At 41.8% G+C, this 72,089-nt stretch overlaps 2 protein-coding genes across 2 annotated transcripts; both read left to right on the top strand.

Annotated features, from left to right (window-relative positions):
- Positions 1–19,542: 19,542 nt before the first annotated feature.
- On the top strand, positions 19,543–30,277 carry LOC306709188 (uncharacterized protein; the record flags this gene model as incomplete). Its single annotated transcript, XM_079177251.1, has 3 exons — positions 19,543–19,926; positions 29,975–30,064; positions 30,189–30,277. Coding segments are annotated over exons 1-3 (336 nt in total), but the record flags the coding sequence as incomplete, so codon positions are not given.
- Positions 30,278–30,351: 74 nt separating this feature from the next.
- hdac5 (histone deacetylase 5) lies at positions 30,352–70,182 on the top strand. The gene is made up of 26 exons (XM_079177749.1): positions 30,352–30,496; positions 30,634–30,778; positions 30,889–30,994; positions 32,502–32,635; positions 34,376–34,507; positions 34,676–34,785; positions 36,937–37,053; positions 41,626–41,737; positions 41,942–42,055; positions 42,157–42,350; positions 42,443–42,561; positions 42,664–42,859; positions 46,296–46,407; positions 52,675–52,808; positions 53,395–53,515; positions 54,494–54,543; positions 54,645–54,752; positions 54,845–54,900; positions 55,104–55,191; positions 57,108–57,227; positions 59,425–59,522; positions 59,615–59,733; positions 59,892–60,025; positions 61,111–61,192; positions 61,277–61,457; positions 65,312–70,182. The coding sequence occupies exons 1-26, from the start codon at positions 30,353–30,355 to the stop codon at positions 65,349–65,351; spliced, it is 3,066 nt and encodes a 1,021-aa protein (XP_079033875.1). The 5' UTR covers position 30,352; the 3' UTR covers positions 65,352–70,182.
- The last annotated feature ends 1,907 nt before the right edge of the window (positions 70,183–72,089 follow it).

Below are 72,089 nucleotides of genomic sequence, written 5' to 3'. Positions count from 1 at the left end.
GCTATTACTGTTCATTCAAACATCTAACACCCTAGTAGTAGGTGCAACAACAGCAATCAAAGAAAATCAATAGCTGGATAAACCTGATAGGGGGCCATTGGGGCAAAAATGACCCACTGGGCCCCTTTTAACACCTCAGTTCCTACCCCCCTCTTTTCATAAAGGTTTTATTGGGATATAATGTGAGAAAACCAAAGGATTTGAGAATAAAACTAGAATAATGAAGCTCTTAAAATTTGATAGAGGGATCCTCTTCAGGACAAGGGCTTAGAGGAGTAATATACTGTATGTCGCCATGTTGAGAGCCGTTGAGAGGCAATCGAAGTGCTCCCAATCAAAGTGTCTTGCGCCTTAAAGATTGGGTAGTAAAACAGGCTCCTTCCCTTCATGTCAAATGATATCTTGTTTTAGTGGTACATATGCCCATATTTCCAAACAATGTATCAAATCACCAAAAAAAACCTATTTGCACACAGTAAAACTGTGGCTTTTGGAGGCCCCTGGGGGCCTGGAGCCCTGAGGCAGGTTGTGATCTAGCTCCCTTTTATGTCACTCAATATTGCCTTTACATTCTAGCATCCGAGGGAATATTTATTCATCCAGATGGTTTGAAGAGACTTCGAGGATTCTGAAAATACCCTCAGATTAGCATAGTGTTGTTAAATGACCATCTGGGTATTTGCAAAGATTGAGCGGGTATTTATATTTTTTCCGTAAAAATCTGATGCGTGGCTCTGTGACTCAAATGTAAATACATTAAAAGGAGCAAACATGTAAAACCAACCTAGAGAAAAGCAGAAGACTGTCACAACTGAGGGGCTGAAGTGTGATGTTGGCCATTTTGCATAATAAATTATTTAAAAAAATGATATATGAATTGTTTTGTTTTTAATAGTTTTACAATATTTTCATTTGACTGACCAGTTGGTTAATAAACGACTTGCTTCAACAATACTGCTCAACTCACATGAACACATTATTTAATGGTCTTTCAGTGTGCGGTTACCTTCAGGTCCCACTGAGGTCGTACTGAGGCATAATATGAGTAGGAAACAAGGGAAAGTAAGGTGAAGTAGGAGACAAACTAAACTGAGAGTCTGTCTGCCTGTCTGTCGTTGCCATGTCTGTCTGCCTCCGTATGTTTCTATTGGGTCTATTTTTAGCCCCAGCAGACTGGTCACGTGGCAGGAGGAAGACGTCAATAATATTGTTGTTGGTGGTGGGAGAGAGAGAGAGATAGAGAGAGAGAAAAAGAGAGAGAGGGATAGAGAGGCAGACTGTAAATATGGAGGAGGTTAAAACGATAGGAGGCGAAACACGTCCTGCTCGTTGAAGTACACGTTTTAATGTATAAATAAAAGCGCAGAGGAGCTCTACGGCGGGGGGCGAACACACACCGAGCCTCGGCGGAGAAACCAAAGCCGGGAAGAAGCGACCTCTGCGCCGATACGAGTTCCAGCAGGAGGATCCACCGACATCCACGGTACCGAGAGAGTGTGCGTCCGTGCGTGTGACCGTTCACGAAGGGATATACCGACAGGCAGTTTTTAAAGGTTTGTCTTCGAAGCAACGGTCGCAGAGTGAGAAAGGTGACATTTGCTGTGCTTTTTCTAAGCCATTGCCTGCACTACAGTTATAACACAGTAGCTAACTTAGAAACAGTTGTCACACGGCTAACTTACGGCTAGCTAAAGGACACACGCGGGGCACCTGACTGACACAACAGCTAACTAACTAGCTCAGTTACTGAACAGGTAACACTTTACGGAATGCCATTATTCGCTTTCACGCAACAGTTATCTGTGTTCTGGCAGTTATTGACCGGGGGAGTTCACGTCACAGCTAGCAGCTAACGTCACAACTAACAGCTAGAAATTAAAAGTTAAACAGCGGTTAGTAGTTACCCCTTACAAGATGGTTAGTGGACGGCTAGAAGCTAGCAGTGACCGGTGTAGTGCAACCAACCGAACAAGCTAACAACACAACAGCTACTACCAGTGGCGGTATCATAACTCAGTAATAAGCAAATATACGTGTTAGTATTATGTCACGCTCTTATCTTGTCCAATCTACAATAAGCAATTTGCTTATTCATGAATGAGGTCCCATTATTAGATAGAACCTGACATACGGGTACATTGCTCACTCATTGCTCTTCTTAAAACTGTGTGTGGCACTTTGCAGAGGCTGCTTGCAGTTGCATTGTCACAAAAGTGATCACCAAAAGTTTGCCATATTTCATGCTGAGCTGACTTTTGCTCGCTAACATAAGTTTAGAAATGTCTATCTTGCAAAGTGTTGTTCATGTTGCTGTCAAACTTCATTATTATCGGCTGCCACGCTGCCTGGCACACATGCCACCTACCTGGGTAAGCCAGAGGCCAGTTGTAGCCCTGGAGATCAGCCTACGCTTGTGCATAGTGAATTGGAGCGCAACAGGGCATAGCTGACTCTCAAGTATTTGTTTTTGATGTCTATAATTGTCAATAAAATCAGCCTGGTACAAATGGGCCCAAAAAGGTAGGTATAGTTGCAGCCACTGCTGCTGCTGTAGAAACATCTACAGTCACGACTCGGCTGTATTTGGCCAGTGCAAAGTACGGTTTGCCGCTTGGATTTAGAATATCATGCAAAATGCTCCCGCACAATCTTGTAGCCATAGAAATGGAACGAGGGGGCTTCCGCCGACAGACAATCGTTGTCTTGAATAGTGTTTGTTTATTTTCATTAACAGATACATGAAGTGTCACCGAGGATTTTGCCTCAAGGTGGTAGTTTTAGAAGGATGCAACTTCCTTCCAAAAGAGATGGACTGCCGGATAGCACCATAGCGTATGAGAACGAAACCTGTAACTTGACAACGTCTGTCATTTTTTTGGCTTTCGAAGCGAAGAAACCGTGATGAAATAGTCGCTGTTTACATTTCCTGGCGTGCCACTAAAGGGGAATTTGGGAAATGTCCCAGCAAATCCTGCAAGTTGCCAGCCTCAAGGGATTTTTGAACATTTCACTTCCTCCAGAAAATTGGATGTCCATAGTTGGTTAGGAAGCTTTCTCCGGGATGGTTGGCACTGTAAATACCATGTCAGCTCGCGACCCACCCGGAAACATTGTTTGTTCTTGGGTAATGATTACCCACGCTATCAAATTTATTCACAGTGATGGATTGTTTATTGAATATTGATGAAAGTCCCCAGTCTGGGTAACAGCTTGTGCCAGTCAGAGGCCACACCTTTTCAAGTTGATTGATGCAAATTTTAGCATGTACATATAAAACAAAACAAAAACTCTCGATCATAATTTCCTTTTCAACAGAATGAAAAGCACCACAGTGCTTTGGAACATGTACTTTTGTTTTAAAAGAGCATGTTGATTTGGTAAGTGACAGTTAATCACAGATTCCGCTGGCTTAAAATCACAACAAACCATTCTGTCGAGGTAGATAGAAGGATGAATATAATCTCTTGTTGTTCTGATAGCTGTTGTAGCAGGTTGTTTTCACAGCATCCTCCTCACATTATACTTCTCGACTTTACTTTTCTTCTTCCTTCTTTAAATTGCCTCTTGCTTCATTCTTTCCCTCCTTCACGTTACTAAACATAGCTGCATTGAGATATTATTTTCATTCTGGCTGTCGGTAGATTCAACCAGACAAGGGCGGCCCCAAAGATGCGGAAGCCCGAAGAGCTTTTCTTTACAGATGTGCTGGTTATCAACCGTCTTCAAATGTTGTATCCAGTCCTCTTAATACATCCATGGCCCCTCCTCACTCACGACAAAAAGCCAATGGGATTATGGATCATTGCAGAACTCTCTGTGGCAAACAAATGTTATGATAATTACACATTCTGTTCTCCAAGATTGCTTTAAAAAATGAACACCTCTTTAATGTGTTTTGCGCAAATACAATCGCCAGAAGTAAAAAGCTAATGGTATAAACAAAGAAAAGGATGTAAACAAACCACGCCATGGTCGCATGACTTCTCTTCACCACCGCTAAGCTAAAGGCGGACTAGTATCTTGCGAGGTGATGATGATTTGTAGTCTTGTTAGCGACCGCCTTTTTTAAGACATGACAAACTTCAAAAATTCATGAGTGGGATATCTACCGGCATATCTTATCTTGTAGAACGACACGTTATTATCCCTTAAGCTTGTGTTAACCACATACCATATTTCAGGCATGTAAATAAAACCCATTGACTTCGAGATGAGGGAACTCATTTCCGGGTTTTAGTACTCATTCCGGCAGAATTATCCGTTCTGGTTGGAAGGGGAGGTGGAAAGGGATTTGCAGCTCTGTCATGCACAGAGGTTTTTACTAAAGCCCAGAGGTCAAACCTCATGGGTCAAAGGTCACTCCATTAGTTGCATAAGAGCTTTAGGGCCATGCTGCCAACTTTCAACTCCAGTGTCTGGATTTTATATGACACCTATTATATTCTATTCTATTCTGGGTTATATGTCAAATTTCTTTTGCTTGTTAATAGTAGTTTTACAAAAAGTCTTGACATGCTACCCACTAGCTTTTCCTTCGGGTTATGGCTAGAAAGGATCCATCTTCTGTAAAACTCTCGCGAGAGTTTGTATATGTGCGCGAGAGTTCGCAGTGTGTCAGTGTGCTGGTCGCTGATTGAGGAACAGTCTTCATAAATATATATAATATAATATAAATCCAATGTATCCACTGCAATATAAATAATCTATGCAATCCACTGTGCAATATTTACAACCATTCAGTCTGACTATAGCATATATATATTTTTTGACTTGGTTATTATACCTTTACTGTGTGATTACGTATTTACTGTACTTGTTTTGATCTTGTGTCTCTTGTTTGTTCGTTTGCACCGTCCACTCTGCTGCTGTAATCCTGCAAATTTCCCTGCTGTGGGACTAATAAGGGATTATTTGATCTAATCTTAATTTACCTTAAATATTCCTCCCCAAAATCTTTTAACTTTTTGTTTGTGCTGCCCTCAAGTGACCACATTTTGTTTTTTATTATTATTCAAACAATAATGATCATCTAAATAATTCATAGAAGGATAGATAAGTAAAGAAAGTCCTGAGTAATGTGTCTGCTTTCCTCCACTGTTTTATCGTCTTACTACTCCTGTTGTGGATAAATTTTTCTGCTGAACGATCGACTGATCTTTGCAGCTCTGCATATAACGGTAATCGTTCACATGCAGTCCTGATGTCACGTCTGTGAGGACAGATACTGTGTGTGTGTGTGTGTGTGTGTGTGTGTGTTGGACAATGTGTATTTGTCTTCTTTCTCATTGAGCCTACAGAGAGAGTGAGAAAGAGAGAGATAGTGAGCTGCTGTCATATAGGCCTGGTTGAACAGATGTGTGTGTGTGTGTGTGTGTGTGTGTGTGTGTGTGTGTGTGTGTGTGTGTGTGCGTGCACACGTTTGTGTTCGACGGAAAAAGCGAGCAAGGAATACAGACTATAAACAAATACTGCTGAGGGGCCGACGACGGCTCCAGGTCCCGCTCGCTGTTTGTTTAGGGAAGAGGTGTTCAGGTGGAGCGTTGCCACGGCAGCCAGCTCCCCGGTTGCCAGGCAGCACTTCCTGCTCCTCTCCAGAATGGGAGGGGCCAGGTATTTTGGGACATTTCGGTGTGAGGAGGAGGAGGAGGAGGAGGAGGAGGAGGCAGCAGGGAGAGTGAGAGATTTATATTTCTTGATTTGTTTTATTTATTTTTGCAAAATGGACTCAAGTGTTCTATTTTAAAACAGGCTTTCTCTTTCTGTGTGTGTCTGTGTGTGTGTGTGTGTGTGTGTGTGTGTGTGTGTGTGTCATTAGGCTAATGGCTTGGCCGGCAGGTGTGTCTTGTCACCGTTAGTTAGCTCCACCACCTAAGCACAGACTCACCCGCAGCGTTCCATCCCATTATCTTTTGCCCCGACACCGTTGCCACGGCGCCCGGCCAAGTGTGTCTCTCGGGACATGGACTTCCTGTGACTTCTTTTTGTGGAGTCGGCTGAGTTGGGGGGGAGAGAGAGCCGCATGTAAAGGCGGCGTGAGCCCCAAAATAGACGGACCAGTTGGACCCGGGCTTATTATAGCTCAGAAGTGTTGCAATCGTTTATTGTTTTTGATTTAGTTTGGGATTTTAGATTTTAGATTTCAGTTTGGCTTCTGTTACTTTTTTTCGTTGTGCTTTAACTGTTTAAAATATTAGGTTTTAACCTTGAGAACTAACCAGACCAGGGCTGCATTAAATGTGTATTTGCATTAGTGAGGAATTGATTAATATTTTGGTTTATAAAATGTCATGAAATATAAAGTGTCTCGATTCCCTGGAGCCCAAGATAATGACTTCCAATTGTGTTGCCTGACAGAAATAACCCAGAAATTAATATTTGATATAATTTGTTATGGGATATTTCGTGTCGATCAACTTTAGAGCTGCAACGATTAGTTGTCACTTATTAAATTAATCACAAAAAAAGTCTGATGCCAGCTTCTTAAATGTGAATATTTTCTTGTTTTTGTACTCCTTTTTGACAATAAACTGAATATCTTTCAGCTGTGGACAAAAAAAAGACATTTGAGGAAACACTAATTGACTATTTGTTTTCCACCATTTTATGGCATTTTATAGAGCAAACAACTAATCAATTGATCAATAAAATAATCTCTTGGCCTTTAGGAAGTTGTGATCAGTATTGTTTCATTGTTTTCTTTGGAGAAAGACCAAAGACAATAACCGTCTGATTTAACCGTAACGAAAACTATACCACAGACTAGGCACCATCATTTCTGGTCAGTATTGAGATTACGATTATTCGTTTTGACTTTTGAAACCTCACGCATTTAGAAAGGAGTTCTGTTGCCTACATTTCATGAAGGTCAACGCTGCGTGCTGTAAAGCGCCACCTTCACCTCGGGCCTTTCCAAGTCGAACCCGAGAACCGCTATTGGAGGAAAATACAGCCAGCAAGGTCCAGGGGAGAGTTCCTACAGGGGAGGGGGGATCCTCCCACACCGCAAAAGCACACCTAAAAGAAAGGTTGGGCAGGATTTTTGTAACAGAAAGCAAGACGAGAGCGGTCGTTGCGAAACGGAATGCGGCATGATGATCGTTTAACGGCGAAAATTGGATTGATGGCACGGCACTAGTACGGTCTGCGTTGTTTCCTCTGGAGTTCTTCCTGTTCAGGCTACCTTACAGTGGCAGGAACTTGTACATCTTCTTAATGAGGTTCTTTGTCTTTTTTTGGTTGACTGCCAACTGTCATTTTAGAGATGCTGTGATTTCAATAATGGTATAATAAAAACCTGCTGAGGTAATACTCAGTGTTACCTTTGCATATTTTGACACTAGAAGGCTTCTTTCCCCCACATTTATCAGCAGAAGGGGGCAAATGTTTCTCTGTGCTCATATTAAATCTTAGTTCATAACGTGAGCTTGAGTTGTGACATTATATCTCGTTTGGCAAACCAATGTGTCGGATGGGTTCTGATAGCCGGTTCTATTTTTGGAAACGCTTCCTGGTCAGCAAAGTACCCAGAATTATGAAGCTCTGTCGTAACAAGTCTGCTTTAAAATTTTCTCTCTCATTTTTGACTTTTTTTCACTTTCCACATATTATGCTGCATATCTCAGTTTCAGTGAAGTAATAATGTGCAATGTAATCCTCCCCAGATGCACGTGTGGAATTAATTAAGTGGGATGTAATGGAAATTACTGGTGCCTTTGCGTTAATGTCGAATTTAGTTGTTTTTTTTGGAATATTTTCAGGAGTTGATTATGTCGCACTCAATTTGATTTATATGTTTTTTTTTTACTTTCACACCATCACATACACGATTGAGACATACCATTAGAAACACCGCCACAACTGCAGCTTCAAATGACACCATAGAATTGAATCACTTTGCTAAAAACACCTCATTTGAATAGTGATTGTGGGGCTGTTGTATTGAATCACATTAGATTGTAATGTGATGTGTCTACCTAGACCAGTTTACTGCACTGTACAAGTAGTTATTGTCACATACGGTCCTCTCTTTCTCTCTCTCATGCTTCCATACACATAGATTGCACCGCACATGACCAGTCGGTGGAGCCAGAGGACCAGGGGAGCCTCGGTGAGCAACAGGGTGCAGCTTGTTCTTTTTAATTCCGTGTAATTCCTGTTCAAACACAAGTGTTGCTTCAGGACACGACATACAGATGCAGGAACACTCTGATATGTAGAGCAGTGAGATGCAAGTTGAGCTAAGGTCAGAAGTTCTGAGTTACATGGAAATATATATATATATAACTAAAAACAAACAGACAAAACCCAAGATAGGATACAATTTTAAAAAGTAAATAGGGATGAAACACAGAAATTAGATAAGAAATGAAAGAAACGACATTTAAAACATACATTATTCACTCTATAACGAGTTATTCACCTTTTTGCCACTTAAGGACCACTACTGATTGTTAAAAAACTGTATTCAGGGTCGTATTTCCTCACCAAGTACTTAGGAGCTTTTTACTGACGCAGGGTCGTCTCCCACATCACTTTTTTTTGTTTCATAACCGATCCATTTTGTGTCACTGCATCCGAGGGAACGTTAGCTAGCTTACAGTAGAAGCAACACGTTTGTCTCTAGCTGACGATGTGTCGTGATTGGCGTTGTGATATTCAAATGTCACTGGTCATTAAGAACCAGCTATAAGCTTTGACTGAGTTACTTAGTTTTTTCTATTTCTATTTATAAAATTTTGATATATTAATTTAATCCAACCATTTGGTAATATCTCCGTGGCCCACTAGATAGCTCTACTGTAGCTCCTGTCGTCACTAGTTATGACATCACTGGTGTCACTAGAGTTCTACTGTAGCTCACAATTTAGCTCTCATGTGATATTACAATCAAAAGGCCTCTTATGTAGCTCTCAATGATAGTTCTGCTATAACCTTCCACATCAAAGGAGGTCTTGTGATGACACAATTGCGTCTTTTGGTTTTCACAAACCACTCAAGATAAGTCATGACCAGGAATAAAAAAATATGAAAGTTATGTCGAAAATAGGCTTTTTTTCATTAATGTCATTAGTTCTATCTGGGCTTTTCTCCCAGGACGTGTCAAAATCTCTTAATTCGGAGACAACAAAGAAACCAAAGTGAAGTGAAACTGAATGCCGTAGCAATGCAGGTACTCGTTGGACAGACTAAAAGATCTGAGCGTTTGGTAAACGACCGTATCATCTGAAACCAAAAGCCTTTACTGACTCCAGGAAGTTGTTGCACAGAATGCTGGTCATTTAGTGAGCACTTTTCTTCCTCCATCTTTTCCTCGTATGATGTTAAAACAAAAATAGACACAGAGGAGGAGAAGCCACCGGTAAACTAATTTGAGTGGAAACGCATTCTCGCTCAACGGCAGTCCAGTTTATGTTCATTAGTATTTGGCTGCTTAGCTTACATACTTGACAGTATGCAAGACAGAGGTTGGATTTATTCTCGTATTTCAACTTCACTTCACTTTTAACACAACAGGGGAAAAGGCTTCTAGGATGAGGACTAATTGACGTAATTGGTGAAACGGCTGCTTTGGTTGGAGCTGTTGGGAGTGTAAGCTAACCAAAATCCAAGAGACAGCAGGGCAGAGCTGCTAACGTCAGCCTCAACTCCGACATGGCAGCATCCCGGACGAGCTTCCACAAGTTGAACGATGAGACGAAAATACTACAAACTGGAATTTACTTCGACCTGTGTCCTTGGTCAGATGGGTTAGGTTAATACTGTAGTTAGTAAGCTAGCTAAGTACGTTAGCTCCTAACTTACAGTTAGTTAGCTGCTAACTTACAGCAGCTATAAATAGCGGCTAACGTTAGAAATGCATGTTCGAATACACTAATCCATTCCTTACACTTTTGCTCTTGTGTTTTTCGTTTTAGGAAGGTCAAATAAAATTATACCACATTCAAAACTCTTGATATATCACCTATCACCGCTTCAACATAGACAGACAAAAAAATAGCTGAAAACAAATTACAACCAATTAATAGAAAGTGCTGAAAAACTTAACTTTCTCTTTTGCAGAAAAGCCGACATTGAGAGGAAAGCCTGATTCGTCTGTCTGCCCGTCCGTCGTCTGTCCCCCAACACATGGCCGACTTAGAGGACCCACTTTAACACACGTGTGCACACAGTGGAGGGATTGGGGAGGGCGGTCCAGCTTCGACCTTCATGAATTCCTCACACGCCTCAGGTAAGTCTTGTATCAGTCCGTCTTCCTATCTCAAAGAGCTGCCGTGGTTAATGCCGGTGTAACTGGAGAGAGACCGGTGCCGTATGCTGGTTGGACAAATGAAACGGTGTCCGACTGGTTGTGCTGGTGTTGAGTTTAATGGTGGCGGTAGCTAAGACATCGGGGACTTCCTTTGCGACTGGAGAGCATCACTAGTTTTTCTGCTTCGTCTCTGTTTTAATCAAGAGTTACTGTTATTCACATTCTTTCACATTGCCTCTGTATTTACTGTTTTGTTAAAGTTTTGATATCTCAATTTAATCCATATGAGCAATGCAAGCTTTGAGCCTCTCTCGGGGTTGGATTTCTCAGTTGTGTTATTTGTTGTTGCACTTGTCATCTTAGTACATTTTTATAAAGGGAAACTTTTTAAGCCAACAGCTCAGTATACTAACTCTTAATGTAATAAGATACTTTGGTCCAGTTTAAAATATCTATGACTTTTGCCTTCATTGCCAATAGATTTGGCAACAGGTTGAATTTCAATAACTTTGGTGACCTTCTTCCTGACCAAATTCCTGCAAAACTAATGGCATTGCTATCAGCTTCACCTGCACTTTCTATTTAGTGCTAAATAGCCAATATTAGCATGCTAACACGCAAAAATAAGGTGTCAAACGTGGTAAACCTTTCTGTCTGGTAAACATCAGCATTATAGCATCAGCCGTGTCCAAAACCAACCCCTTGTTCATTCATTCACTAAATCCTATATCATATAACATTTAAAAAATATATATTTTATTGCAAAAATGAATATAGTCGCAGTACAGTCAGAAGAAGAAAAAGGACTAGAGTGTACAGTCATGCTAGCAGCTCTGTGAGGCTGCACATAGGCACAAAGGTGTTTTAAGCTAAATTCTAACATGAGCATGCTAACAATGAGGATGGTAACATGCTGCGGATACACTGTTTACCATGGTCACCATTTTAGTTTTGCATTTTGGTATGCACTTAACACAAAGTACAGCCGAGCCTCATGGGAATGTCAGTAGCTTTGCAGGTACAGTATTTCGTCATGTTTATATTTGACGACATTTTGACCCAATATTGCTGCTGGATGAAAATGTATTACCATTTATGCTGAGAAGGAAATTAATGTAAGAAAAAACGTTCATGGCAATCCATCCACTAAATACTGTATAAAGACAGTCCAAATGGTTCATCCACTGGGGACCAGAGTACAAAGTTTTGGCACATATCAAAAATGTTATACATACAATTAGGGCTGGGCGATAGGGCCAAAATGTTCTATCCCGATAAAGGTAATTTCATATATTGATAGCAATATACCACAATATAGTCCAAGTGAAATAACCAAATGGTAAAGCCTATAAAGCAGAACTGTAGCGCAAAATGAACATAACAGTTTCAAACAAATACAAAATACAACAAATACAGGCCTGGCCTAGGGGACAGAAAATGTAATATGGATTAAAAAACAGCTGATAATGCATTTCACAGGACAGTTGGCACACATTAAGACCCATAATAATTAGACAAAATTTTCATCAAAATTCTTATATTGTTTTGAATGTATATTAGTGCTGGGCAACGATTACAATTTTTAATCCCGATTAATCACATGATTTTTTTTTGCGATGAATTCCAAAGTAGTGTATTGCGCACTTTTATTTTAAAAGTACTGCTATATGAACAAAAGTGCAATAATATTTGGTTTGCAAACACTTTAAACAAATAAGGTTATTTTTAACAGCAGTATTCTCTTTACACAGTTATAATGATTCCGATAATAGATATTCAGCCGGTGTTCACAACTTTATCTTCATGTGTGTAATAGATGCAATTTGAAATATACACCTTGAAAATGGCAAACCTATCTACGTCATGTTTTTATCTTTTTTTTATGTTTGTTAAATTCTCAGTAGCAATAACTAAATGATATGCTTATTATACATATTCCAAACAAAAACACTTTAAAAACTGAAAAAAAATAATTTAAATGAATAATTTCTTTTCTGCTTTTTGGGTATTTTGGTCAGGCACATGCAACACTGATTATCGTAATATGTGGTATTTGTTATAAATGTACGTTGGTACATAGAGGGTGATAAGAAGCTGTACGTGGAGGGACTTAGGACCCAGGGGAATGTAGGTGAAGGAAACAGGAAGAGACACCACACAAACAGCATTAACGCGTGATAAAATAATTGTCGGCGTTAATTAATTAATGCGTTAATGCAATAATAACGCGTTAACTTGCCCAGCACTAATACATATATATATATATATTAATAATTGATATAAATCATATCAGCCAGACCTACAACCAATTATTTAGGAGGGCGCTCTCATAGATCAGGATGCCCAAAAAAATATAGCGCAGCAGTATTGAGCCATGGATGTGTTATGTGCACTGACAGCAGTTTGATGGAAATCTGTGATACAGAGGAGCGGTGATTACATTCAACATTGTTAACTGATGTGAGATGCAGCCATTATTTTCCCAGCACGTAATGTGCGTATTATTTACTGTATTAGTGTGTTAGTTGGATGGCAGATGAATGCATTCTTTGGTAGCAGACAGTCAAGACACCTGTGCGGCCCTTCCATTGGTATTTCTTGATACTTTTTGTCTCGGCTTGAGTGACTGGTCGACTGACTTGACTGTAACGCGGTTGTCATGGATACAGATGTAGTACATAACGTTCACACACTCACACACATAAACACACACACAGACAGCAATGTGACTCCAGGGGTTGATGCGCCTCAAATAGAAACGCAGAGATGAGTCATCCGCTGAGCTACTGCAGTACACACACACACACACACACACACACACACACACACACGCACACCTTTAGCAGATGTGTTTAGACCATTAAGATGGGAGACATGTTGCCCAGTCAGTGCCGTCTCTCTCCGTCTCTCTCCTGCTGCCAAAGTGATGTGAAAGGGCGACGTAAGACAGCAGAGCGAGTCTTTAATATATAACCGTTGCAGCAGCTCAAGTCAATATGAAAACAACAGAGGATTTTGAAAAAATCCTTTTATCTGCCTTTACATTTCCTCCTCTTTCCATGTATTCGTCTCTCTGTGCTTGTGAGTCACTCCGAGGCAGCCCTTAGTCTGCTCGAGGGACACGCAGCTGTTTAACACAGGCGGTGAGGACGAGGAGGAGTTGGGATGAAGGTGATGAGAGAGAATGGCTTAAATATTATCCTTCCTGGAGCGAAAAAGGAAACTCGTCACAGCAGCGATGATGATGCCAGAGCTGAGAAGCAGAGGAATAGAGAGGTGTTAAATACATCCGCCTTGTCGAAATGATCAGAATTGACCTGAGCTGATCCGTTGGATCTGTACTGGGGCCATTTATTTTTAATATATTAGCTCATTTGTCCTGATCCTGTGTTTTTTTTTCTTCTTTTTTTCTGGAAGCACTCCAGCAGTCAGCGACAACAGCGTCACACTCCGTTAAAACACTGGAATCTGTTCCTTAAAGCACAGCATAACTCAGGACTGAGCCGCTGAATGGAACAAACAAATACTATAAATAGCGGCGAGCCGTTTCAATTAATAATACCCGCCGACAGCCTAGTGAGAAAAAGTGAGCAGTGCAGCTTTTTGGTTATAAAAACACATTTTCTTGATTCTCCGTCCCATTATGGTTTTCCTGGGGGGTTTCTTGGCCAGGCACAGTTTCTGATGGGGGTCTTGACTTTGAATTTTACTAGGGCTGCACAATTTATCTGAATTTTTATCGAAATTGCGATAATATTTTTAAATATGTCTCAATATCATTTTAGATCAAATATTGTGGTGCTGCAGCGATGTCCTGGCCTTCACATCAGAATCAGAATCAGAATCAGCTTATCACATTACAGACTTAAGGATACTCCTTTGTTTGGTACAGATCCCCAGAAAAAATCGCACCATAATAATTGTTGGAATGCTTTTAAGCATTCCAAGTATTGTTATCCTGTTTCTTTATTGTTGGAATGCTGTTAAGCATCGTGTCGTTGTCGTACACAAGTGACTGTGGAATCCCACAGATTTACACATTTGCAGAAAATCACTTAATTGAGAGGAAAAACCAACTTTCTGCTCCATAGAGATCAATGTTAAATTCGACCACTCATTTCTCAAAGAAAGCAGACGGTACCAGTTGTGTATATTGCGCTGGAGCTCACATGTTTAACACCACAAACATAAAAAACACATCAGCGCGTTCGGCAGAGTCTTATCTTTGTCACGGTATCCATATTTTATTGATTAGTCTCATGGTTTTGGTATAAAGGGCATATGTTCGACAGGTAGTTTTGTTGAAAATCGCTGTTCACTCTAATCTCTCACACAGGTGCTCCAATCACCATGCACCCAAGCACACAGGTGTTTCTGTGAGCTCATTAGTGATGTTTATAAACATACAGAGGCACTGGGATACACACGCACACATGACTTGGAGATATGCGTGATGCTGCTCAGCCAATCAAATGTGGGTATTCTGACAAGTTTCCTGATTCCAGTGAGATGTACACACACCATGACACAAGTGGGCGAGACGAGGAAAGACCTGGCAGAGCAGGACAATAATTACTTTAGCTGTAAATGTTAAAACATAGGACAATCTCCAAATGAGAAGGATTGCCAGAGAGATCAGAGTGTCTGTCTGTCTCTCTGTCTGGTTATCTCTCTGTCTGTCACTCTCTCCCTCTGTCTGTTTGTGTCTCACTCTCTCTGTCTGTCTCTCTATGCACATGACATGGAGGGATTGTTAGACCTCCTGTCTGTCTGCCTGTCTGTCGCTCTCTCCCACTCACTCAGTCCATCTAACTGTCTGTCTGCCTGTCTGTTCTCCATGAACAGGCTGCTGGCACACAGGTGTTCGTGATTAAGGTAATCAGCAATGTTGATAAACACAGACTCACAGACACATGCGCACATACACTTCTCTATCTCTCTGTGTGTCACTCATACAGTCATTCAGGTCTTGGATACTTTTAGAGGACCCCCCACACACACACTTATTCTAATGCTACTAATACTTCTACTACTTATAATACTTCTACTACAACTACAACTTCTACTACTACAACAAATATCGCTACTGCTGACATTTTTTAAGCCACAGAAACCGTTCAAATATTAAAATGTTCAGCTCTTTCAGGAGAGGAGTGATATGACTTTTCATATTTGTAATCTAATCTTTTAACTTTTTGAATTATTAAGCTTTTTGCAATCTTTTTTGAATGGGATATCTATGGAGAAATCTTCAAATCCTGTTAAACTTCGTCAACTTTCAAAGCCTTCTTCCTCATACTTTCAGCTACAGACACCCAGTTTAACATTTCAACTAGAAGGGTTTTCAGCAGTGCAGTTTAAATGCTTTCGGGCTACAACATTTTTCAGACAGGTAGACTCCCATTTCTGTATTTTCAGCAATTTGTAATCTTTAAACTTTTGGAATTATTAAGCTTTTTGCAATTTTTTGTTAACTGGATATCTATTTTCAGCAATGTTTTCGCAATTAATTTCAGCTTTCAGCATTCCAACGCATTTTCAGCAGGAAAAGCATTTTCTAGTTCCTCTTTTTATTATTATATTTCTTCCGTACGTTTTTTAAAATGCTTCTGCTCCTTCATATTTTAAGTTACAGAAACTGTTCAAATATCAACATGTTCAGCTCTTTCAGCAGAGGGGTGCTATGACTTTTCATATTTCTAATATTTAAACTTTTTGAATTATTAAGCTTTTCCCAATTTTTTTTTGAATGGGTTTCTATGGAGAATATTTTCAAATCCTCTTAAACTCTTTCAACTTTCAAATCCTTCTACTTCTTCATACTTTCAGCTACAGACACCATTTCAACTTTAAAATGTTGAGAAAACCCTAAGTTATTGTATGTTATAATCTTTGTGATATCTTTTATACTTTTCGAACTGTCCCATTTTAATTTTTAGGATTTTTTCAGTCCTTTTCTGCCTTTATAATGGGTGTGTATTGCGCAGCAGAACAGGCTGCTGGCACACAGGTGTTCTTGATTAAGGTAATCAGCAATGTTGATAAACAGACAGACTCACAGACACGCGCGCACATACACTCCTCTCTCTATCTCTCTCATTCAGTCATTCAGGTCTTGGATACTTTTAGAGGACCCCCCACACACACACTTATTCTAATGCTACTAATACTTCTACTACTTATTATACTTCTACTACAACTACAACTTCTACTACTACAAATACAACAAATATCACTACTGCTGACATTTTTTAAGCCACAGAAACCGTTCAAATATTAAAATGTTCAGCTCTTTCAGGAGAGGAGATATATGACTTTTCATATTTGTAATCTTTAAACTTTGAATTATTAAGCTTTTTGCAATTCTTTTTTTAATTGGATCTCTATGGAGAAAATCTTCAAATCCTCTTAAACTTCTTCAACTTTCAACTTCCTCATACTTTCAGCTACTGACATTTTTTAAGCCACAGAAACCATTCAAATATTAAAATGTTCAGCTCTTTCAGGAGAGGGGTGATATTAATTATCATATTTGTAATCTTTAAACTTTTTGAATTATTAAGCTTTTTGCAATTTTTTTTAAAAATTGGATTTCTATTTTCAGCAATGTTTCAGCAGTTCATTTCAGCTTTCAGCATTCCAACGCATTTTCAGCAGGAAATGCATTTTCTAGTTTTGATATATTTTTCAATGAAAATCTGAATAATGATGTAAATATTATTATTCATATCGCATTTGCAATATCAGTCAAAATAATTTCGAGCCCGAGGTTTTACATATTTTGCATTGATTAAACACTAGATAAGTCCCGCCCCTCGAACGCAGATGTGCCAATTGTAGCGTAGCATCGGATATTTGCGACAAGGGTCCGACAACTATCCGGCTCTGCTCCATAGACTCTCATGTTGTTTTTCAGATTCCGTCATTTCTTGGCTTGTTTTCTGAATTTGGAGCTAGTCCTGGTTAAACGTTGTGTAATAGTGATTTTTTACTTGTTACCTGAGAGGTTGGAAGGAGATAAACATTTGTAAAATGTTGCGTTTTCACCTAAAGTCATCAGAATCTGGCGACTATCCATCGAGTAGATGTTGACACATTTTGATTGATAAATGACCTGCTAGATTACAGATTAGATGAAATTTCACAGGAAAAGTCAGGGGACCTCCCAAGTAATCAGGATTCAGGATCTGGGAACCATGAATGTGTGTACAAAGCTTCATGGCCATCATCAATTCATTTTAGTGTTAGTCAGTCTGAAGTATCGGAATATAACATTTGACCTGATGATGATGCTGGTTGGTTGAGGATCACCGACAAAGTCAGGAGTCATCCACTGGGGACCACGAATGTCTTGGCTAAATTTAGTGCCAGTCTATCAAGTAGATGTTGACACATGTCAAAGTAAGTGAAAAACATTGACCTGCGCTAGATTACAAGTCAAATTATCACCAAATTGATCCAAGAGTTATTTCCGTCCCTATAGTGTCACAATGCTGGCGCGGTGAATATAAAAAAAAAAAGGAACCACGGCATGGCTGTTGCATCTCACCGTACAGGACTAGCTAGTAGTAGCACAGCATCAACACAAAATCAAGAGGAAGAGGTCACAGTCCCGCGGTGCGGGAACATGACAGCGCCGAGCGCCTCCCCCACTGCCCCGCCCCACCCTACCCCAGAGCTGTAGGCTTACTGCTCCCTCCCTCGCTCTCTTTCTCTCTCTCCGTCTCTATTTTTATCTCTAGCTCCTCCTCCTCCCTGCCAGGCTATTTTCAGCTACAACCCCCCCCCCCCCCCCCCCCATCTCCTGTGTTGGTAAATGCGTCTCTTCTCCTCCCTTCTCTCCCCCCTGCGTGTCCTTTTTAATCTTTAAAAAAAAATCATAATAATTCTAACAACAGACACAAAACAGTCAACAGAGAAAAAAAAAGAATGAATGAAGGTGAAAAGGGAGGGATGGACGTTGTGGGAGTGTTCCTCCTTCTGTGTGTCGCGAGGCTTCTGGGATGAAACGAGCCGTTGTTGACTTTCTCCTCATCCGTCCAACTTCCTTTCCACCCAGTAATCCACTTTTGCCCTCCTCCTTTCTCTCTCTCTCTCTCTTTCCCTCTCTCTTTCCCTCCCTCTTTCTTCAACGTTCATTCAGTAGCTCAAAGAGCGTCACACACACACTCACACTCTAACTCTCAGACAGTGAATATTAGCCGTCTGACCAGCAGCTGTTTCTGGTCGCTGCTCAAAGCTCGACTGCCCCCCCCCCCCATCCTCTTTTTTCAAAGACGGGGGATAAGAAGACAACGTGTGGTCCCTTGCTGTTTTTCTGGGGAGGATTCTAACTCGCCTACTCGCCCTCCTCTCCTCACAATTCCTCTTCTCTTCTCTTTTTTTATTTTTTATTACACTCCCTCTCCCTCCCTCCTCCCTTCCATTTCCCTCTCTCTCTCTCTCTCTCTCGCTCTCTCTCTCGCTCTCTGTCATTCTCTCAGCGCTTCGTTTCTAATTTTGGAAGCATGGAACCTCGGGGAGCGCTCTCCCAAAGCTATTTACGTCCTCGCCTCTCCTCCTCCTCCTCCTCCTCCTCCTCCTCCTCCTCTCCTCTCTCTCGCGTCGGCCAGGAGGAGAGTGGCATGAGGATCCTTTGATGCAGCCGAGCAGGGGAATTCTGCTTCTCCTCCTCTCCTCTCTGTATTCCGTGTTGTGCCGTTAGCTTGCGGGTGAGAAGGAAGCGAAGGAAGCGAAAGAAGCTGCAGCGCCCGATCCCTCCCATCACTCCCCAGCTTGTGGGAAATGCATGGTTCCACACGGCGACAGGATTTCGTTGATCACCCCCCCTGGTCTTGCTTTTCGGTTTGGTCGGTGGAGACTCGGTGCACCGGAGGAAACTTTTTTTTTATCCATCCGCAACACGCCAGTCACCGTCACTGTTTTCGGGGGAACCAGCAGAGTGTCAGGACTGCAGGTGATGTCTTGATGACAAGACCAGCTGACCAGAGAAGTCACATTTCAGGTCAAGTCTGCACTTCCTAAATTTGGTTTCATTCCTCAAAGCCAAGCAGAGGAGGAAGGGGGATTTATTTGGACCTGCAGCCGGGGCTGCAAGATTAAAAGAAAGGATTTTAAAGAAGAAATGAAAGGCAGAGGCTACCTGCAAAAACCCCACTGAGACTGCAGCCTGAACAGGATATGTTTGCTGGATTACACAATAAAAGCACAGAGGAGTTTTATGGGGGGGAGTTGATGGAATTCGTGGTGCTTTTTCATTCAGATCGTTTTGCAATAGAAGCACAAAACATTTTTCGTTTTCAGTTTCGAAGTAACCGATTATTTATTCCATCCTGGAACGAGTAATCCACGATTTAATACCTTTTGAAAGCATCTTTCAACGTTTGTGTCCCCCCTTCCCCACCGTCTCTAGCGCCCTGAATCCTAAACTGAACCATGCCGATACCTCGGAAGACGAACTGACTGGGCCTTTTTTCTCTCTCGTTTGTGACAAAAATCGAGCACCGCCTCTCGTATTGGCATGCTGTTGCATCCCACGGTGTCAGGATTGTGCGCCATGTTGCAGACCATCTATGAGACGGAGTCCTGTTTTTCCTCTGCCAGCACAGACAGCCACCACCAGCCTCTGGAGCTCCTGAGTGGCAACCGGGGCTCCAGCACGGCCATGCCCACCGCCGGTGAGTCATCATCTGGGAAAGGAGAAGGTGGGGAGGGGAAGGGGGGGCTGCTGTGTGCTGGAGGTTTTGATGGGGCATCAGACTAAAGGTTTTGAATGTGAAAAGTGTCATTTATAACGTCTGGTGATTAGTTTGTTTGTTGTTGTTTTTTTCAAAGGAAAGGCTTTTGCTACCCTTTCCATACTATGTGTTGGTGGATCATAGAAGCTGTCAGGTGTGTTCGGGTGTTCTAAACACAGCGGGAAGTTAGTTATCATGGTTTTATCAACACGGCCAGCCGTTTGAGGCAACCATTGCTGCCTTTTGCTTCACAGTTTGTGCTGCTTCTCAGAGTCATAACTCAGTCAATGTTCACACACGTTTTCTTGATATCCACTTTCCGTGGATATCATCACCTCTGATGTCCATAAGCTTCTATGAATCTGCTGAGGACTTGCCTGAGAATCATACATTTTTCTTCAGTGTCAAAGTAATCAAGTGATAGCTGTCCGTATAATCATTGGCAAACAGGAATCGATAATAGCTTAACGCAATTTTGCACCGTGTGCGTTTTTTTTTGTGCGATTAAAATGTATTTTATTTTGATATGTTTTTTCTAATCTGTTATTTTCGTAATGAGTACTTTAATACAGACTGCGAATATTACGCAGCAAAAAACAGCTTAATTGTTTTTTCGAAATAAGGTTGATTTTTTGCAGCTTTCGCACCGCGACCAATCAACCAATCACGTTGTGCGTAACAGACTTATTAAAAACATACGCTACAGTAGACAACAACACACACCGTAGTCCGAACTGAGGCAACAAACTTTATTATTCTTTTCAGCCTTGACAAAGGCAGCGCAGACCAGATGCACTCCTTCTGCTCTTGCCTTTCACAATAAAAGCCCTTGACATAAACACAGCGTTACTGTTTATCAGAGGGAACTCTAAATTCACTCAATAAAATAGCCCACAGTAGCTTTAGGCTGTGCAACAATTGACGTCAGACCGCCAGACACTGCTCTGGGTCAGTAGGGTCCCTGTAGTTGGTCCTCTGCCTACGCCAACCTCTTCAAACTGTCTTATTGAAAAAGTCTTCACAATGTCGCAAATTCCCATCAACGCCGGTATGAATAGTTTTGATGCAAAATATTTGCAGATGAGTATTTTCCTGCCAATTTACCAAAATGTCAACAAATTTAACAAAATTGAAAAAAAGTTGTAGCCCACAGCTGACTCACTGACTCCAAGGCAACAGAATACTTCCTGTTTACATCCCCTAAAACCCCTTTATTATAGGAAATGTAGTTCCAAAGCTAAAAGCATGAATATGAAAGAATAATAACATTAATAGCCACAAAATTCCATCTCAAAAATCTCATGATACTATGTATATTTACTGACCCACTCATCTATTTACAAACCCTGTGGACATACAAAGAAAAGAACTCAATAATTTCTAATTCCAAATATAAATGCAACAGAAAGGCATATCAAGGAATCACTCAAGACTTTCAAGGCAAAGCACAGTAACGTCTCCTCTTCACTTTTTACATTTTTTAGGAGCGCGAATGCCACGGGCGCTGTTCCATAAATCACACTCTCTCGTGATTCCCCTGCAAAGTTCCATCCACAGCTCCGTGTCGGTGTAGGCAGCGTGGATGGAACTTTGCAGGGATGACCTTTGTTTGGGAACCTTTTTGAAGAAGAGGGTTTTTTAAACACGGAGAGCGCGAGGACACTACTGTTATCTTTACTTTTCATCCATTTTAGTCCCATTTAAGTGATGGCTCCAATACTGAACGCACATCTAAGAGTGGGAGCAAAGAGAGACCAATGTCTTTTTGTCGGTATTCAACGGGTCTCGGCTGTCAAAGCGAGGTGAGCCCTGTGCTCGAACCAGCAGGTTGTTAAGTTCTAAGCAGGACGTACTTCCGCGCTAATCTTCTTTTTTTTTTGTGTGTGTTTGTGTTCAGACTTTAACAGGCTTATGCGTTTAACGTGACGCCGGCGAGAGCACACGCACTGATTCGATTGCTTGGCTCCAAAAGAAATAAAAATAAACGGCCAGCGACTAGAAGCCCAGTGTATAACACCACAGACGGCATCCTCTTTGGATGACCTACAGTCTGCCAGCCCATAATACTTCTGACCCACCCAGCAGTCCCTATGGCAACGCCACCCATGTGACTCCCCCCTCTCTCTCTCCCTCTCTAAGCTTCTAATTTGTCGAAAGTACACACGGCCATTATACTATTTTTGCCTCTCTCTCTCTCTCTCTCTCTCTCTCTCTCTCTCTCTCTCTCTCTCTCTCTCTCTCTCTCTCTCTCTCTCTCCCTCATCTGGCTTTTTTTAGTGTTTTGCAGGGCTGATGTCATAGTGTCTATTTTCTTTTGGTGACGCAGACCGAACAAGACAAGGGGGGCGGGGGGACGGAGAGAGAGAGAGAGAGAGAGAGAGAGAGAGAGAGAGAGAGAGAGAGAGAGAGAGAGAGAGAGAGAGAGAAGTGAAAAGACGAATATTGGTTTCCAGAAATACCTCCCAGCAGCAGCTGTGTGAGATCAGAGAAAAGGGGGTACAAAGAGTGAAAAGTCCTCCGAACTGGACATCAACCTACACACCTCTGTCTTCTGTCTTTATGAACCAGGTTTTCACAACCAGCACTCGGTGTAGCATCTTTGTGACAGTCAGACGATGGCTATACATGGTTAACGTAATCAGAAGAAACGGATAAAAAAGCAAAGTCAAGATTTAGGTTAAAACGACATCCGGTTGGCTGCTAGACCAATTGTGTTTTTGTTAAGCTCCAATCTTCCTGGCTTAGTTCATTGCTGAGATCAGTTTCAGCGTTTTTAGGTGGACCGCTTTCCTTTTTTTCTGGTTGTTAACTTCTTCTTCTTGAGTGTATTCCAAACTTAGCGGACCCATAAAATGCTTCCCGTGTAGGAGGCTTCAGACGGTAGTGAGTGAACCAGCAAACTTCAGTCGCTTTAAAGCAGGCTTTCTAAGGCAGAAGTTTGAAAATAAAAAAATAAGTTGCTGAAAGTGTTGGACGGAGCTGCAAACGGGGAGTCAACTGGGGTCCGTCGCCGGTGACGCGTTCTGCCACTGCTGGTTTTCACATAGCAGTAAATTTAATATGTAGCTTTGGACTGTCGTTCAGGGAAAACATACTCGATGCAAGTAACCATGCACACTAGGATATTGTTCTGTAAATAACGTTTTCTTGGTAATCTAAGAACACTTTGTGTTTGCTGCTAGTCGGCAAACGCTAGAACTTTGGCACTGTCACAGTGAGCATATTAGCATGCTGTCGTTAACATTCAGCACAGAGCACCGCTGCAGGTTTCGAAATGTTAGTTGTTAGTACAAAACAAGCGCTTTGATTGCCTCGCCATTTATTGTTTTTTTGTCACCGTTCTCACACATTTTACCAAACGATCGATCGATTAATCAAGACTGCAATTGGCAAATTGATTAGAAATAGAAATGATTGTTGCAGAAGTGTTGGTAGCAGTTCAAGGAGGAAGTCCACATATATATATATATATATACACTACCGTTCAAAAGTTTGGGGTCACCCAGACAATTTCGTGTCAATTTTCAGTTTCTTCGCAATTTCTCGCATGGAATAGCTTCATTTCTAAGAATAAGAATAGACTCCTTTTCTGGCCATGTTGAGAGTATAATCGAACCCACAAATGTGATGCTCCAGATACTCCTATGTAGATATTTCATTAAAAACCAGACGTTTCCACCTAGAATAGTCATTAACCACATTAACAATGTATAGAGTGTATTTCTGATTAATTTAATGTTATCTTCATTGAAAGAAACAGTGCTTTTCTTTGAGAAATAAGGACATTTCTAAGTGACCCCAAACTTTTGAACGGTAGTGTACATATCAGTGGTGGGCCGTCAGTAGGGCTGCACTATTAATCGAATTTTAATCGCGATCACGATTTTGGCTGCCGCGATTAAATGAGCATGATCGTCTGCAATATTGACGTTTAAAATGCGTGCTCTGCTACATATCAAATCAAGCGCTTCCTCAATTAACAGTCAGCCAACCACCAGGGGGCGAACGAGATGAGAGCTGTCATGCGCGCACCCTGTAGAAGTAGAAGAGTAGAGAGACGGGAGCTTGAAGGACGAGTACTTGTGCTTAATTTATTTACACGCCGGCATGTCACGTCTGTCACTACATGGTCGCGCGTTTACAATTCCCCTGCTCTCTGTATCACGCACAGCGGTGTTCCGCCCCGATCCGCGCGCACGATGCAACATTCGCTCTCCTGCGAGTAGCACCCCCCACCTCTGTGTCTCTAGGTAAGAAGAGAGGCCCCAGGCCTGCAGACTCACCCAGTGCCTCCATGTGCAGTTTAAGTGAATGGGACGATATTGTTGATTGGCATAGTCTTCAACCAATCAGATCTTCAATTTGAGATTCTTAGACGCACCAGAGCGGCCTGCTGGCCTACAGCTACGTCAGCATTAGCGCAGAAAACATTATATTTCCTACAATTTAAGCTTTTGTATTTTCCAAATGCACTAGTATTATTCAAACGTATTGTTCGGTTTGTAAGCCTCGTACTGAACGGTTTAATACGAATACGTAACGTTATATAATTGCAGCCCAAGAAATAATAACCCCAGCTGTGGCACCATCATGTGGTTATAAGGTGGTATTTCAGCAGTGAAGGCCCAGGTAAGAAATGCACAGCCCGCCACTGATATATATATATATATATAAAATCTCTGCTTCCTTATTATTCTTCATCAGTTTTAGCTAACTATGCGAAAAAGCGTCATGATTTTGAGTTTTGAGTCATATTAGCACCAACGGAATAATACAATCTGTTTGTACCAGGATTCACTGGCTGTGTAACTGCAGCGAGCTTCAGTCTGTTAGATCCCGACATGATTGACTGAAACCTTGCCTCTTTGTCAGACTGCGCGTCAAGTGCGTGTGTGTGTGTGTGTGTGCGTGTGTTTACCAGACTATAAATGTATTCGGTTTGACGTCAGACGCTGGCTGCTGTGGAATGCTGCTCTCTTGCCAAAACGGACCGTTGCGCGCATGTACACACACACACACACACACACACACACATAGGGACAGTGTGTGTGCTGTAGTGGAAAGGGGAGACACGTGCGTCACAGTGAAACACCAGAATATTTGTTTAGGTAATTTAGATGTGAGTGGCTGCACACAGACACAAACACGCGCACACGCACACACAAATACACACACACATACACACACACACGCACACTGACTTATTTATCCTCGGCTCTCAGTTTTAGGACTTTTTAACAACTTTTCTTTCTGGAAACGGCCGCAGTGGCTGGACCAACCGAACGGTTACGAAAAGAAAAAAAAACTGTGCTGCTTTGCCGAACGTGTGTGTGTGTGTGTAAGTAAGAGGAACGTAGTCACTTCATTCTGCACGATATAACCAAAAATAAGCTGTGACGGAGGATTCGATTTGCTTCTCTCTCTGAGGTCAGAGGTCAGATTGTCGTCACGATCCTCCCCTCATGGGGCTAATGAGCTCGGCCTAATTGTGGGTGTCGATGTTTTGATCGGCTTTTGGACCCACGTGGGACGCAGGAGCAGAAAGTAAAGGGATGCGCAAAAGCAACAGGATGCCTCGGTATGTAAAGGTCATAGGTCGGACTACACAGTAGGTAATTCCTGATTGGATTTCCTCCTTGGCGAGCAGACGGGTAACATCCTCCTGACATCCCAACACTGATCTAATAGCAGGGGGGGGGGGATTGGTCAGCCGAGGCCAGGAGAGCGTAGTCGGTCAGCACAGGTCGGGGTCACTGCCCTGCTCAAGGGCACATCGATGGGATTCCAAGAACCCCCACACACACACACACACACACACACACACATCTATCTCCCCCTCCCCCGTCTGTCTATCAGGCAGCGTGCTATCATGTTGCAGCTAAGCTGATATGGGAGCTTCCTATCTGAGTGCTAGCATTGTAGCTACGCATACACTGATGCCATAAAAAGCTAAACAACTGCACACAGAAAGTGTGTTTCCATCCAACATCATGCTCAATATTACTTTTCTATATTCGATTCCATCAGGCACTGGTGTTAGTATCACTTCTTATCCGCTTTATATTTTTTACTCTTCTTTGTTGTTGTATTTAACTTTTTGTATTGTAGTTTAATTTTTTACTTTATTTGACCGTACTCTTATTGCTATTGTGTTCTATTTTGCAATGGTGTCAGTATTATTTCTTTTACACTTAATAATTGTTTTTCTATTGTTCATATGTGTTTATATTTTTGCTATTCTTCTGTTGAAATCTTGAAACTCTGGCACAAGAATTTCCTTCGGGATTAATGCATTTCTCTCTTATCTTCTTATCTTATCCTATATGCATTTTTTATTTTGTAACAAAAATCTGAGCGGGGAAAAATAGAGCTTTGTAGAGATTGAAAAATGTGGCTATCGATAAAAATCGAAATTATAATATTATAATTGTGTGGATTTAAACGTCCACTGAAGAGACAGTGTTTTGTGTGGTGCAACAAAGAAACTATCACCTTCATAAAGTTAGATGGAAAAAGTGTGCGTGATGAAGACAAAATTAATGATTTTTTAAAAAAATTTTATATATAAATGCAATAAATACCGTATTTGTTTTTAATTCACTGTCTACCAAATACACCCACTTAACCTCCAGGTGTCCACACAAAAGCAGGAGTCCCCGCCCCCCGAAACGCTCCACTTCATGGGTCGAAAGCTTCAATAAAGTCGATGAAGATTTGAAACGATCGCGTCTTTCCCGCATCTTTTCGTTTCACGAGCTCCAAAAGGTCAACCAGCGGTGCTCTGGCGCCCACTGCAGGAAATCCCTTTCAATTCGTCACGCTGATTAGCTCAAGTGTCGGCACCCAAATCCAGATCAACACCAGACGGCACAACACCGAGGGAGAGACGTGCATGTTTAAAGTTTTAACGTTTCTTATTACACTCATATCTGATCAGTGCTGGGCTGATCCTGTAATTCTTCTTCTTCTTTTTTTTTCTTTCTTTCAGCTACAGATGACAGCAGGCTTCTCTGGCACATGTTAACATTGACCACAGTGTCCTTTAGCCCCGTGGCTCTCTAACTTCTTTGGGCCAGGGACCCTTAAAGAGGAGAACATTTCACAAAGACCCCCCCTCTCTTCATAACACATATTATGCGTATGTTTACTAGCATGCAATTAGAACTACTCGTATTATAAAACTTACCAACCGTAATACTTCATGGTGATGAACGGACAGACATTTCAATTTGAATCATGTTCTGATAAGATGCATTAATATAATCTTTTATTAGTCCCACAGGAAATATGCAACTTGTGTACCTTTTTAAAGCGTCGATCCTTAAGATTTCAGTCCCAATTTGTATTTGAATGAAAACAATGGAGTATTGCAGTCTGAAGTCTTGGGCTGCTTCCGAAAAATTCCATACAAACATGCTATTTCTCAGAATTGGGTGCATAGTTCAAAGAAAACTGTAATACAGCATTTTTTCCCCGGGCATGTCGCCACAGTTGGTAATACTGCAAATATATAAATCTTGCAATGCTTTCCTCACCATTGTGTTACCTCCTCCAGCAATAGATAAGTGACTAAACAGACATTTATCGGAATGAGAATCCGAGATTGCCACTTTAAAAAGAGGTTGTTTTTATTTATATTGCATTTGGACTCATCTTGACAGCATTTATAGCCCACATTTCAGGTAATTTATCTTAAAAGCTTTCAGAAAAATGAACAGTAGCAGGACCAGCATAGTCCTAATAAATCCAGATGTTTAAACTAACCCGTCTGCAGCTGACATTCTGTAAGTGCTTCAACTTAAAAATATTGAACTTACTGCTACGTGTCACAATCACAAGCTTCTATTGGTCCAAAGCTAACATGAGTGGGAGTAATGGAGACTATATGCTTGTTTTGTTGGTGCAAATGGTAGATGGACACAGTTTTAATGATACAGAGCAATTTTATAATTCATAGCAAATTATTTTGCAAACCCCCTGACAGTGTGCCACTGACCCCACTTTGAGAACCACTAGATTAGCCCATAGACTGCATAATAGAAGTGGACGAAGTCGTCGTGACATCACCCATTGGTTTGTGGACAGCGGTTTTCAAGCCTGAAATTTGGCTCTTTAGCGGTCGCCATCTTTTTTGCAACCAGGGAAGAGAACTGACCATATTTGGACTGTGGAGGAGTGACGGAGTAATGTAGAGACACTGTATATGGCTCTGGTAGCCAATAGCCTTGTCAATCACAAGGTAGCCCCGCCCTAAAACATACTTCACTTTATGGTCTGTTTGACTATAATGGACCATCATTTATTAAATGAACATCATGCTGTATTGAAGAAGACTTGAAACTAGAGATTGAGACCATAAACTCATGTTTACAATGTTTACTGAGGTAATAAATCAAGAGAGAAGTAGAGTCATTTTCTCAGAGACTTTTTGCAACCAGAGGAGTCGCCCCCTGGTGGTCAGTGGAGAGAATGCAGGTTTAAGGCACTTCTGCATTGGTGTTAGTGCTGGGCGGTATGACCAAAAATGTGTATCACGGTATTTTGCACAACTCTGGCGGTACCACGGTATGTCACGGTATTCTTTTCAAACTCATACACCTCACCATAAGTTCAAGTGTGCGGAAAAGAAACACTTTTATCTCAATGTTTCCGCAGCACTGGTTTGGGAATGCAGTCTTTTTAGCAATTTAAATTGTTAAAATCAATTACAGATATTTTGACTTTCACATATAGATTCCCATGAGTTCTGCTCTATGATGTCTTTTCTTGTCTCCCCTCCCTGTAACACGGTGTGGGTACATCTCACTGGAGTAAGGAAACGTATCAGAAGACCCTTATTTGATTGGCTAAACTGCATCACGTGACGTGATTTACAACGCATTGGCCTGTGTTTTTCCTGCGCCGCTGAACAAGTGCCTTAAATGCTAGAAAGGAGCGTGAATAACTCCGCTGCTTTAAGGCAAAGGCCCGCGACCCACTGAAAACGGGTCCGCGACGACCCACCAGTTGAGAATCTGTTCTACAGGATCGTGACGAGCGGTGAACAGCTGTTTGTGTGGCGTGTCTTCCGTCTCTTTCGGTTTCCTTCACCTACATTCCCCTGGGTCCTAAGCCCCTCCAAGTACAGCTTCGTATCACCCTTTACGTACCAACGTACATTTATAACAAATACCACACATATTACACGTAATCAGCGTTGCATATGTGTCAAACTCTATCGGTGCATCTCCGGTCTGTCTATGTTTATCCTGCATCGCTGTTCTGTAATGTAACGTTACTGGAGGACGGAGCCTCTCCCAGCTGTTAGCAGACTGTTGTGCTAGCAGGCGAGTGAGCTGTACCCAGCATGCAGTTCGGCGGTGAAATTTTATAAATGTACAATTATTAGTGTTACAAATTGTTTATGTGTCACAGACTGTTGTGTCTTGGTGTTTTGCTCTGTTAAAGAGCGTTAGTTGTGGGTTGTTGATTGTTATAAAGTTATAAAGTTACGACCATGACTAGGGGTCCGTCTCAATACAGATAAGATAACTAGCTCCATTGCCAATGTTTTTGTTAGTGAACATCATCTTTAGCAGCCTGTTGAAGACTGTCAACAGTATTCTGGCTATGCACCGGTATGATGGTATGTGGAAATTCATATCGTACGGGAAATTGAAACCGGTATACCGCCCATCACTAATTGGTGTCACTTTTTTTAGAAGCGGGGGTTGCCACCTGGTTTACCATAGCCACGCTGAATATTGGATAGGCTAAAGCCGAGTGTTGCTAATAGTAACACTTGGGTGAATCTAAATCGATGCTAGGCTAATGTTCGTCTTGTGGCTATTTTTAGGTTGGCAGCACGTTGGGTTCTTCTTCTTTTACAACGCTGTGACAGCTCATCTGAATGAAACGGGAACTGCCTCTGTGTGTGTGTATCGAGTCTGACAACATTTTCCGGACTAATCAATCGGTCTGTTTCTCTCTCTGTTTGTCCGTCCCACAGTGGTGGAGGTGAAGAGCAGCCTCCCATCGGGCATGCAGAGCCCAGTAGGAACAGCAGGCGAGCAGAGAGAAGGAGGAGGCGGAGAAGGAGGTGAGTAGGGAGTCAAGAGTTACTTAAAGGGGAACTCCACCGATATAAGAACACAAAGTGAAGTAAGCAAATAGAACAACGTAATCAGGATAAATAAAGACGACCTCTCGTCTTTTTTTTCCAGGTGGGGGTCCAGGAGAAGGCCCAGGAGGAGGAGGAGGAGGCCCAGTGGATCTGCGGACCGAGCCCAGGGTGGGGTCTCTGTCTGGGGGCGCGGCGGCGGCGGCGGCGGCGGCGGCGGCGGCGGCGGCGGCGGCGGCGGCGGCGGCGGCGGCGGTGGACACGGCCATGAGGGAGCAGCAGCTCCAGCAGGAACTGGTGCTCCTGAAGCAGCAGCAGGAGCTCCAGAAGCAGCTGCTCTTCGCGGAGTTCCAGAAGAAACACGAAGTGCTCACGAGGCAACACGAGGTCCAGCTGCAGGAGCACATGAAGGTAGGCATCCGCGTGTTTCGGTCGCTCCCCGAAAACCCCCCCGGCCGCAGACTTGCTAGTCGAAAAAACCCTCTCTCCTCGTCACTTCAGTAAAATGTGAATGTGTGTGTGTGCGTGTGCATGTGTGTGTGTGCAAGCAACAACAGGAGCTGTTGGCGGCGAAGCGGCAGCAGGAGCTGGAGCAGAAGAGGAAGCTGGAGCAGCAGAGGCACGAGGAGCAGGAGAAGCACCGGCTGGAGCAGCAGCTGCTGCTACTGAGGAACAAGGAGAAGGGCAAAGAGAGTAGGTGACGCCGCCACCGCTGTCCACCCACGAGACGTCGGCACAGAGACGCCGATGCACTCGACTCACCGCCCCTCACTCTTTTCTGATGTGCTTTTTTTCCCATGAAGGTGCCATCGCCAGTACAGAGGTGAAGCTGAAGCTGCAGGAGTTCCTTCTCAATAAGAAAGAGCCCGGCATCGGCGGACTGAACCATTCCTTCTCCCCAAAGTGCTGGTGAGGATTTTATATATATATATAAAAATGAAATGTATATATTTTCATAATGTGAATTTAAGCTGCGTCTTCTGTACTAGCAGTTATTTAGCGATTCCAGTTACAAAAGTGAAAACTGTTTCTCAGTCCCGGATCAGAGTGTGTGATCCCTCGTAATCGCCTCAGCACGGTTGTGTAGTCTGACCCCAGGCTTAAAGGGACAGTTCAGATGTTTTTTGAAGTGGGGTTGTATGAGGTACTTATACTTAGACAGGAGGACCAGCACAGGAGAGAAGCGAGGTATTGCCGCAGAAAAATGTATACCTAAAAATATCAAAATCAGTTAAGGTTTGTATGCTATATTTAGAATATTTTACCGCTTTATTTTGCCGTCAGCCATTTCCAAGTGGGAACTGAAGACATTATGTCACACCCTTTAAAACATCAGAGTTGAAATGCTGAAAAATAGCACCACTTTTTTTTATGAACACGAATTATGTCGATTGGTAACTTTTCCAAAATTGGTCTCTATACGTGTGTATATATACAGTATCTATATGCTGTATCAAGTATTTGACGGCGATACTAATTCAAACTCGTTGACATTTAAAAATGCGTCAGTAAGTAAACATTAGCGGGTCACTCGCGTTGCTTTAGACATAGCTGTAACCTATATGTAAATTAAGACAGGAGGGGATTTGTCTATGATGACACATCATTCTATAAACGTCTATAAAAGTGTCACATCTTGCACACATTGCACATTTCTGTAATGTCCCATATTTTGGGAAATGCACCACAATACGAATTTAACCCTCCAATAGTATAGCCCTGGTATTATTTGAAAAAATAAAAGAAAGAAAAAGGGACTGGATATATTAAATTGTACCTGTTGTCATTTAGGTTGAGATATCCTTAGGATGACACAGTCTGTTCTCACTGAGGATCCTTGTTCGTGTTATGAGGCACATCATAACACCACTTTGATCTCAGAGAACATCCACGTTTTTTGTCGTAGATTTGTGACTTTAATCTCAGGAATGTTTTTTTCTCTAAATATTACTCACCTCCCCTAGCACTGTAATTATTTTTAATATTTTGCACCATCGTACTTTTTACTTTTGGCCTTGAAAGATAATTTTTTTGCCAAGTAAGAGCGATTTGATACTCATAGTGGCTGATAAATACAAAATAAATAATTAATACAACATTTTAATATTAAATTAATACTTTTTTCCTTATGTTTGAATGACAAAAAAATACATTAACAGTAATGTAATCCATGTCTGAAAAGGGCCAGAAAAGACACGATGTCACGTCCAGATAATTTCAACAGTCCCTACAGGAAGAAAACGTCAGGTTTTATGTCAGTCCTCGCAAAGCTTTTTCCCCAAATACAGCAACAGGAAATAACAGGAGAGGCATTCTAGGAAATGTAGGAAATAACTAAGTGAAGTGAAGAAAATTACACTTAGCGGCCGCCTAATTTGCTTTCTCCTCCTGTTTCTCTCTGTGTGTGTGTGTGCAGGGGAGCCCAGCACATCTCTCTAGATCAGGGCTCTCCTCCGCAGAGCAACACCCCAGGAACTCCTCCCTCCTACAAACTGCCCCCGCTGCTGGGGAACTACGAGGGCAAAGACGACTTCCCGCTCCGCAAGACTGGTAGGAGACGGATGCAGACAGTGGGAGGATATGTGTTTTTGTGTGTGTATGTGTGCGTGTGCATGCGTGCGTGATTTGTCACTTTGCCATTTAAAAGTTATCTGACGAAAGATTTTGCGGAGGTGGAGTGTGGTGTGTTTATGTTATATATATATATATGTGTGTGTGAGTCAGTGTGAGTGTGACTCACCAGGGAAGATGTAGCCCAAACCTAAAGGGAACACACACACACACATGCACACACACACCCGCACTGTTTCAGTTCTAACCAGGCGGCAACCTTCGCTTCTGAAAAGTAAAGCTAATGCAGAAGTGCCTTAAACTTGCATTCTCTCTAATGGCCATCAGGGGGCGACTTCTCTGATTGCAAAAAGAAGTCTGATTGTATAGAAGTCTATGAGAAAATGACTCTTGTCTCTTGATTTATTACCTCAGTAAACATTGTATACATGAGTTTATGGTCTCAAAAATCCAAATATGGTCACTTCCATTCGTTGGTTGCAAAAATCCAAGAACAAACTCGATGCTTCAAAACGGCAGTCTACAAACCAATGGGTGACGTCACGACGACTACATCCACTCCTTATATACAGTCAATGGTTCTAACTGATAGACATTTTCAAGTTAGTCAGATCAATCATTGGCCGCCCTGATCCCACATAGTCCATAGGTAAGCAGTGATAAAACATCCAGCTTTTCCAGCTTTTAGGACCGCTGGAAGCTGTTCAGGCTCGAACCAATAAAACCTAGATGCTTTTTTTACCCCTCTTCCTGCTCTTTGCCCTCAACCCTGACTTTTAGACCAAAGCCACCTTAAAATACACCTGCTGTGGCTGCTCATCCAGCAAACCAGCCAGCCGGCCAAAATGTAATGTAGGATTTACCAAGACAGCCTGCTCTCCGATAGTCTCCTGTTGGCAAATCACCAGACGCCTTAAATACTCTGCCGAGCAAAACCCTGCCCTTGAAAAGAGAATGAAACAAATAACACAAGATTAAAAGCTACAGTCACGCAGTGTATATGTTTAGGGCTTTTATTGTGAAAGGTAAGAACGGAAGAAGGGGATCTGATCTACGCTGCCTTTGTCGAGGTTGAAAGGAGGAATAAAGTTTGCCATCTTGGCTCGGACAACGGAGCCTCTGTTGTTGTTGTACTACATAAGATTACCTATTGAAAATATCTGTTCCGAACAACGTGATTGGTTGATGCCTGTATTCGCAATATTAAAGCTGCGAAAAATCGACTTGGCTCCGGAAAAAACACTGACGTCGCTTTTTTTCTGCACCTTAATATTTACGTTCTGTGTGAAATGACAAAAACGGAGGTTTGAATGAACATATTGTGGAGAAGAAAACAATATCAGAGTATTTGTAACAAAATACCTCGCTATCGGTATTAGGATGATATTGTAGGGTTGAGCATTGGTGCTTTTCAAAATATCTATATATATCATTTTAGATGAGATTTATGATAAATAATCAGCCACAATGTGGACATGATGACTGAGTGCGTAAAGGCAAATAATAGAACTGGTAAATTCAGAAAATGACATTGTTTTACTGTAATGCAGCCTAGAAAAACCAGGAAAAGACAACACTTATATAACAATAATGGGTTATCCGAAACCTAAGAGAATATCAGTATATATAGCCCAGCCCTAGTGCCAATTAATTGCACGGAAACACATTTCTTGGCCCCAAGCTGAGCCGGTTTCACCCCCCCTCTCCCCCTGCCTCCAGTCTCGGAGCCCAACCTGAAGGTGCGTTCACGGTTGAAGCAGAAGGTGGCAGAGAGGCGGAGCTCTCCGCTCCTCCGTAGGAAGGACGGAACCGTTATCAGCACCTTTAAGAAGAGAGCCATAGAGATATCAGGTGAACACACACAATGCTGCACATGACAGTGTTCTGCATTCTGAAAGAAGCAGTCATAAAAACACAGTAATAGTGTGTTAAGTGTAATGTGTAATTTGCATTTTATGAGTTAACTCTCTCCCTGTCGATCTCTCGCTCTCTTTTTCTGTGTCTTTGTCTCTCGACCAGTCTCCTCTCTCTGTAACAGCGCTCCAGGTTCTGGTCCCAGCAGTCCCAACAGTTCCAACTCGGCTATCGCTAACGGCAACACGGGGTCGGTCCCCAACATACAGACTGAGGTACATCAACACTTTATTTTTATGGTTCCTTTACACTCACCGACTCATGCTGGTTCCATTTACACCAGTCCTGTCTTCATACTGGACACACAGCTCCAGCCTGCCCCCTACAGTTCACTGTGGTTTGTACATTTACAAAATAAGTGTTGACCTTTTCTGGAAAAATTGAAAATACATCAAAACCTGTGCAGAAATGAAAAGGTAACATGCTGTAACAGTTGAAACTAAAGCGGTTTTATAGTTACATTAATAATAAAGAAGACTCGAAGGGGAATTCTGAAAGGGTGTGTCTTAATATGGAATTTTAAATATGTGATAGATGGGATGGAACTGACGGTGAAGAATAAAATGTTCCACAGTCTGACCCTTTAAAAACCTCTTGCAGGATATTGTTCTTTGCATTATTTAAATAGTTTAAATGGCTCTAAAATAAAAACAGCTCGAGCATTCATTCTTTTCTATCATTACGTCACGTTTCATGCAGAACGTAACGGAACTATCAACGCCTTTACAGTGTCAAATATAAAAAAATGGCTCAAATTATGTTCGTTGTGTTGAAAAATCTTCTGTTCATGTTTCGAAAGTTTTAATTATTCAAGAAAGAATATGTATATTGTGTATCTCTATTCAAATTTCAGATATGTTTCATTATTTAATAATTCATTACTTAAAATAATTATTATGGTTTGTTGAATTCCATAACCTTTTAGCTTAGGTTGTAGATTTTAGGGATGTGAAGCATTTGAAGATAATCCCAAGAAATTAGATTCGATAGATTTACTTCGAACATGTTAACAAATTATAAGAATCACAAAAGTACCAATAGAGGCACCATTACAATTACAGTTCCGAGGGTTAAGGCAGAATGAAAAACCAACGTCAAGACTTATTGCAGCTGTGTGGACATTTAAAAACACAGGTCCAAGAAAAATGTCTCAACCACCGGTGGACACTTTTATTAAGATGGAAAATATCTTGGGCATCCTCGAGTCAACTTAGAAAAGACTCAAGATTATGTGTTTGGTTTGGTTTTTAGGGGAAATATAGCAGCACGTTGTCAGCGTAGCATCGATAAGGAATGTTTTATAAACTGATCCCAGCAGAGGCATGTTTAATTCAAAGTAAATAGGGTGTAAAATATAACCTGGGAGTAACACAAGAGACAGTAGCACAAAAGTCTATGTTGTAGATTAGAAACAAACCACTCTGAGGGGTTCAAATTGAACGCCTAATAAACATTTGAATCAATACTTTGGTACAGCCTGAAACGTTTTAGATTATCTCTCCAGGTTATTTCATTCAAGGTTGAATCACAGAATACTCAAACCTAACCACTCACTAGGGAGGAGTTTATTATGGGCTGTACTGTATCAACTACTTCCTTAAGAGGGCACTGAACAGATGTTAACAGGTTGTGGATGTTTCCTTGTTGGAGAGCATGGTCCTCCTTTTATAAACGGGGATAATGAGGCTTGTAAATACCGGCTCACAAGCATCATCATCATTTATCCCAATATGTGCAGGTTGGCTTTTACATGAGGATTGAAGCCTGGAGACAATTGAGATCATTGGCAGATGTGTTTGATAGGGCTCAACAGGAACTTTTAAAAGCGGGCTGCCACCCTGGCAACCGGGCATCAGCTTTCGGTTGCTTCTATTTGCTTAAAACGCTCCTGTGTGCACGTAAGTAAAGGCACCAGTGCAATTTCAGCGTTGTTTGGTTCCGGTTCTGTGACAGCAATATTTAAATATCACTAATGTAACAAATACTAAATATTTATTTATTTTTGCTGTTTGCCGTCCCTATTTTTTTCTCAAAATGGTTGCCAATGGCGACTTGGCAACTGTTGCTTTCGAGCCCTGTGAATATTATTTAGTTATTAAATATGCATTGAAACAGCCAAGCCCAGGAAAGAAGCACTAGAAAGAGGATTCAGAGAGTGAACAGACTTGATTTGAGAGAGATTCTGTTCATCGGTGCTTACGGTAGATGTTAAAAACAATGGTTACCATAGCAACTTGGAAGAATCTACAGTGAATCTACAGCGATTAACCATCAGACCAACCCCTCAACTTCCGCTGAGACTCCACGGAGCAAGACTCTTCAACTAACCAGTCTGCCTACGTGTCTGTCTGTCTGTCTGTCTGCAGCTGAGATCTCTCCATCAGACGCTGGGGGCTGATGGGACATTGAGTCCTCTGAATCTTTACACCTCGCCCTCCTTGCCGAATATATCCCTGGGCCTCCCTGCCAACTCACACATCACGGTGGGTCAACGCAGCACATACGCACTCCAAAAAATATAGAGGCTCACAAAAACGCATACTGAAAATATGTAACACCAGCATCCTGTAGAAGAGAATGAGACGATTAGTAATGTTATCTTCACAGTAGACAAAATGTAGGGTTGCTGCTTCTGTTCTCTCTGGGGCTCAGTGTGCAGGACAAGACAGAAATGCTGCACAATTGGCTGTTCACTAGTTAGTTACTGTTGCAGATGCAGTTTTCAATGCTTAAGGAGGCAGATTTATAACAGTGTCTTAAATAGTTATAGTATTTCAACCAGAAATTAAAGCTGCGAGCAGCGATGTACGGGCCCTCGCATCCTCCCGGACGTCGGGGGTACTGGCGGGATGCCGGCAGAAGCGGCCATAAATATCTGCGACCATCAGACAGCGAGCCCACGACTTAGACGCATTTTTAATGCTTGGACTGTGTGACACTGGAAATTATGTTGTGCAAATATTTCACCAGTTCCTGTATCTACTATGTGGCGCTAGAGAACACGCGCAAACATGCATTATGTTGCTCTATATCAAGTATAGACCACATCATGTATATCCAATTCAGTGTCACATAACGCTGTCTTCCTGTTGCCAGTAGGTGGCACTATGACTTTAAGTGGAAATTGGCTCATAGACATCCTCAGGCCATGACTATTATCAAGTATGGCAAGTTTGGGACAGATTTGAGCAAGTCCAGTGGAGTTACATCAGCTTGTTTAACGGCGAATCACTTAAAATGGCCGCCATGCCACGGCTACGCCATTCCAGCAAACGTGAAACTTTTAGTAACTTTTAATTGCAACAGTCTTTAGATTATACTGACCAAATATGAAGTGGATCTGACAAAGTCCCTAGGAGGAGTTCGTTAAAGTATAGCGACTAGAAAGCATGCGAAAATTCACACAAAAATCAAAATGGCCGACTTTCCGTTAGTTTTAGAGCATGGTCGCAAGACATTTATTTTTAAGTCTTGATATGATACACGTGCCTACGAAATTGCATACATGTAGGTCAAACGTAGCGCTGGGGCTGCGTTTTTGAATATTTGTAGGGGGCGCTATCGAGGCAATTTGAAAGGGTCAAGCCAAAAAGCCATATGAAATATTTATTTCCATCACCTATGACACCTGTGCAAAGTTCCAAGGCTTGTTGAGCATCCTAAGCCACAGAAAAATAAGCTTCATTTTTCATGGCGAATGACGCGTTGCCACGGCAACAGCGTTTAACGACAACTCACAATATTCATGATGAAGCATCATCATTGTCTTACAAATTACCTTACCATATTTGAGAGTGATCTGGGAAACTTCCTAGTCGAAGTACATCAAAGTATAAAACTTGTCATTTCCTTGTGCCAGTAGGTGGCGCTATGACTTTGTGAAAATGTTGGCATGGAAATGTGTTCAGGCCTGGACCAGCATCATGCAAAACAAGTTTGGGGCAGATTGAATAAAGTACCTTGTAGTTACAACAACTTCCTCTTTTCATGGCGAACGGCACGAAATGTGCCTGACATGGGCGCCACATAAAACGAAGGTCGTTCAATGTCAGTACACCATTTCAGTAACTTTTCATCATGAATGTCTTTAGATCATCTTGACCAAATTTGAAGTTGATTGTATAAATTCTGTGGGAGGAGTTCGTTAAAGTACAATGCCTGAAAACAATGAAAAATGCCTCAAAATGCAAAGAAATGGGAGTATTACTGCATCGCCCCCGAGAGGTTGTATGGAATAAAAATTTGAGGGTATATTACAGGACACAATGTGAACATATGCTAAAGCTTTCGTGATGATAAGCCACATGGTTTTGAAGTTATATATATTGCTGTAGAAGGCCAATTCCTCATGAAATTCATTGGTCCATATATTCTTAATGCAATAAGATATCAACAAACTTTTCATAACTGTTGATGATAGATATCCAATAATGATTTACAGCAAATTTGGTACCAATCAGACACGGGGTCTAGGAGAAGTGATTTTTTTTTTTTTTTTTACAAAATTCAAAATGGCGGAAGATTTTGGTAGGCGGAGCTTAGGGTCCCAAGAGGATTTTTTGTAGAACTCATTCAGTTGCTCATGTCTGTAAAATCTTAAGTAATTTGGACATACGGGCTGTCGGGGCTTACCTTTCCAACTTCTAGGGGGCGCTAGCGAGTCATTTTGTCACGCTCGAGCATTGGACCCATAAAATATAAAAATGTTCCACAGTCCTGATATGCTCGCCAAATATGGGGAGGTTGGGGACATGTCAGATACCCTTAAACGGTTTTTCATTGGAGGGAATAAGAATAATAATTAAAGCTGCAAGCAGCGATGTACGGGCCCTCGCATCCTCCCGCACGTCGGGGGTACTGGCGGGATGACGGCAGAAGCGGCCATAAATATCTGCGACCATCAGACAGCGAGCCCACAAGGTAGACGTATTTTTAATGCTTTGACTGTGTGACACTGGAAATTATGTAACGCAAATATTTCACCAGTTCCTGTATCCACTATGTGGCGCTAGAGAACACGCGCAAACATGCATTATTTTGCTCGATATCAAGTATAGGCCACATTGTGTAAATCCAATTCAGTGTGTCACATAACGCTGTCTCCCTGTTGCCAGTAGGTGGCACTATGACTTTAAGTGGAAATTGGCTCATAGACATCCTCAGGCCATGACTATTATCAAGTATGGCAAGTTTGGGACAGATTTGAGCAAGTCCAGTGGAGTTACATCAGCTTGTTTAACGGCGAATCACTTAAAATGGCCGCCATGCCACGGCTACGCCATTCCATTAAACGTAAAACTTTTAGTAACTTTTAATTGCAACAGTCTTTAGATTATACTGACCAAATTTGAAGTGGATCTGACAAAGTCCCTAGGAGGAGTTTGTTAAAGTATAGCGACTTGAAAGCATGGGAAAATTCACACAAAAATCAAAATGGCCGCCTTTCCGTTAATTTTAGAGCATGGTCCCAAGACACTTTTTTTTAAGTCTTCATATGATACACGTGGCTACCAAATTGCATACATGTAGGTCAAACGTAGCGCTGGGGCTGGGTTTTTGAATATTTGTAGGGGGCGCTATCGAGGCAATTTGAAAGTGTCAAGCCAAAAAGCCATATGAAATATTTATTTCCATCACCTATGACACCTCTGCAAAGTTCCAAGGCTTGTTGAGCATCCTAAGCCACAGAAAAATAAGCTTCATTTTTCATGGCGAATGACGCGTTGCCACGGCAACAGCGTTTAACGACAACTCACAATATTCATGATGAAGCATCATCATTGTCTTACAAATTACCTTACCATATTTGAGAGTGATCTGGGCAACTTCCTAGTCGAAGTACATCAAAGTGTAAAACTTGTCATTTCCTTGTGCCAGTAGGTGGCGCTATGACTTTGTGAAAATGTTGGCATGGAGATGTGTTCAGGCCTGGACCAGCATCATGCAAAACAAGTTTGAGGCAGATTGAATAAAGCACCTTGTAGTTACAACAACTTCCTCTTTCATGGCGAACGGCACGAAATGTGCCTGACATGGGCGCCACATAAAACGAAGGTCGTTCAATGTCAGTACACCATTTCAGTAACTTTTCATCATGAATGTCTTTAGATCATCTTGACGAAATTTGAAGTTGATTGTATAAATTCTGTGGGAGGAGTTCGTTAAAGTACAATGCCTGAAAACAATGAAAAATGCCTCAAAATGCAAAGAAATGGGAGTATTACTGCATCGCCCCCTAGAGGTTGTATGGAATAAGAATTTGAGGGTATGTTACAGGACACAATGTGAACATATGCTACAGATTTCGTGATGATAAGCCACATGGTTTTGAAATTATATATATTGCTGTAGAAGGCCAATTCCTCATGAAATTCATTGGTCCATATATTCTTAATGCAATAAGATATCAACAAACTTTTCATAACTGTTGATGATAGATATCCAATAATGATTTACAGCAAATTTGGTACCAATCAGACCCAGGGTCTAGGAGAAGTGATTTTTTTTTTTTTTTTACAAAATTCAAAATGGCGGAAGATTTTGGTAGGCGGAGCTTAGGGTCCCAAGAGGATTTTTTGTAGAACTCATTCAGTTGCTCATGTCTGTAAAATCTTAAGTAATTTGGACATACGGGCTGTCGGGGCTTGCCTTTCCAACTTCTAGGGGGCGCTAGCGAGTCATTTTGTCATGCTCGAGCATTGGACCCATAAAATATCAAAATTTCCCGCAGTCCTGATATGCTCGCCATAGGGAGGTTGGGGACATGTCAGATACCCTTAAACGCATTTTCATCATAGGGAAGAATAATAATTCCTACAGATACAATAGGGACCTCGCGGACCCGACGTTGTCGGTGCTCGGGCCCTAATAAGAAGAAGAAGAATTCCTACAGATACAATAGGGACCTCGCGGACCCGACGTTGTCGGTGCTCGGGCCCTAATAAAAAGGAAAAACAGTCTGAAATGATTGCTGTTCATTTTGATCAACTCTAGTGATTGAGTGGTGGCTGCCTTGACTTGTCTGTGTGGTAACCATGGTAATGCCCCTCCCCCAGACCTCCCAGGCACTGTCCAACCAGCAAGAGGCTGAGCGTCAAGCCATCCTATCGCTGCGAGGGGGCGGAGCTCTAACAGGGAAGTTCCTCTCCACATCCTCCCTACCCGCAGGTAAGCTTCCCCATAGCTCATAATTATAAGTTATTACACTTTCATTATTACGTTTCAGTAATATACATTGTAGCTACTGTATATAAATATGTATGCAAGTAACAGTATCGTTCAATAGGATTTATTCACATGGAGAAACATTTAGTTTTCAAAGTTGATTCTATTATTTGGAGCGAGCCATGACTTATTAATGTTTCTTTGCAGGGGTGGGGCATGAGGTAGAGACAGCGCCCCCCAGCTCTCATTCCGCCCATTCCTCGTTATTGCAACATGTACTACTGCTGGAGCAGGCCAGACAACAGACTGCTATGCTAGCTGGTACCTACACACACACAAGTATACTTAAGTGCATGCTAACATCCAGGTTAGTGTCCACCCTTAACTCATTGTCTGTCTGCTATGACCCTCCGCCTACTTAGTCCCCATGTACAGCCAGTCGCCGCTGGTTACGGCAGAGAGAGGCGTGTCCAGCGGCATGCGGGCGGTCAACAAGTTGCCTCGCCACCGGCCGTTGGCTCGGACCCAGAGTGCACCTCTGCCCCAGTCCCCCCAGGCCCTGCAGCAGCTGGTGGTCCAGCAGCAACACCAGCACTTCCTGGAGAAACACTACAAGGTTAAAAAAAACAAAAAAAAAAACTTTCACACACGCACAAATTCACACACGAGCACGCTCACTCACTAACATCACTGTGTGTGTGTATATAGATTCTATCGAAAGTGGCGGAGCTTCCTAGGCCTCCGCCCACTCACCCGGAGGAGACTGAGGAGGAGCTAACAGAGACCAATGACATGCAGGAGGACGACGAAGGGGCGAGCCTACACAGGTGTGGCATTTTTGACAGCAGTCAGCATCAATGACTGAGCAAGTGTCTTTATGTCTATATACTGTATGTTACGTTACCGTACCTGTCCCTCTGACCAATCAGGCTTCAGAAGGAGGGGTCAGACGACAGCACACCCTCCTCCGAGCGGCTCGGTGTGCACGTGAAGAGTGAGGAAGAGCATGGGAGCGTGCACGTGAAAGGGGAGAGCACAGAGAGCGAGCTGGATGAAGAGGAGGAAGACGACGACATCATCCAGCTGAGGGAGGGCGACGAAGAGGAGAGGGGGAGCTACACGCAGGTTTGTGTGCTTGCAATGCACAGAGACACCAGTCGGTGTGATGCTAGTGAGGCTAGGATAATTAATAACTAGAAAATGCATTTCCTGCTGAAAATGCGTTGGAATGCTGAAAGCTGAAATGAACTGCTGAAACATTGCTGAAAATAGAAATCCAATGAAAAAAAAATTGCAAAAAGCTTAATAATTCAAAAACTTTAAAGATTACAAATATGATAAGTCATATCACCCCTCTCCTGAAAGAGCTGAACATTTTAATATTTGAATGGTTTCTGTGGCTTAAAAAATGTCAGCAGTAGTGATATTTGTTGTAGTAGTAGTAGTAGTAGTAGTAGTAGTAGTAGAAGTTGTAGTTGTAGTAGAAGTATTATAAGTAGTAGAAGTATTAGTAGCATTAGAATAACTGTGTGTGTGTGGGGGGTCCTCTAAAAGTATCCAAGACCTGAATGACTGTATGAGTGACACATAGAGAGAGGAGTGTGTGTGCTCGTGTGTCTGTGAGTCTGTGTGTTTATCAACATTGCTGATTACCTTAATCACGAACACCTGTGTGCCAGCAGCCTGTTCTGCTGCGCAATACACACCCATTATAAAGGCATTAAAGAACTGAAAAAATCATAAAAGTCAAAATGGGACAGTTCAAAAAGTTAAAAAGATATCAAAAAGCTGAATTATGCGGCAATAGATCAGGGTTTTTTCAACATTTTAAAGTTGAAATGGTGTCTGTAGCTGAAAGTATGAGGAAGTTGAAGGATTTGAAAATATTCTCCATAGAAACCCATTAAAAAAAAAGTTGCAAAAAGCTTAATATTTCATAAAGTTTAAAAATTAGAAATATAAAAAGATATAGCTTAAATGTCCTTAAAAAGCTGAACATAGTTTAGTAGTAGCTTAAAAGTCTGTAGCTTAAAAAATGAAGAAGCAGAAGCGTTTCAACGAAGTGTACGGAAGAAATAGTTGAATAAAGAAACAGGATACCATTTATTGTTGGAATGCTTAACAGCATTCCAACAATAAATGGTTGAAATAGTTAGCTAAAATAATGCATGAATAATTGAAACACTTGAAACAAATCCAGGATCTGGCTCTCCAAGTCTTAGTAGTTCGACTGCAAAACAAGACCAAGCTAAGCGTTGTTCGTTTGTAACAATATCCACTTGTTTTTATTGTGTCACTCAACGGCCACTTTGACATTGGTTGAAACGAACACGTTTAGAACATGATGGGACGGATCGACGAAGGGTTACTTGAGCTCTTCTGGTAGCAATGCGGGGGCATCGTCAGGTTCTCGGGTCAGTCTTAAACTCGAGGCCTTTTGGTTGCGTAGAATCCTCATCCCACAGAGGGATGAATCACACAAACGCATCATCGGCCCGACCTCCTGCTGTTTTCAGCCTCACTGTGTTTGCTCCGTTGCAGATGTTGCCATGTTTTAGATATCTTACTCATCGCAGCTGACGGCCGGCCTTGTTACAGTACCTCAGTCCAAACCCGAGATGGCTCCGGGTGTGTTTTCAGCCTCGCACGATTTTTTTCACACACAAAGGTCCTGAGTGCGTTTGCGTGTCACTCTCGAGTTTTCCTTTTTTCTCTTGTTGTGCTCCTTGGTCAGAGAAACAACACATTGTGTGCAGTTGGAGTGTGGACTGCTGAGGCCATTTTGATCACAACACAAGTTATTACTGTAAATATACAGCATATCGACCTTCTCAAATCTGTTGCCAGTGGAGAATTTATGATCTACGCCTCCTATTTGTTCTGTCCTCTTCAGCCATTTAAATCAGGTGATCCCACAGCTAGATCATTTCACATTTCCTCTGTTCTGACTCCTGCTACCCAGACCATGTCTCCCTGAAATGCCAGAATAGGAGAACATATATTTTCTGGGTTGCTCGTTGAGCAGTATTAGCTTAAGCCTCTAGCATTTAACACTGCATAAATTAGCCTAGCAGCTAGCAGACTTTTTTGTTACTCATAGCTCGTCTTCTCTTACCTGGTTTAAGGTACCGCATCTCCCCGACAGAGCACCTGCATAAATTGAATTTCGGCCTGCATGCACGTTTTTATTTGAGTGTTTGCCCCGCCCACGATGAAACAGAGAGCAGAGGAGAGGAGAAAAAAATAACGTGGCAGTTACGGACACCAAAACGTGGTCAAGACTCTCACACTGAGCTGAAAGTGCACATAAATATAAAAATAAAATATGAAAAATAGTGGAAACGTTGTTTAACCCAAGTTGAAGTACTGTTCTTATTTTGCCCAGTGAATGTGTACGTTTTGAAAAGCATTATATTTCACGTCTGCATCTGCCCCAAGTGAGTCATTACGATAAACAGAAGGCATAATAATATATAATTCCACCCTGGGAGAAACTTGATGTTCTCTCTCGCAATTAGGTGGAAAAAAAGATATGTGCGCTCGCACCTGACTGCAACGGGAGGGGGTCAAATCATTTTAGACCTTCATGTTGATATTGTACCATTATACATACAATACCATATAAATATAAAGACTTATATTAGCCTATAATTGAAGTCAAACAGGATATTGTCAACATAATTGGGAAGTGTTCAAACTCAAAATTGCTTCAAAGTAAATATATATACAATCCGTTAACTTAGGGTTGTGTAACAGCAGACTGACTCCTAAGACAAGTTTGGACCACTGATGAATGGATCAGTCCAAAATCTTAAATTACATTTAAAAAAAATGTCCTCTCTCCATAAGCACACAAGTACAGGATGAGTCATCTACAGAAAGCTTTGACATTTTACAGAAACAGAGAAAAGGGTGGGATTTTGTGACATGTACATATGGTCAGTGAAGCTCAAGCAGAGACACACACTGACACACACACACACACACGATTGCTGACGCTGCAGTGACATCACCAGCCTGGTGACTCAACCACTGGACTCGTTGCTGTGTGTCTTTCTGTACGTCTGTATATCTTGAAGTGTCTGTCTGTGTGTGTGTGTTTTAGTGTCCACCCACACATGATGAGTCACCCAGTTCGCAGCAGGGAGCACAGCAACACTCCCTATATATAGACGCGACAGAAGACGCGCACGTGTGCGTGTGTGTGTATGTGTGTGCGCGTGCGTCTGCAGTGCTCGGACCCCACCTCAGAATCATTCCGTGGAGGTTGTCGATCATCGGTGAAGCTGAACACGAATGTAATAGTGAAAAGTGTTGTTGTTGCAATGGTCCATTGATTTTCTAAATCAGTCAATACGTAAATCCTGAGTTTTAGCCCGTATTCGTGCACTGATGCACTTGTATAGAATTATAGTAATTTCAGTTTGTGTGTGTGTGTGTGTGTGTGTGTGTGTGTGTGTGTGATGAAGGGAGGGGTGTTGGTGTTAAGCATGACACACAAACACACACACACGCCGATCTCTATGAATCAGAACTTTCTCTCCTCTCTCCTTCCCATCAGGCCTTGCAGCACCTGGGTGTGTTCCAATCTCCGTTGCCCCACAGACCTCTGGGAAGAGCGCAGTCCTCGCCCGCGGCCACCGTCAATCCCATCAAACACCTCTTCACCACCGGTCAGTTTCTTTCTGTGTGCACGTCTGGTTGTCGTCAGTTTTTGTAGCATCAGCCGTGTCAGTCCGCCCACTGAAAGACACCATGGCTGTTGCCTAGCAACGTGGGGGGGGGGGCTGCTGACTCTCTGTCGTGTTACACACTTGCCTTTTCAATGCGACTTCTCTCATCCGATCACGTCGGGATGCATTAACTGTCTCTGAGGAGAGCAATCAGTATTTTAGCATAACAGCTTTTAAGTACCAAAATTAGCAGGGGACTTTTATTTTGAAGAATTTTTAGGAAGCGGCTATTCTTCAATAGAACAAATCTACTTATACTGCAGGGAGGAAGAGTATAACATTGGACTTTAATTGTGAAAATTTTACAGGGAATGGAATGCTGTTTATCCACCGGTTTATAGCCGCTCCTTTGACCACGAAATATACTGTATATCCAACTACTCTCCGATCCGGCGGGTCGCTTTGAAGTATGAGCTTTGAACTGGTGCATCCGATGACAAAATTCACATTGAAAAATCAACTGAAGTGAACTGATTGAAATAGCATCAGTTCTTAAGTATCGTTTTGTCTATTGTAGCTAATTTCCTGGTTTATGAGAATAGTGGATCACGTTCAAGTGTGAAATCCCCAATATGCTGCATTAATGCTGCTGCTGTTTGCTGTCAGTACAAAGCCAGTATTTCCCTTTTATCGGTTTAACATTAAAAGACCTCCAAGAGTTCAGGGAACACAAGCTTCATCATTTATGACTATTCATCTTCGTTTGTTCTGTGGCTTTAAGTATTTGGGAGGCATTTTATCAAGCAAACATCGCAGATTAAAAGCAGTCTCTAACCTGCCGAGTTTGGAGAAACTCCTTAGAATAAGTTTTTGTTCTTTTGAGTAATTCATAAAGCCTCTTATTGCTAACAGTAGATGAGTTAACAAAGATCCAATCGGCTCCACTAAATAAGTGGAAACAATCCAATAACGCCAGAGAGATGATGATTGAATAAACATGACGCCGTCGATAGCAATAGAGCCGTTCTCTTAGCAGAGGAGTTCTCGCAGTTCCTTAGCTTTTATAAAAGGTCTTAAAAGGAAACTCTAAGTGAGAAACTTTTAGTGTAATTTAGGAAAACTCCTTGAGATGAGATCCTTTTGAATGACTACATCCTCAGAAGGCTCCCAACATTAGCTCAACATCCTTTAAGTGCCTCTGTTTGAGCTCTGCAATCTATAAATTCTCGTGTCGACGTACAACTGCGTAGTAGTAACACGCTATTCAGCCCTCCCCCCAAAGAAAATCAGTGTTTGCTGCCTTCGTCGGCCTAAAAGTGAAGATTTAAAAAGCTTCATCGTCAACCAGGGCGTGTGCAGCCACACGTGCGATCCAAATCAAAACGACATGTTTGTGTTTTCTCTGGAGGAGGTGGCCTAGCTCTCTCAGGCAGCTCCGCCCCAAAAGTGTCACCGAACATAAACCCCTCTGTGAATTATGAGCCCTGTGTCAATAGTGGATTCAGTTAAGGCATTTTATATTAGCAGTGTGGTAAATGTGTCCCGCATGTCTCACACATGTTACACTTGTAGCTGCTGACATCTTGTGGTGCTTATTTGTCACTACAAAATACACAGAGAAGGACCGTTAACACATTTGTTTTTGTACTGGTGAATTTAAGATGCCAACCATTAACTGTATGTTGTCATATGTTGCTTTTTCTTTGCTGTTTATTTCTTTATTCCTCTTTCTTGTTTTTTTTTTCACCCAGTATTTAATTGGTCCCAGCTGTCATTTGTACGTGTCCATTATTGGAGTATCGTTCTGTAGCTTTTATTCAGTGTGGCTTTGTGGCACAAAGGCAGTAAAACTGCCTGTGCCAAAGCACACTGACTGTAATCCTGCGGGCTTTATTGTTGGAATGCTGTTAAGCATTAGCATTCCAACTATTGTTATCCTGTTTCTTTATTGTTGGAATGCTGTTAAGCATTCCAACAATAAAGAAACACACCTGTGTGCCAGGCTGCTGGCACACAGGTGTTCGTGATTAAGGTAATCAGCAATGTTGATAAACACACAGGCTCACAGACACACGCGCACATACACTTCTCTCACTCTGTCTCTGTGTCTCTCTCATTCAGTCATTCAGGTCTTGGATACTTTTAGAGGGCCCCCCCCCCCCCCACACACACACACACTTATTCTAATGCTACTCATACTTCTACTACTTATAATACTTCTACTACAACTACAACTTCTACTACTACTTCAACAAATATCGCTACTGCTGACATTTCTTAAGCCACAGAAACCATTCAAATATTAAAATGTTCAGCTCTTTCAGGAGAGGAGTGATATGACTTTTCATATTTGTAAGCTTTAAACTTTGAATTATTCAGCTTTTTGCAATCTTTTTTTAATTGGATATCTAGGGAGAAAATCTTCAAATCCTCTTAAACTTCTTCAATTTTCAAAGCCTTCTTCTTTCCCATACTTTCAGCTACAGACACCATAGTTAAACATTTCAACTAGAAGGGTTTTCAGCAGTGCAGTTTAAATGCTTTCAGGCTACAACATTTTTCAGACAGGTAGTCTCCCATTTCTGTATTTTCAGCCATTTGTAATCTTTAAACTTTTTGAATTATTAAGCTTTTTGCAATTTCTTTTTTGAATTGGATATCAATTTTCAGCAATGTTTTTGCAATTAATTTCAGCTTTCAACTACTACTACAACAAATATCTTCTGACATTTTTTAAACCACAGAAACCGTTCAAATATTAAAATGTTCAGCTCTTTCAGGAGAGGGGTGATGCTGACTTTTCATATTTGTAATCTTTAAACTTTTTGAATTATTAAGCTTTTTGCAATTTTTTTGGAATTGGATATCTATTTTCAGCAATGTTTTTGCAATTCATTTCAGCATTCAGCATTCCAACGCATTTTCAGCAGGAAATGCATTTTCTAGTTCCTCTTTTTATATTTCTTCCATCCCCTTTCTTTGAAATGCTTCTTCTTCTTCATTTTTTTAAGCTACAGAAACCGTTCAACTATTAAAATGTTCAGCTCTTTAAGGACATTTATGCTATCTTGTTTTCATATTTCTAATCTTTAAACTTTTTAAATTATTAAGCTTTTTGCAACTTTATTTTGAATGGGATGTCTATGGAGAATATTTTAAAATCCTCTTAAACTTCTTCATCTTTCAAATCCTTCTACTTCCTCATACTTTCAGCTACAGACACCATTTCAACTTTAAAATACAGAGAAAATCTTAAGCTATTATTGTATGTTATAATCTTTTTGATATCTTTTATAGTTTTTGAACTGTCCCATTTTAACTTTTATGATTTTTTCAGTCCTTTTCTGCCTTTATAATGGGTGTGTATTGCGCAGCTTAGAGTGCGTGATGTCACCGCTAGAGTGAAGAGCAGCTTCAGAATCTTGTGAAAAAAATATTTGTCTTTTGCCTTCGACTCCACAATTTTCACTCTTCATATATATTTTTTTTATCTTGAAGTAGCTAATCGTGTCCTTGTCGTACACAAGTGACTGTGGAATCCCACAGATTTACACATTTGGCAGAAAATCACTTAATTGAGAGGAAAACCAACCAACTGCTCCATTAAATCATGCTGCAAAAACATCTTCCACAGAACACGGTACCCCATTTCTACATCACCAGTTTAGCCACAGTTTTTACACTACAGACACAATTTTCACAGGATCTGGGCCCTATTCCTCGTACGTGGCTAACTGAGTTAGCCGGATAATTTCCAGGATGAGATTACATAAGTGAGGCTTTTCGGTTCCTCGAAGCAAGTTTGGAAAAATCACCATAGCAACACATCCATAAGCCTGAACCTGCTCCAGAGCAGGCTTGAGCTAGATCCGCTGGATAAGCTGCCACTCCCCCGGAAAAAAGTGTCAGCTCCCTTCCTCAGAGATCCATCGATGAGGAAGCGATATTAGTTAGATTAGCGTTTTATAGGGAGAGAGTTCTTCGAGATCGCCAAGATCCGTTATCACATCATGATGACTTCCTGTACGAGCGCTATCGATTCTGCCGACAAGGAATCATTTATTTAAAGACCTTCTCGAGCCGTACATTGAACACCACACGCCATCTACTGTCTCACGGACTGTATCACAGCCTCGCGCTTTTTTGCGAGTGGTTCATGTTTGTACAGTGTCGGTGATGCGGAGAACATCGGGAAAGCCGCTGCATGCCGTGTTGTTCATAAAGTTTATTTGGCGATTAAGAAACTTATGGATGTGTTCATTACATTACCATGGCACATATTGTATTGACTCAACATTCTAAATAATGTTTTTGTGCTTAGTTTTTACTTGCTCCCGTGTCCTCTTGATGGCTGGTTGAACTACATGATGGTTGAAAGCAATCATAATGATATGACAGTATTATTAGTACACCATAGATATCATTGTTGTAGAACATGATTAAGGTGGACTCATGATAAGAATAGAGAGAATTACACACAATTTATTTTTACTGCTTATTATGAATAATACATACACACTGATCCGCCCATACACAGATTCACACACACATATTCAAACTCCTATTCTATATGGTAATCTACACATACATGTATATACACACATATATATATAGTACATGATACATAAGTGCATACACCTACATATATCCTCATAAGTATCTATTAATTCGTATCAATTAGATATTCTTTGGGCTTGTTTTTATCTACTTATTCTGAAAGAGTTGATAGAATTATTTTCACTATAGATCTCATTGGATGATGCATTCCATTAAGCCTACTGCCAGCAGCACATTTAAAGAAATATCATCTGATTGATTGGGGTGATGAGGCACTTAAAGTTAACCGATACATTTTCCCAACACTTGCGCATTTAACGAAGTCTGCGATATTTTGCCATGCTTCTTGTCTAGCCCTCGCAGCGTTAGATTTCGCCATGATTATGGTCTTGCTCCTCATATGCGTTAATGATCATCTCCTGCTCGTCAGCGGAGTAAAAAGAGGCTCTTTCTTTGCGTTTATTTGCCGTTGTACTGTTAGAAAATCATGGTTTTGGTGATCGACGCTTCCCCCTTTTGAAGTAGGACGGACACGCGCAACGATCCTGATGACTGACATCTGGTTCAAATTAACGAGACTGTCTGAGCGCGGATCAGCCTTTGAGGAACCGAGATAGCCTGATGTCAATCATCGAGTTAATTTAAGCTGGATAATAGGACATTTGATCGACTTAGTTCAACCACGTACGAGGAATAGGGCCCTGTTGTTCAACTCATGCTTTCTCTAATGTATTGATATCGGAGCAATAGGAGCTACGGTTATGGGGTTTTTCAGGATTTGTTTGAGAGGTGTTTCCCTGTCTGTTCTCCATGAACAGGCTGCTGGCACACAGGTGTTCGTGATTAAGGTGCACATACACTTCTCTCCCTCTATCTCTGTATCTCTTGGATACTTTTAGAGGACCCCCCCCCACACACTACAACAAATATCACTACTGCTGACATTTTTTAAGCCACAGAAACCGTTCGAATATTAAAATGTTCAGCTCTTTCAGCAGAGGGGTGCTATATGTCTTCATATTTCTAATCTTTAAACTTTTTGTATTTTAAGCTTTTTACAACTTTTTTTTTTAAATTGCAAAAAGCTTAATAATTCAAAAAGTTTAAAGATCATAAATTGCTGAAAATATTTTAAAAAAAAAAGCATTTAAACTGTACTGCTGAAAACCCTTCTCGTTTTGTATATTGCTCTGGAACTCACAATTTTAACACCGCAAACATAAAAAACACATCAGCGCGTTCGGCAGAGTCTTATCTTTCTCACAGTATCCATCCTGCTTTTTGTTAAAAGGAGGCAGGACTTTTGTTCAAAATCACCGTTTACTGTAACGTTTCTTAATCAGTCTGCCTCTAACACCAGGTGCGTCCTCACCATGGCAACCAGTTACACACATGCACACAGGCTCTCTCTGTCTCTCTACACACACTGTCTCTCTCTCTGTCTGTCTGTCTGTCTCTCTCTGTCTGCCTGTCTCACTCACTCACTCTGTCTCTCTATCTTTCTGTCTGGCTGTGTCTCTCTCTATCATCTGTCATTCGACCCCTCTGAATCTAAAATGCAGAAAAGAGAGTAGCACTATCTCAATTGAACCTGAACAACACTAACATCGGCGTGTGTGTATATTGCGACGTCTTCGGGCAGTAGAAGCCACACTGTCAAAATTTCTTGCGAATTTTTCTAGTTTGAAGATACTCTCTCTCCTTCTCCAGGGCTTGTGTATGACAGTCTGATGTTGAAGCATCAGTGTGTGTGTGGCAACGCTCACATCCACCCAGAGCACGCTGGGAGAGTGCAAAGCATCTGGTCCCGACTGCAGGAGACGGGCCTGCTGGGCCGCTGTGAGGTACACACACACACACACACACACACACACACACACACACACACACACACACACACACACACACACACACACACACACACACACACACACACACACACACACACACACACACACACAAACACAAAAAATCAGGACCTTTGTACAGTACACACAGCAGAGCTATGCCCACAATGCCGAGAGGTCATGGTTTCGGTGCAGGCTATCCCAGCATGCACTACAATACGCTTCTAACATTCGCCTCCCAGGAGTCGACTTTAAGGCCTTCATGGCAGTTAGCACAGCTGATCTTCTCATCATCTTCATCATCATCATCATCATCATCATCGCCATCACACTTAACACGTGGTCTCTGTATTGTGCTTTGCAATAGTTGATTCTAGTAATTGCCAAATATCCATTTATTTTGTCTTAGAGGAAAATAAAAACCTGCAGACTCCTTACTCAGACTCTCTTTGTGTGTGTGTGTGTGTGTGTGTGTGTGTGTGTGTGTGTGTGTGTGTGTGTGTGTGTGTGTGTGTGTGTGTGTGTGTGTGTGTGTGTGTGTGTGTGTGTGTGTGTGTGTGTGTGTGTGTGTGTGTGTGAGCAGAGGATTCGGGGGCGTAAAGCGTCTCTGGATGAGATCCAGTCTGTCCATTCAGAGTTCCACACTCTGCTGTACGGAACCAGTCCGCTGAATCGACACAAACTGGACCACAAGAAGCTGCTGGGTACCTGTCTGTCTGTCTGAGTGACCTATATCCCTATATAGTTGTGACACATGTATACTGTATTTATGATATAAAACCCTTCTACATTGTTTAGCATAAAGAGGCACTTAACCCCTGATGTGATCTGTAGTTCTGCTTCTCTGTAACGCATCCCACCTTGTGCTGCGTTCACAGCAAACACCGAGCAAATTTTCGCCTTTTGTTACTCGTGCTACTTTGACTGCGAGACGGGTAACCATTTCCCAAATAAACACTATGGCTGCTTTGTACAAGTTGTGGAAGTCCCAGATACGTTGGGAAACCAAATGCCGTCGTTTCTGGGTTCATAACATCATCCAAAGGCGCTGTATTCACCGTATCCAGAGAGCCACACGTTAACTGGTTTACTGCAACGGTACAACAACACAAGCCAAACTGAATTTTGCTGCAATTTAATTGCAATAAACGGATAAAAAGGATGCCGAAATAACTACATAATGTTGCATAGTTGTAAATTCATGCATTGTCAGGTCTGTCTGCAAAGAGACAAGGAAAAAGCTTTTAAAAAGGCTTGTTTTCTGAATGCAGTTTGGATCGATCACTGCTAGGCTAACATTGTAGCTGCTCCAATTAGGTTTCTACAATTAAGGCAGTCTATGGTTAATGCACGTATATTAGTGTTAATACAATACATAGAGTTTTGTCAGGTCTCTGTACAAATATGAGGTACTATTGTAGAGCCCTGGCTGCCCACGGACGACTATAATATTCTTTTTCCTCGTTGAGGACAATCCGAATACTGATAAGCTTTCGGGACACAGCATTATGCAAATACCCCACGCCAGTTGAATTCCACGTTTCTGTGGCAGTTGCTGCGTCTATTCGCGTCTTCCACTTCTATGTAACGGCGCCGCGCAAAAAAGTTTGCTTCACATTTGGTGTGAACACATCAATACGCACCACAACACCTGTAAGTAACCTGTACTCTGGTTGTTCCAGGTCCAATCAGCCAGAAGATGTACGCTGTTCTTCCCTGTGGAGGAATTGGGGTGAGGCTATCTCTCTACTCGCCTCTCTCGGTCCACCTCTGTCTCATGTGTCTGCGTATCAGTGTCTTAGCTCCGGTCTGATCTCTGCGTGTCCCCGGCAGGTGGACAGTGACACCGTGTGGAACGAGATGCACTCGTCGGCGGCGGTCCGCATGGCGGTTGGCTCCGTCATCGAGCTGGCCTTCAGAGTGGCGGCGGGGGAGCTGAAGGTAACGCGCAGGGAAACACTCACAAGTGCACTTCTGCTGGACAAACGTGGCACAGCGTCTGACCCGTCACTCTGTGTCTGTTTCCACACTAGAATGGCTTCGCAGTGGTGCGTCCACCAGGCCACCACGCTGAGGAGTCCACTGCCATGTCAGTACCAGATCATCGTTACACAACTGAATACCTCACTACATGTCGCCGACGACTAATGGTGTGTGTGTGTGTGTGTGTGTGTGTGTGTGTGTGTGTGTGTGTGTGTGTGTGTGTGTGTGTGTGTGTGTGTGTGTGTGTGTGTGTGTGTGTGTGTGTGTGTGTGTGTGTGTGTGTGTGTGTGTGTATTTGTGTGTGAACAGGGGGTTTTGTTTCTTTAATTCAGTAGCCATCACTGCCAAGCTGCTGCAACAGAAGCTGGGCGTGGGCAAGATCCTCATTGTGGACTGGGTGAGTCGCACTGACGCACAAACACACTCACACACACTCACACACACACATACACACACAATCTGTCGACATTGTCACCTGGAAAGAATTTCATTTTTATCTTTACTTCTTCTTTCGGCATAAAAGCGTGAATTACTCATTAATAATGATCATTATTCATAGGAAATACAATTTTTATTTCAAAATTGTTGAGTGGAGTGATGGTATAAATGTATGATCCACTGCTAAATCTGTTGCACCATTATCTAAGATTCACAAAATGTTTTCTATTTAATTGTTTACCATCACTGATTCCCACTGTCCATATTCACTTTACACTGACGTGACTGTGAGGCTCACTGTTCATATCATAAGAGGGAAAAAGCATTAAAAGCGCCAAAACCCTCAATACCTGCAGCTTAATGAAATTCCTGCTGTTCTGCTGCAAAGAAATACACCTGTGGATGACTGTGCTGTTTCATGTATCAAACTTAAATAACGGCCCGGCATCTACCTAGCACCCCACTGGTCCTCTACAGTAGAGGGCGGTCTGCACGCCCCCAGTCTGGAGAAACAGACGGATACCAATGCACTGCTGGATGGGGCCACTAGCAAACCACCTACAAAAGTCTGTTTAAGTGTCTGCTATATTTGGAATATTTTCTCGATGGAGAACTGAAGCTGTTAAGCTTCCGCGCTATCTTCAAAGCCACAAGACTCCTTTGACAAAAACCTTTTTTTTACCTTTTTGGACCACCACAGCAACAACTGTTTAGTGAGTTTGGGTTATTGTGGGACTTTGGTGTTTTAAAGCAGTGGTCCCCAACCACCGGGCCGCGGACCGGTACCGGTCCGTGAGTCATCTGGTACCGGGCCGCACAGAAAGAATAAATATTATATTATTTCCGTTTTATTGATTATCAGAAGTTTTATTTTGAAAAATGACCGGATTCTCTCGCAATTTCATCCGCCTGAGCCTCTTGACACATGTCAAGACGTTTGTCTAAGTCACGTGATACATTACCTCAAAAATTAAGCCCACAAACTAGCGAAAATGAGTAAAACACTGCAAAGACGAAAAGGCCACCTTTTCACCGCCAGAAGAAGAGTCTACGACTTCCAAGAAAAAGAAAGCTTCATTTAACAGACAATATCAGGAGTCTAATTAAATATCAGGAGTAATTCTGACGGACAAGCCCACTCTGCAGAATATGTGGCGACAGAGGAAGATCAGCTGCTGGAGATTGTAAATGACGGGGGCCTTAAAAGTATGTTTGAGACAACAACTCTGCTGGTGTTTTGGATTAAAATCAAGGCTGAATATCCTGAGATCACCACTAAAGCACTGAAAACCCTGCTTCCATTTCACACATCCTCTTTGTGAAGCGGGATGTTCTGCAGTGACAGCAATCAAAACAAAACAAAGTAGACTGGATATGAAGAACACACTTCAGGTGTCATTCTCTCCCATTAACCCCAGATGGGACCATCTCGTTGCAGAGAAACTAGCTCAGGGCTCCCACTGATTCAGCGTTATTGTGAGTTGTATTTATTTATGCATTTTATATTTGTTTTCATGCCGATCGTATCATTTTAATTTGTTCCGGTCCGTCGCGCAAAAAAGGTTGGGGACCTCTGTTTTAAAGGGTTAGTGGGGATTAGTTCTGATCAAGGCAGCGGTCGAGTCTTGAAGCATAGATGGATACAACGGCTTCAGTTCCCCGTCAGAAAGGGCCGTCTGACAGAAGATGAATAATCTAACTATAGCGTACACTTTAACTGATCATGACTTTTTTTGGTGGCTCTCATACATGTTGGTGCTGCCCTCGTCCACAGCAGCAGTTCTGAGCAGGCTTTTATTCAATAAACCAAACGCAGTGTGCTCAGAGTGTCTGTATCACAACGACCTACTGACCGTCTCTCTCACGCCACCGCAGGACATTCACCATGGCAACGGCACCCAGCAGGCCTTCTACAGTGACCCCAACGTCCTCTACATCTCCCTCCATCGCTACGACGACGGGAACTTCTTTCCTGGCAGCGGAGCTCCAGAGGAGGTACACACACACACACACACTCACACACCACACACACACACTCACACACCACACACACACACACACACACTCACACACCACACACACACAGGCTCACACAAAGCAGAGGTGAGAATTCAGAAATAGTTGAACCGGTGTCATAAGCCCCATGTTCTGAAAATGACTAATAACTACAACACTCCAGCTCACCCACTGGAATCTCTCTCTGACCTTTAGCTAAATGGTGAATCTCCCCCGCTGGGTACCAGTCAACTATTATCTTAGAATAACATGAGGCCTAAACGTATCATTTGTAAAACACTTAAGCAGTGGTGATGATACTGCCACTGTGTTTAAAAGCACCCTGTGTGTTTGTGTGTGTGTGTGTGTGTGTGTGTGTGTGTGTACGTGTGTACCCACAGTTATGCTTTAATTTGTCTGACTAAAACACTTCGAGTGTATCCCTGAGGCCTGACAAATGCATTTACTTCCTCATGAAACTTTGTTTACCTGAACCCTGAACCCTCGGGGTCTTAACTGACGTCACCTGGTAGATGGTTGAGTGAGAGACGCCGCAAGACCTTGAAATGGTGTAAATACGAACTGGACAGCACTGTGCGCCGATATATCGTGTTACTGTGACAACATCATAACGTTGTCATGTTATGTACAATTTTAAAGTATTTCACTGCCTGATTTGGACATTTTCCGGGCTCTTGCCTTACGAGGCCACAGGTCATTTTCTTAATATTTGTACTCTTTTTTTAAAGCAGCTTCAATAAGCTAAATTAAAAGAAATGGTAAACCGGGTGTGTAATATAGTCTCTGCTTGCATTTCTCTGATTTCATGTGGTTTTATGTCCCATCTTAAATCCTTTCTGTGTAAATGTAATATGCTAAGCGGAACACCCATACCTGATATAAAACAGCATAGGAGTGGGCAGATTGAAGATTTGGGCCCAGGCAATGAACACTGATGTTCCGTCCTCTTTGTTTTTTTTGTTTTTTGAACGCCTCGCGGCTTCCCCAGGTGACCTTGTGTTAAACGTCACAAGCAGGGTTCAACCTCCGGTTCTGACGCGTTAAAGCCAATGCGTGTCCTAAACTCGCATTCTCTCTCCTGGCCATCAGGGGGCGACTCCTCTGGTTGTATAGAAGTCTATGAGAAAATGACTCTACTTCTCTCTTGATTTATTACCTCAGTAAACATTGTAAACATGAGTTTATGGTCTCAATCTCTAGTTTCAAGTCTTCTTCAATACAGCATGATGTTCATTTAGTAAATGATGGTCCATTTAGAGTCAAACAGACCATAAAGCAGGGTATGCTTTAGGGCGGGGCTACTGTGATTGACATGTTGCTACCAGAGTTGTATACGATGTCTCTACATCACTCCTCCGCAGTCCAAATATGGTCACATTCGACCATAAAATTACATTTTGTTCGGTAATATTGTCTTGCCAATATTTATCCAAACCTCAACCAAATGTTGGCAAAAGCAGCCCATTTTTTTTTCTACCAGCCCAACGCTATTCTTCCCAGCCCAACAAAATCAAAACCAGCCGAATCGGGCAACGCCGCCTATGCTTCCAGTCTACCATGCCATCTTGCCGGGGACCGCTCCTTGCTGCCATCTGCTGGACCGGTGGCTGGTGCTACTAACAGCCCTGATTTAATAACTTATTAAATCAGGGCTTTATTTCTCAGAGTGGAACAGAGTGGATAAAAACCTCTCCTGCTTCTGCAACGGTAAACAATAGAGTAAGAAATACACACAGGGTCAGCCTCCCATGGGCGGCATCCCATTGGCTCCCCAGTCCCACAACTCATGAATACAAATGTGGTTTTAGTGCGCTGTTTGTGGCTCGTTTACTCGAATTAAAAGGATGCAGGATCATCAGCGAAGAAAATACAACACAGACTCATTTTTTAGGTTAATTACATTCTATGTGGCTTAATTTGCTTTAAAAGTAAAAAAAACAAATCAATTCGCTCATTTCAAATATGTAATAATATTTTATTAAGCTTGCTGACCTGAATTAAGTTTTTTGGCTCTTGGTGTATTGCCCAGCCGCCACTGCATAGTACCAATTAAACACCCAACGGAACCAAAGCCCATGTGATTTATTGGTAATTGAATCTACAAATATTGGTGGTTCTTTGGTATTTGATATTCCAGTGAAGCACACAGACTGACACAGAGTCTCCCGCTCTGCAGGTGGGATCAGGTGCTGGTGTTGGTTTCAATGTGAACATAGCATGGACCGGAGGAGTAGAGCCGCCTATGGGGGATGTGGAGTACCTCACTGCCTTCAGGTACACATTAATATGACGTTTGGTGCATTGGTTAAAATTCGTGCATTGGCCGTAAGGTTAAGCAACATTCTGTAAAATGTGTGTGTGTGTAGAAGCGTAGTGATGCCCATCGCAGAGCAGTTCAGTCCAGACGTGGTCCTGGTGTCCGCGGGCTTTGACGCTGTGGAGGGTCATCAGTCTCCTCTGGGAGGATACAACGTCTCCGCCAAGTGTGAGTGCTACACCGGTCACCGCGGTGACCCCTAACCGAGACAATTCTTTGAACGCCAACATCTCTGCTGCGTGACTACTAAATACTTTGTATTCAGTGTTTCTTAACTGTGACCAGTGTGTGTGTGTGTGTGTGTGTGTGTGTGTGTGTGTCGGCAGGTTTTGGTCAGTTAACGCAGCTGCTGATGGGTCTGGCGGGCGGCCGCGTTGTTATGGCGCTGGAGGGCGGTCATGACCTCACGGCCATCTGTGACGCATCGGAGGCCTGTGTCGCCGCGCTTCTGGGAGACCCGGTGAGAGAGACAGATAATTATTCTTGGCTGATTGTCCAATATTTCTGTGAATAATATGGAATTATGGCACTGTGACAAGTTGGAAAACATGCACTTTTATAAATTAAGGGAAATAGTAATTTGATGGTGTATTGTATTGAATGTGATTGATAGGACTCATCACACATGAATACGTGGTTGAAATAATATTGTGTTTTCTTGCATCGGTTGCTTTGTTCTGAATTGTACGAGTTGAGATACGTAGTGTTAAACTGTGATCTACAGTGTGGTCTTGATCTCGAGTCGGGGATCGATTGCTTTGATCTCCGCCAAGTGGCGTTAGAAAAATACCCGCGATCTTTTTTTTGCCCTGTGTTTTTTGTTGTTGATGAACATTAAACCTTCTGCTAAGAAGCAAACTATATATCACTCTCGTGATTATTCATCCACCCCTTTTTACTTGTCTTACCGCCAGTAAGACAAGTACTCAGTCTTTAACTAGTACAAACAGTCAGCCAGCGTTACTTCTCAGTACAACGTTATTGTCCATTTGAATGTTAAAGGAGCAGTTCAACATGTTGGGAAATGAGCTTATTTTTATTTTCAGACTCAGGACTTGGTTAGCGTAGCTTAGCATAAAGATTGGAAACGTGTAAACGGTTAGCCTGGTTCTGTTCAAAGTTGAAAAATACACCTACCAACACCTCTAAAGCTCACTGGTAAACACCTGTTTATTACTCCCACCCACACACCCGGCCGAGCCAATCATGAGCCAAGCTCACTTTCAATAGAGCCAGGCAAGCTTTTTTCCCCTCCTGCTTTTGATCATTATGCTAAGCTAGGCTAAACACGCCATTCATAACACTCAAGATTCCTGTTTATCTTCTCACCTGACTCTGGGAGGGACAGTGAATAAGCGATTTCCCCTAAAATGTCGAACTACTCCTTTAGACACAGCAGTGTCGGCGCAGGCAGATGAGACTTAAAGGTCGAGAAGCCTCCAGTCAGTCCTCGTGGTCAGCACTGTGTTTGCTGGATGTATTTCTTAAAAACATAAAATACACAGGCTGATCTTTCTGTTAACACACGTTCTCTGTCTCTCTCAGTGTGACTCAGTGTTTCAGTGGCCTCAGGAGAAGCCATGTCCAAAAGCTTGGGCCTCACTGGAGAGAGTAATAGAGATCCAGAGTAAGAAACACACACACCAGATATACACAATGATGTGAAGCTACAGCACGCCTTCATCCCTCTGTCTCTCCATCCCTCCTACAGATAAACACTGGTCGTGTCTCCAGAGTTTGTCTCAGACGAGTGGCCACTCGCTATTGGATGACCCCCTGGGGGCTCAGGGCCAATCGGAGAAGGACGAGGCAGAGACGGTCAGTGCCATGGCCTCGCTCAGTGTTGATGTTGAGCAACCGCACTCGGAGCCCGACAACGCAGAAACCAGCAGGTCAGCGATGCGCTGAGACAGCGTTTTTAAAAGGGACTCAAGCAGCTGTACGCCCGTTTAAGACATGGCCTGATGATTCTCACTTTTTATTCACCAAAATATGTTTTAATTAGGATCAACATTATATGATATTGAAGGGTATTTTTGCAAGAACAATATTTGCGCACATACAGGTTGTGTGGGCTAGCTCTTGTTAAGCTCTTGTTAAGAGCTAGCCCAAAGTTACGCTCAAATATATATATATATATGTATATATACGTATATGTATATATACATATACACTAGGGGTGTAACAATACGCGTATTCGTATTGAACCGTTCGGTACGAGGCTCACGGTTCGGTACGCATGACGAACCGAACAATACGTTTTAATAATACTAGTCCATTTGGAAAATGCAGAAGTTGTGGGAAATATTATGTTTTCGGTGGAGCCACTGTTCTCAAACTGGCAACCCACATGACGTAACGGACAGCGTGCTCTCTGACACGCCCACCACCAAAGAAAAACAATTCCAGTCGGGCACTTTTGCGCTGTGAGACACGCTACACAAAGCTAGCTCGGTGCAATATGGCTAATAGACCAGAAATAGAAGATCCTCCAACGGCCTACAGGTCTGGTGTTTGGAGCCACTTTGGTTTCTCTGTGAACTATAAGGGCGATGGCGAGAGAGTGGTGGATACAAAAACAACGTGGTATGTCGCATTTGCTACACGAGTGTAGGCTACATCAGTGGGAACACCTCAAACATGTTAACCCATTTACGCCGACATCACCGCAGTGTGGCAGTGAGTGGAACTAAACGAAAACCTGGAGCAGCACACACGCTTCAAACTCTCCCTGAAGCATTTAAGCAGCTGTTCCCTGCCGATTCGAACAAGGCTAAAGCGATCACCACGGCGATTGGTCCATTTATAGCCGCGGACATGAGACCGGACGCTGTAGTGTAAAACGCTTTATGAACCTGCTGAATGTTATTGAGCCCCATTACACAATTCCTTCCCGAGCCCATTTCAGCTAAACCGTAATTCCTGTTTTGTACAAGAAAACAAAAGCACAAGTAGAGAATCAAATGTCCGAGGCACCCGCTGCTGCTCTGACAACGGATGCCTGGACGTCAAGCTACACAAATCTACCGACTGTACCTCACCGCTGAACGGGAGATGGAGAGCTACGTTCTGCAGACCACTTGAGAGTCACACAAGCGAAGATTTGGTCCAAGTAAAAGTTGGAGCGAGCTAATGTAACTATTCCTGTGACTACTGATAATGCCAGGAATATAGTAAATGCTGCTGGAGCTGCTGGAGTAGGACCACAAATAGGATGCTTTGCCCATGTCATTAATCCAGCATCTCACAAAGCAACGGCAGTGCAGCAGATCTCTGGCCTCCTAGCAAAGATCAGAAAGATTGTGACCTTCTTTCACAGAAGCACAACGGCAGTGAAATGATGATGGAGAAGATGTAAGTAACAATACTACATTTATTTTTTTAATTAAGGAGCAGTTTTTTATGCTTATGTGTTGCTAAGAAGACACCCCAGAAGATGGGTCACTCAGGTATAGTTCCATCATTGTTCAAAGTCAAAGAATAACTTTATGATGTTAGTTTTAATGAATAAATATATTTAAAAATTAAGTACGTTTCTCTGGCATTTATAGTTTTCTACTGTATTGAAAACGTACCGAAACGTACCGAACCGTGGCACCACTGTATCGTACCGAACCGAACCGTGAATTTTGTGAACCGTTACACCCCTAATATACACATATATATATATATACACACATATATATACACACAGTATATATATATATATATACAGTTGTGTGAAAAAGTGTTTGCCCCCTTCCTGATTTCTTATTTTTTTGCATGTTTGTCACAGTTAAATGTGTCAGATCATCAAACAAATTTAAATATTAGACAAAGATAACACAAGTAAACACAAAATGCAGTTTTTAAATGAAGGTTTTTATTATTAAGGGGGAAAAAAAATCCAAACCTACATGGCCCTGTGTGAAAAAGTGATTGCCCCCTAAACCTAATAACTGGTTGGGCCACACTTAGCAGCAACAACTGCAATCAAGCGTTTGCGATAACTGGCAATGAGTCTTTTACTGCGCTGTAGAGGAATTTTGGGCCCACTCATCTTTGCAGAATTGTTGTAATTCAGCCACATTGGAGGGTTTTCGAGCATGAACCGTCTTTTTAAGGTCATGCCACAGCATCTCAATCGTATTCAGGTCGGGGCTTTGACTAGGCCACTCCAAAGTCTTCATTTTGTTTTTCTTAAGCCATTCAGAGGTGGACTTGCTGGTGTGTTTTGGATCATTGTCCTGCTGCAGAACCCAAGTGCGCTTCAGCTTGAGGTCACGAACATCTGTTCGGACATTCTCCTTCAGGATTTTTTGGTAGACAGCAGAATTCATGGTTCCATTTACCACAGCAAGTCTTCCAGGTCCTGAAGCAGCAAAACAGCCCCAAACCATCACACTACCACCACCATATTTTACTGTTGGTATGATGTTCCTTTTCTGAAATGCCGTGTTACTTGTACGCCAGATGTAATGGGACATACACCTTCCAAAAAGTTCAACTTTTGTCTCGTCAGTCCACAGAGTATTTTCCCAAAAGTCTTGGGGATCATCAAGATGTTTTCTGGCAAAACTGAGACGAGCCTTTATGTTCTTTTTGCTCAGCAGTGGTTTTCGTCTTGGAACTCTGCCATGCAGGCCATTTTTGCCCAGTCTCTTTCTTATGGTGGAGTCATGAACACTGACCTTAATTGAGGCAAGTGAGGCCTGCAGTTCTTTGGATGTTGTTCTGGGGTCTTTTGTGACCTCTTGGATGAGTCGTTGCTGCGCTCTTGGGGTAATTCTGGTCGGCCGGCCACTCCTGGGAAGGTTCGCCACTGTTCCATGTTTTCGCCATTTGTGGATAATGGCTCTCACTGTGGTTCGCTGGAGTCCCAAAGCTTTAGAAATGGCTTTGTAACCTTTTCCAGACTGATAGCTTTCCAAAGATGTGATAAACCACAGTTAATTTATGTTTTAACAGGGGGGGGGGCAATCACTTTTTCACACAGGGCCATGTAGGTTTGGATTTTTTTTCCCCTTAATAATAAAAACCTTCATTTTGTGTTTACTTGTGTTATCTTTGTTTAATATTTAAATTTGTTTGATGATCTGAAACATTTAAGTGTGACAAACATGCAAAAAGATAAGAAATCAGGAAGGGGGCAACACTTTTTCACACAACTGTGTATATATATACATACATATACATACATACACACAGTATATGTGTATATATATATATATATATATATATATATATATATATATATACACTACCGTTCAAAAGTTTGGGGTCACCCAGACAATTTTGTGTCAATTTTCAGTTTCTTCGCAATTTGTCGCATGGAATAGCTTCATTTCTAAGAACAAGAATAGACGGAGAGTTTCACATGAAAGTTCTCTTTTTCTGGCCATGTTGAGAGTATAATCCAACCCACAAATGTGATGCTCCAGATACACCTATGTAGATATTTCATTAAAAACCAGATGTTTCCACCTAGAATAGTCATTAACCACATTAACAATGTATAGAGTGTATTTCTGATTAATTTAATGTTATCTTCATTGAAAGAAACAGTGCTTTTCTTTGAGAAATAAGGACATTTCTAAGTGACCCCAAACTTTTGAATGGTAGTGTATATATATATATATATATATATATATATGTGTATGTATATATACGTATACATATATATATTTGTATTTATATATGTGTACACATATACATCTATGTTTTGACAAATGCTGTTGAATCTGATATTGTTTAATTTCACCCTCAGGTCCACAGAGGAGCCGATGGAAGAAGAGCCTGTATTGTAGGAGGAACTTAAAGGAGAATCACACACAAAGACCTACAAATTCACCTCCTTCTGGCACCTCCTCTTCCTTCTCTTCTTCCTCCACTGAGTGTGCGCAGTTGCACACACAAACACACACAGCAGAATTGTGCCGTTGTGGAGGACTCACGATTTTTCCGTGGAGAACTTTGCGGATGCAGAAGAAGACAGGGACTGACGAAGACACGTCTCTTTTCTTCATCGGCCCGGAGGAGGAGCAAATGACTTGTTGGCATCTCCATGGAAACCAGAGGAGGAGAGGGTCAGCGAGGGGACACACGTCTTGTAACCTGCATACTTTGTCACCTGTACACAGCACCACTGAATTCTTTCCCTTCCATCCGACTTCCTATTTCTCCTCGTGTCCACAGCGGGACCACGACTGTGGAATTTGAGTCAACATGTCAGACGCCGAGTGGACGACTTGTCCTTTTGTCCGTCTGTCAGAGAAACAGGCTGAGCGAATGTGGCGGAGGAGGAGTAAACTGTTTTTAAAATGAACAGAGGAGGAACTAGGTGCCTTTCAAAAAAAGAGAAAAAAAAATAAAAAAAACAACAACAAAAGAACAAAAAAAAACATCCAATCAGAAACCACAAAACACCACCGCAGCACCTCAGCAAACCAACCAGCCAATCAGGACTGAAGAAACACTGATGCACACGCTCATACTGCTGTCGTCTCAGTCAGTTCATTTCTTGTTTCTTCATCTGGATGCCTTAATTTGTTCTTATCTCACTATTCAGCAACCTCGAGAGAGAGAATCATGAGAGTTCCTATAATATATATATATATTTATAGGTTTATTGAAACTGATAAGAATTGTATTTTCTTTCAAATCTGACAATATTCATGCCAGGTACTCCCAACAGACTTTAATTTAGTTTGGGAAGAAAATCCTCTAAAGCCATCGTTACACACTGGAAATCCCCAGCAAAAGTCTCCATTGAATATTTCTGTCATTACCGTTAACGATGACGTTCACTCAGACTTTTCTGGGATCTGGTGTCCGTGTCTCAGGATCAGGCCCGTTTTAACAGTCTTCATTGGTTGAGACATGTGACGCGTCTCTCTCTCTCTCTTTCGCTCGTGGTAGTCACGTCAGCTGAGCCCCGCCCCCTTCTTCTCGAAAAGGGGATTGTGGCACATTTTCAAAACACCACGACGACCACCACATCCCTCCCTCGTTTTTGTTGTTGTTAAATTGTAATATTTCCTCTTTGGTGTAAATACTTCCTCCTGTCCTGTTGCCCATGGTTACGTCACAGCAGACTCAGTGTGGTCACTTTTCTATTTCTGTACATACATATATGTATAAAAAACACAAAGTACTTTCTCTTTTTGTATAAAAAAAGAATATTATACACACACACACACACACACACACACACACACACACATGTATATATATATTATGTTTTATCCAATCAGATTGGATTCATGAATATATTCTATATTCTATTGATGTTTTAAAGGTTTGGTTGTTGACAGGAAGTAAGCACATGGTCTGATGTCACCAGACCGCCACCTGTATGTTTGTTTGTTTGTTTGTTTACAGATGTTGAGGACAGCTGGATACTGTTGTTGTCGTGGTTGGGGGTGAATAGCGGAGCTCCAGTTCCTCTGGCAGGACCAAGCATGCAGTGCTGCACTCCACAGGCCAACAGCAGCAGCTACAGAAAGGGGGATATTAAGGTCAAAGGTCATGTTGGGGAATAGGTTGGTCCAGTGATGATGCGGTACGCCGCAATACGTTGTACTCGGCTAGAATTTCGTTGCACTTTGCACAGAATTACCGTTTCAACTGTTTTTACTTCACGCAGTGAGTGCGTTGTGAAACACGCTGGGGCAACGTTGTAGTTGCCATTTCCATTCAGTTGATTTGTGCTCAATAAGTCTTTTGCGAGCACGAGGTTCTAACTTTTGGGGGGGTTGTCGCAGATCCATAAAACGTCTTAAATTGCATTTTCTGAATTTAAGTTAGCAAAACTTTTTTGCTACGGCAGGTCTTACATTTTTTAGTTGATGCTAATTCCGCTACCGGGGATTGTAACTGTAAAGTAACCCAGGCTAGCTACAGATCGCTACCGGTTCATTTTCTCGGGAGATCGTACCCGGTGGCAGACATAATTGCATCGTGAAAGCGCCAATCTATAGAAGACCTTTCTTGGTCAGGGTCAGTGGGGTCTTTTTCCCTCCATTGAAGTGGCTAAGACCACCCTGTAAATTGATATTTTTCAATATTAACCCAACTTCTTTAGCTTCACGATTACGCTGCACCAAACCAATTACAAAAATACATTTATTTTATTTTAAAGATTACAGTTTTAGCTGGCAAATCAACTCCACAGTATCGAAGACGTCTTGTTCTGTACATTCTGCCAAATGATGCCACAATTCTCCCAAGAACCACTGCACTTAAACGTGGAAGACCGTTCGTTTACCACTTCTTTAGTCCGAAATCACGAAAGGTTTAAGCTACCGTCCTCCGCTCGCTGGAGAAACCCAACGGACGCAGAGCCTCTGAACTGGACCATTCTATCACCCACATCCATAAATACTCAACTCTGTCGGACACAACCTCACTAAACTCCATTTCCCATGACCCTCTGCTGTGTGGCCAGCGTCGTAACCTCTGGGTCCCCTCTGTTCAAAGCAATATAACACTAATAGGACAGCGGAGACCGGGAGGACTACAAAGACCAGCACACGCGTTGCCATGGTCACACATTCGCAAAGCTCTCTCTGGCTTTTGATGGGGTCGAGCGCCAGCATGGATTGATCAACGGGTTGATTGATTTATTGAGCTGTGTTTCCTGGCGGTTCAGTGTAGTCTTTTTTTTTTTGCTCGTGTAAACACTATGGCCATTTCGTCCGTCACAACAGTAATCGGTAATAGCAGCGCCTCGGGGGGGAACGGCAATGCGGTGTTGACGCCTGAGCTCAGCTGGAGTTCATGTGGAACAAGAAAGCGGCAACTACCACAGAGCAATTTATACTTTATACTTTAATTTATACGCCACTTACAAATGGCTTAGTAACAACATTACAATGTTTTAAACTAATACCAACAACGAATAGTATTTTGCCAGCATCTAGTGGCCATTAGAGGAACTGCAGCATAAGATATATTGTTTTCAACAGTAATTCTGGTTTATCACAACTTGGGCCTTATTTTTTTGTAGATTTAAGCCATCATTTCCATAGACAATAATAACAATTTACTAATCAGGTTCATCTGGAAACTCGAGAACTTCAATAAATATAATTTGACGGAGAAAGAAACACAAGCAGGCACAAACACATAGAAACCCACGGCATACTCCTCACAGCTGTGTTCCTGTACAGTGAGGGAGTATCGCTGACTGTTTTACCATCAATGTGAAGCGCTTCACCCAAAGAGTCAATGTGTGTATGAGTTGCAAGCAGTTCAACCAAAGAGCGGTCTTAGAGCGGTATTTCACAATAAAAAGCAAGAGAAAATGTCTTTCTTTTTATATCTTGTTTTGCTGATTTTTGTTTTTCTCTAATTTTCTTTCCTCGCCAATATGTTTATGCCATCTTGTGCTTCTGCAGAGGTTTAGTGGGATATTTTCACACTGCAGCTGAATGGTCAACTAGCATTTCCTGTTGCAGATTCTCTAAAAATATGTTTAAAACTTGGCTGTTGACCTCAGGCTTTTTTTAACCGGCCTGTGTGTAAATACAACACATTTAACTGAAGACACTACTAACTAATTCACCTCAGCCTTCTGTAGTAGTGATGTTGCTGCGTTAGGACATTTCAGCTCACTTTAGTGAGTTCAACTGACCAAACAATAAGAGCCAGAGTGTAATTGTGGTGGTTGCCGCTGACGGGTCTGATGGTTTGTGTCGTCTAAGGCCACGATTTCTTGCCGTTTCGGCATCTCCTCCCCAGTCCAGAGGCCGCACAGCTTTACTGTCACTACCGCGCACACACACACACACACACACACACACACACACACACACACACACACACACACACACAGGTGAATCGCACACTTTCACGCACACGGACTATTTTGCTACACAAGTTAAATACTGTATATTTCTTGATATGTTTGATACTGTGGTGTAAATGTAGTGTCCTGCTATGATGCGGTGTGTGTGTGTGTGGGTGGGGGGGTATTTTTTGGACTCTCGGGTGGGGTCAGGGGAGGTTCGGTATCAGTGTGACTGTCGCCTTCTCCCTCCCTCCCTCCCTCCCTCTCTCTTTTACCTCTGTCTCTTTTTAAAGGGGAGACGTTCTCTCCGTTATCTTTTTCTCTCGTCCGGCTCGTGACGGAAACATTGAGAAAAAACACCAAAAAAAACACCCGCCACTCCCGTTTGGTTGGAACCGATCACAAGCACATTCCTGACTCTTCTCTGTCCTGTGCTGCCGTTTTATCCGGATTCTTTCCTGTCGCGACGATACAACACGTGTTCTCGCCGACTCACATGTACATAAAGCGCATATATGTGTACACATGTGCAATACACGCTATTCGAGCAATCTATTACTGTGACTATTATTGATGATGATACTTGTCCCTTCTCTCGAAAGATTCAGCCCGTTTCTTTTTCCACCTCCTCGTCCCCAATTGTGTTGCAGGAGCTTAAAAAGGGAAGAACTTGTGATTCTTCACGCTCAGTTTCATTTCGGGGGTTCGCGGACATTTTAATGGAGCCCTTTTTTATTACTCTCACTGTAATGTTGTGACGTTGATCCTGATTCTCTGTTTCTTTGTGTTTTTTTTAAGTGGGCCTGTTGTTAAACTTGTCTGGAAACTCAATAAAGCAATTCACTGACTGTCTGTTGCAGGTCCCAGTTCTGGTAGAAAGGGTCCAGAGGACCGAGCAGGGCTACCTCACTCCCCTGCTTCTGCTCTGTATGCTAAGCTAAGCTAACCTCCATCCATAATCCTCTCATCTAATTTACAGGAAAAAAGAAGAGAAAACAGATGAAACATTTCTCAAAATGTCGAGCTATTCCTCTTAGCTTGAAGTCGAATCGTACAATGCTGAGGCGACATTTGGGATTTGCTTCATCAGTTGTCAGAAACGTCTCATTATCTTTATTTAACAATATACATATATATATATATATATATATATATATATATATATATATATATATATATATATATATACACAGTATATGTCAACGGAACAGTGTCCTCGTCAACTCCACAGTGTAATAAAAATCCATAGTATAGTATGTCAAAAAATCATAAAAAGTCATAGGCTATCATGACTTTTGTGAACATATTTACAATGGCTTGCATTTTGGTTTCTTCAACAAATGACTAAGTGTAGTATGTCAAACAAGTAAACAGAAAAAGTCAGTATAGTATGTTAAAACATTGTTAAAATTCTATAGTATAGTATATCAAAAGAAAAGTTAAAAAAAGCATGCTAAAGTATTGTTTTGAACAAATTATTTCATGAAAAAAATAGTATATTATCTTGTAAAAGGTCTTAGGAAAGTCATAGTATAGTATGACATAACGGTCATAGTTTAATATTTTAAAAAAGCCATACTCTAGCTTTTTGAAAAAGTGATTGAAAAAGTGATAGTATAATATGTCTACAAAAGTCGTAGAAAATTACTTAGTATAATATGTATAAAAATGTCATAATACGGTCTAAGTATAGTCATAGAATAGGAATAGTCTGTCGAAAAACATGGTAAAGTATTCCGAAAATATGAAAAAGTCCTAAAAAAGTGATAGTATAGTACGTCGAATAAAAGGAAAGTGAAAGTTATAATACAGTATGTGTGGGGAAAAGAATCATAGTATGGTATGTTGAAAAAAGTCATAGGATAGTACCTTGAGGAAAATTTGTAAAAAAAGTTACAGTATACTATGGAATGTCAAAAAAGTCATGAAAAGGTCTTAGTAGTAGTAAAATGCAAATGCTCCAGTCAGAGCAGTGAAACGTGCCACGCAAACAAAAAAAATATTTTTGGAAAGACTTGTCTTAACTATTATACACCAAATAATTCAGTTCAAAACTGTTTTAAGGTCTTAAATCCATCAATTGACTGATTCCCAAACACAGGAGCAGGTGAGATTTGGGCTGTAGTTACCATACAGTACACAAGATGCAATATATTAGCACCTGAATATGAATTTGCAAACAGACAGCTTAACACTGTTAAAAGTATAATCTGTGGAGTTACTTGCAACAGTTTAAACTTTTGTTGTGACTCGTTGCATGTATGATTTAAAACATCTGCAAAGCAATAGACAAAATGTGTTTTTTGTAATATACAGTGTTATTTCATTACTGCTAATGGGTCATAATGTGTGGAGTTTTATGAAAACTGCCATGGAAAACATGGTGAACGCTGAACTAGCAAATAGTGAATTCATAAAAGGAGACATTATCTGCCCTTGAGAATAGAATGCTGGATGGAACTGGGTCACAGCCGGGTTCTACAATGACGCAGTAGAACATGTTCCCTATGGGGTCAGATCAGTCTCAATAATTGCAAATGCACACAGAAAGACTCACAAATGCAAACAGAAAGATTCACAAATGCGCACAGAACAATTCACAAATACATTCCAATGCACAAATAAATAAATTACGATTTATATAAATGTAAAAAAAAAATCACAAATATATTTCTGCATTTGTATGTATTTGTTTGTGGATTTGTATGTATTTGTGTGTGGATTTGTATGTATTTATTTGTGGATTGCACTGCAT

This window comes from Pholis gunnellus (genome assembly GCF_910591455.1).
Source record: "Pholis gunnellus genome assembly, chromosome: 17".
Classification (NCBI taxonomy): domain Eukaryota; kingdom Metazoa; phylum Chordata; class Actinopteri; order Perciformes; family Pholidae; genus Pholis; species Pholis gunnellus.
Note: the sequence above shows the minus strand (reverse complement) of the source record. Positions and strands in the feature narration are given on the sequence as shown.

What these genes read in the sequence shown, in the direction of transcription:
- hdac5 (XM_079177749.1), top strand. Translation starts at nt 30,353, where the DNA reads ATGAGGGAGCAGCAGCTCCAGCAGGAACTGGTGCTCCTGAAGCAGCAG. An exon ending in CTTCCCGCTCCGCAAGACTG is followed by an intron (nt 32,636 to 34,375) that starts GTAGGAGACGGA and finishes CCCTGCCTCCAG; the next exon opens with TCTCGGAGCCCAACCTGAAG. An exon ending in TCCCCAACATACAGACTGAG is followed by an intron (nt 34,786 to 36,936) that starts GTACATCAACAC and finishes GTCTGTCTGCAG; the next exon opens with CTGAGATCTCTCCATCAGAC.